We start from the raw sequence: 72,089 nt of genomic DNA on the forward strand, positions 1-72,089 counted from the left end.
GGATGTATCAGTGTATGCATGACTGTGTCTTTGGCTGTGTGCTGTGTGAGAGTATGCATCAGTGGGTGCCTGGGTGTGTCAGCGTATACATCAGTGTGTGCCTGGGTGTGCCAATGTATGCCTATGTATCTGCCTGTGTGTGTCAGTGTATGCATTAGTGCATGTACACCTAGCTGTATCTCTATATGCATTACAGTGTATTTGGGTATGTTAGTAGATGCATGAGTGTCAAAGTGGGTGTATCAGTATATACATCAGTGTGTGCCTGGGTGTCTTACTATATGTATCAGTGTGTGACAGGTTGTGTTATTTTATACATCAGTGTCTGCCTGACTCTGTCAGTGTATGTGTCAGTGTGTACCTGGGTGTGTCAGTGTATACATATGTGTGTCCCTGGGTGCGTTTCTGTATGCATGAGTATGTCCCTAGGTGTGTCAGTGAATCCAACAGTGTCTGCTTGGGTCTCTAAATGTGCATGTAAGTGCCTGTATGGATTGCTTACTGGCTTTATTTGTGAGTCTAGGGCTACGTAACTGTGTGTGCAACTGGTTTCCTTACTGCTGAATTCATAAGTGCTGTATGGGTATGTATCTAAAGGTGTAAGTGCCTATGGGTGTTTGAGTGGGTCTATGCTTTTGTAAATACGTATATAACCCAAAGTTAGGTTGACACACTGGATGTATAACTGGGTACATGGGTCTTTAACAGCACATGTAACTCACTGAAACTTAAAATGAAATGTCTTACCTTTTAACCACATAACACCCTACCCTATGGCCTACATTCAGCATACCTTCGGGTGACTTATATTTAATGGAAGTGGTGTTTATGGCTTGGCAGAGACTTTTAAAGGCTAAACCAGCCTGGCTATAAAACTGCACACACCGGCTCTGCTGCAGCATGCCCCACATATGTTTAAAGGCTACTTGTCTGGATGGGTAACTAAGAGTGTCAGCACTTTACAACATATGTAAGTAAGTTTTTTAGTCCCTTTTCCTGTACTAATATTAAGTGATACTATTTGTAACACGTCATATGTTTGGTTGTGTGACTGTCTGCATCTGTTTGTGAGGGTTGTATGAGTGAGTGAGTAGGTATGTGAGTAGCTGTGTATGAGTGAGTAGGTGTGTCAGTGGCTGTATGGGTGAGTGAGTTTGTGGGTGATTGTATGGATGAGTGAGTAGGTGCATTGGGGCTGTACAGGCAAGTGAATGGCTGTGTTAGTGGCTGTATCAGTAAGTGAGAATGTGCATGAGTAGAATATGGGTGAGTGACTGGGTGTGTCAGTGGCTGTATGTGTGAGTTTGAGAGTGCATGAGTGGCTGTGTGGGTAAATAAGTGGCTGTGTGAGTGCATGTACCAGTGTGTGAGTAGGTGTGCGAATGGCTGTTTTGGTGTGTGTCTGGATGTCTCAATGACTGTATCATTCACTGCTTTGGTGTCTACTTTGACGATGTAAGTTTCCTGTAAAACACAGAAAGTACTATTTAGAAGATTATATTACTCCAGTAGATGTAGGAATTCATTTCTATAAAAAGAAAAGAAACATATATAAGAGTTAATATTGCATTGTGCAGAATTACACAATACACTTTTAATTTCTACAATTAAAATGTTGATATTATAAACAAAACAGTAGATATTTTTTATGCTGTAATAGTATCTCACATTACAATAAAACATTTTAATTTCTTTTTTACTGATTTTAGCTTTCTTCAGCATAAACTGTGGTCTACATGAAGCAGTATCCTCAAACAGTGGGGGGAAAATGAATCGATTGAAAGGAAATCAAAGCTACACAGTATGTCACTATAAATAAGTGACACTGTGCATTGCTCTCACTACAATTCATTAATCAGTAGTTTTATCTGGAGTTAGTACACTAATCTAGACACACCTATGTAAGAAATATTGTTTAAATTATTGAACCTGGTACAGCGCTACAAATAATTTTAAACCCTTTTTTAATTTTTGCCGATAGTCTTCAATACATCACCCCTAGTAGGCCAAATGATGTGTAAACTGCTGATAATGTATACAGACAAAATCCCACACAGTAGGTTTTTCCCCAAAAAGTATGTAGGACATTGTTAATTGGATCAACACCCCAGTACAACTGCCCATAAAAAGAACCCCCCGCTAATTTTCCTGCGATCGTTGTATGAGAAAGCCCTTTGTTGATTAATGCTAGGACAAAATCTAAAATAAAAGGAATGGACATCTCATCACTTTTTACATTGCTGAAAGTCTTGCCATAACTTATAAACTCGTGCCATGCCAGCATGTAACTCCTTTGAGTGGCCGGCGCTATAGACTGTTCCACAAGCTGCACGATCCTCAATCCCCTAGGGCCCAGACGCTGTGAGGAATAGGTGTTTTCATGACTGCTGCTCCAGGGGCCAGCAACCGAAATCTTTCCCACTGGGAATGAGAAAGCGCATCAGCGATTGTGTTATTTACTCCCGGGATGTGCTTTGCCTTGAAAACTATATTCAATCTGAGACTCAATAACATAAAAGCCTTCAATAAACTCAGGACTCTCAGGTCTTTTGCTTTCTGTCTATTTACTAGGTTGACCACCGCCATATTATCTACATGGAACAGTATCGTCCTATTGCTAAGTTCAGGTCCCCATACCTGCACTGCTACTAATAGTGGGAACAGCTCGAGGAACGCGATACTACGTCCTTGTGTCTTCCATAATTCTGGCCACTCTTCCGCGCACCAACGTCCGTCCCATAAAATCCCAAATCCATTTGCACCTGATGCGTCTGAATAAAGCTGTACCTGCCAATTCATACCCTCCTCAATGAAATATAAGGAAACTCCGTTAAAATCTTCGCGGAACAACTGCCATATTCTCAAGTCCTCTTTTATGCTTTTTGTTAGTCTAATCCTGTGATGAGGCATTGTTGCACCTGACATGGCCATACCTAGTTGTCTGCAGAAAGTCCTGCCTGCCCTGACTACTCTGCACGCAAAGTTTAAATAACCCAATAATCGCTGCACCTGTCGTAACTGCAACTTGTCCACATGTAACGCATCTTTGACACATGCTCTAATTTCAGCCAACTTGTTCTGTGGGAGCCTTGCCATCATCACTACTGTATCAATTTCTTTGCCCAAAAATGTAATCTGTGTATCTGGGCCTTCTGTTTTGTCTGGGGCCAAAGGCACCCCAAATTCCGTGGCCATGCTCTGGAAAGTTTTCAATGCTAATTCACAATGCCTGGACTGTGCTTTCCCCATGAATAAAAAATCATTCAAGTAATGACAAATTTGACCTGTACTACATAACCGTTGGAAAACCCACTGCAAAAATGAGCTAAACAATTCAAACAGAGCACAGGAGACTGCACATCCCATTGGGAGCACTTTGTCAAAAAAGAAATATCCATCAAATTGCATTCCCATTAACTCAAAGTCTACAGGATGTATCGGAATCAACCTAAATGCTGATTGGATGTCACATTTTGCAAGCTCCGCATTCTCTCAATGCCTCGTCAACTGTGGTATAGGAAACTGAAGTATCTTCTTCCGCAATAAAATCATTGATGGACATGCCTTCTGGCCATGAGAGATGCTGTATCATTCTGTATTCCCCCGGTCTTTTCTTGGGAATGACCCCTAACGGTGAAACAATCAAGTTAGCAAAGGGCATCTGACGGAAGGGGCCTGCCACCCTGCCTAACCCTACCTCTTCCTCCAATTTTTTCCTTACCACTTCTGGGAATTCTTTAGCAGACCGCAGGTTGTCTGCCCATCGTATGGCTCTAGGGCCTTGGTAGCTTATTGTGAAACCTTCTTTAAACCCCCAGTATAATTTAGCCGCCACCGACCTGCCTGGGTAATTATTAAGCCAAGGGATAAACAATTCCCACTTAATTGGGGTAAAAGCCTTTTGATAAAGGATGGAGTGATACCCCTCTCCCCCTTGCTGATTGTCCTTGCTCCTGAAACTTTTGTCCCATTGCGCCGGGCGCTGCTGTAAAACATTGAGAGAGTGTGTGCCTACCCCCACATTGTGAACATTCATGTTTAAAGCGGCAGTATGGCCTGTTGCGATAACCCCTGTTGTAATTCCAGCATGATCCCATTCCACTTGTTTGCCCTCTAGCCATCGTTCCCACCCCTCCCTGGCGGCGCGCCCCGGAAAGGGCCGGTTCGTCACTGACAGCCCACTAGCTGTGTGTGTAGTTGCCGGAGGGTGAGAAGATGACATCCACTGAAGCCAGAGCTCAGCATCTATGTCTCCCCATGGTCTATCCCCAGACATACCCATCCTTGCCCTGAACTCCTCATCGTAATTAAACCATGAAAAGCCTCTGAAATGCATGTGGGCTTTCCTCACTACATCCATATATTTAAATATTGATACCGCCCTCTCTGGATATTTCTCACAGTAGATGCTGGCAAATATTAAAAAGTCCGATGTCCAATTATCTATACTGCGAGGCACTCTAAGGCGCCTTGCTAGCTCCATTTCTTCCTCTTTCGAACCTTCTTTCGCTTGCACATCACGGTGCAGGCGCTGATCTGTAGGTATAAATGCCCGCCTCCTCCTTGCTGCTCTATACTCGCTCCGCCCCCTCCAGGTAAAATCCAATAGCGAATGCCTCCCGATGGACGCCCGGTTCTTGGCGCCTTCAGGTCCCAGAATGCAGTGCAGAAGTGGGTAGGCATTGCGGGGGTGGAAAGAGTAAGGGCTGTGATGTTATTAAAACCCCCACCAAAGTGTCCCAAAGTCAAGCAAGCTCCTCAGGCCCCCCAAACCGCAGCAACCACCAAGTCATTGGAGTCCTCACAACGGGGGCAAGGCTGAAAATCCGCCTCGGATATATATATATATATGTATATATATTCCCCACTGAGTAGGTAGGTAGGACCACCTTTCCATAGGAAAAGCATTTTTTCATGTGCTTATAATTTTGGCATTGCTTGGCAAATCATTATTACATTTTCAAAAAAGTTTCTCTTTTTTGATCAGCTGCTATCTTGAAAGTTTGGGGGTGATTGGTCAAGGGGGGTAGTGTCAAAACGGGGGTCTAAAAACGTGTTTTCTCAATGCAATTTCCATAGGAAACTTTAGACAAGGCTAAAGGTCAAACTGCTGAATGGAATTACAGCAAGTTTGGCAGGGAGAAAGGTCTTGGTCCAGAAAGCACGCTTTGTTTAAGTGGTGTAAATCCGTTCAGTAGTTTTCGAGAAATATCAAATTTTACAGATATCGATATTTGAGAATTCTGACTTCTGATTGGCTGAGGGGTTACGAGCATGAGCTTGTGGCTGATTGGCTGTGAACGGTTAAAACTAGGAAGTGTTGACAGTCATTTTGTGACTCAGTTGAAAGGAATAGGGTAAAAAAAGAGAACATGTGTATATGAGGTTATAGTAGGGACACTGTGGAGTTACTTTAAGCAGGTCTGTACAGTGCAGAGGCAGGGAGTTTGAATGCTGCGTTGGCTGTGGAAATCACGTCTGCAGAACAATGGGCAAGGTTGTGTAGGCTCTAGAAAGCCCATTGAGAAAACAATGCGCCGTATTGTGACAAGCAGTGTGTAGGGTGCACACACAGGGGGTGTGAAGGTTGCGTAGGCAGTGGAAATCACTTCCGCAAAACAACGATGTGCGGGATCGTGGCAATGTTCAGTAGGCTGTGGAAATCATATCAGGAAAACAACAATGCGCCGTATTTATTATAATGCTGAGTAATGTTTACTTTAATGTAGTGTTCATTTTTATCACGGATATTGTCACTGTGTTACAGGAAATTTTACATTATGTAGGAGGGCATGTTCTGTCCCTGTGCGTGGAGCAAAATTAACATTTAATTGGCTGAGGTGTTCCAACAATGAGCTTAATGTTTATTGGCTGCGTACCATTGAAAGAAGAAGTGTTGCCAGCCATTCCCTTCCCCTCTACGGAGTAGCAAGGATATCTGATTGGCTCACATGTTCCAGGGAGGACCTTCCAGAGCTTAATGTTCATTGGCTGCAAAACATTGAAACTAGAAGTGTTGCCAGCCAATTCTTCCCCCCACCCCTTGGAGTAGGAGGGACATCTGATTGGCTGACGTGCCCATGGTCCAATTGGGACTTTCCCAAGCTTAATGTTGATTGGCTGTAAAGCATTGAAAGTAGAAGTGTTGTCAGCGATTCCTTCCCCCTCTGCGTAGTATCAGGGACATCTCATTGGGTAATGTGTTCCAAGCAGGACCTTCCTAAGTTTAATGTTCATTGGATGTGAAGCATTAAAAGTAGAAGTGATAGCAGCCATTCCCTCCCCTTCTGCGGAAGACCATGGACATTTTATTGACTAAAGTTTTCCGAGTACAAGTTTGTTCCTTATTGGGTGGGAATGGTTAACTGTTGTCAGCCACTTTGTGACGCACTTCAAAGGAGTACGGGAAAACAAAGTAGTAGAGGGGAGGGTAGGAACACTATTAACTCTATACAGTGGTCACAAGGTGGTGGACAGGGATTGTGGAGGTAAAAATATTTTTTATATATTTTAAGGGCCATATATATAATTGGAAAAAATAACAGAGGGGCATATTATCAAGGGGCTTTATCTCCACTTTTTTGGCTTTAAAAGCCAAGAAAGCAGAGATAAAATTATCTCCCTATTACCAAGCTGTCGCTAACACCAGTTAGCGACAGCTAATAGGAGATAGTGACCATCTTGGGCCCCGCTTTGCATGTCAGTGATATTTATCACTAATGACATGCAAAGTGGGCGTGCCAAGATGTTAGCGACTGAAAACAGTCGCTAACATCGCTATCTCCTATTACCAACTTTTGGAGATATTCGCGCTAAGCGCGAATATCTCCAAAAGCTAACACTTGCCCAGGAGCAGTTCTTAGCCATGTTATGCAATGGGAGGTGGATAACATGACTAAGAGCATTTGCTCGATAATGCATGAATATCGCTGACTTTTCAGCGATATTCATGCATTGCGGCCGTTTTTTATCGCATTTGCGATAAACCTTGCTAATAGCAAGGTTTATCTGCGATAAAAATCGCCGATTTGCGGCGATAATTTTTGTCTCTAAATAAGTTAGAGACAAAAATTATCTCTATTGGTTGGTAATATGCCCCAGAGTGTCTTGCGGTCTTCTCTTTATCAAGTTTGCGGTGGGATATTTCCCAGGAGCACTATTTACTTATAATGTGGTGTTTACTTTTCAGACGTGGAGGTGTGGTTGCACAGCAAAAATGTTAGTATAGGTTTCAAACAGTTTTTATGAAGCAATTACAAATAAACATTCTTTGGAAACTGACGCTGTATATATCAAAGGGGTGACAAATAAAAATGCAATTAAATATCACTTAAGCATGGGCAAACCCTCCCTTTTTTTCTGGTATAGTTTGTAAAAGTGTTGCCCCATATTCTTGATAATATAGGAGGGCATTCATTACTTTTAGCTAAAGTAGAAAGGAAGTGCTACAAGAAACACTCCCACACAACATCATCTCATGTCAGAAGAACAATAACAAGTAAAAACAGTTAAACAGAAATGAATTCATGTTACATAGAAATGTACATTTTATAATTTTTTACAATTTCTATTCTGTAGAATTCGGGAACGTTCTGTTGCAGTGCTCAGAGGTCGCTCACTGCTCCGCTAACAAATCACGTTCTCTTCTAAGAATATATAGGATAGTACTATAATAATATACACTACTGGTCCTATATATCATATAGGGAGAAGGTGAATAGGAACCACAACTGGGAAAAATAGAAATTACAAAATATCATTCAGAAATGTAGGGTTTATCAAAGGTATTCACAAAGAAAGTATCTATGCTAACTATCTTTTTTTAGAGTGCAATTTAAAAAAATGTTCTAACTGAAAAACATCTGATCAAATAAGTTATGACGGTCAGTACGCTGTATTTCAGATGGTTTACTCCTGTTCTATGACAATGTGACACTCCATCACAATATAACGAGTAGCACTTTTGTCACACAAAAAGGAAAAGGAAAATAAAGTTATGAATACAAAACAAGATCAATAACGAAATACTTTATATCTGTGAATATGTTCAGAGTTTCTTTTCTCCGGGACTTTAAAATCTTTCATCTCGCTGCGACTGGTCATAATATCCTCTGAGATCATAATGACTGTGGATATTATAATATACGTATTCACAGTATATCATCCCAAGGGGGAAACAGACTAACAACCAGAAGCTGGTGACTTAACGTATAAATCTTTAGTGTCGCGCTGATGGGTCATGAACTCCTCTGAGATCACAATGACTGTTAATATTATAATATACAAATTCACAGTATATGATCCCCAGGGGGGAACAGACTAACAATCAGAAGCTGGTGGCGTTATGTAAAAATGTTTAGTCTTTGCGCCAATGGGTCACCAACACCTCTGAGGTCAAGTACAGTGTCATTAATACAATATACAAAGTCTCAGTATATGAGCTGAAAGAAGCCATAAAAGGAGCCATGTTTGCTGTATTCTGTCTGTTTCTGAACACAAGCTGCTGATGTTACAGAAGAAAGGCAAACACAAGCAATAACACTTTTTTCTAAATACAAATATTTAAATATTGACAAATAGCTATGTATTATAAATATCTACTATGCCATTATCAAACAACATACAACTCTGGAATATGTTTTGTTGCCGCAAAACAAGAATCTAACATTAGAAAAGGGAACCTGCATCACAGAATGGACATCGGTAAATAACGTTTTGGTTATTAAGTAGTCTATGGAAGTAAGATGCGGCTCCGCCCATTTATATGTCACGTCTTACAGTTCACATGGGCTCACGATTAACTGTTTAACTTGTGCACGTGTTGGGAAAAGTTACAAAATGTGAAGCGGTAACGGTTTCGATTTCAACAGATATAAGGTCCTTAATATGTACATACGTTGATCAGCTTAAAAACTGTTACCTGGCAAACCATGTAATTTCCATTCTCATGACTAAAACCATCTATTAATTGCTGTAATTCTAAATAGAAGACATAAAAAAATCGTTCACAATAGAAGAAAAAATAATTTGTGCTAATATTTGTCATCACTATGGTTTTCAATTAAAAAAATGCCAGCATTTTTAAAGCGTACAGCTATCCTCGGAAAGGTGTGTCAGCGCCAGGGCATCAAGAAGATTAAGCAAGGTGTTGTCTACAGTGAAAAAGTGCTGGGGCCGGGAATTGAACTGTGAACGCTCTTGCTCGAAGTCACATATCATAGCTGCTGCATCACACTTTTTCAACACTTATATGTTAATTACTGCTAATTAAGTTTTAAACATTGTTAAATTATAACTTATAACAGACTACTGTTACAGTTAATTTTTCAATACAAAAAGTATGCATGTCTTTTTAAAAATTACTTAAAACAATATAGGTTTCAGAGCCATTGTAGTTAGAAATAAGGATTTATAAAACCTTTGAAATTCACTTAAAAAACTATAGGTTTTACAGACATTATAGCTAGAATTTAGCATTTAAAAAACCTTAGAAAATCACTTGAAAACCATAGGTTTCAGGGACGTTATAGTTAGCTGGACATTTCACTCGTACAAAAACATAGAATTTCCACTGTTATAGTTAGTTCAGCTAAATATAACTCACGTCCCCGCAATGCACTGCTTATGACGTCACATATTGCATCATTCATGGCATGGTCAGTAACATCACTGATGACGTCTCAAATAACATCACTGATGACATCATCCACGTGAAAATCTAATGCACCTCCTCATATTCTCATATAACCATTGAAACATCCACTGTAAAATACAGACTACCATTTTCGAAACCATCAAGACACCAATACAGTTACTACATATGCACTCACTAATTCCTAGGTCTTCACATACACATTCACTCCATCACGCATACAATCACTTATACATACAGTCACTCCTCAATACAACACTATCATATGCACTCCTACACATATACAGACACTCACACACCGACACTCATCCGTGGAGTTACTCACACACCTAGTCAGTCGTGTAAAGAATCAATCACACTCCCATTTACTCACCTATACAGTTATACACACACCACCTCACTAATTCATACAAATAGTAGCGCACACTTACTCTCTTATATAATCACTGATACAAGTACATACTCATCCATATCGCCATTCTCACAATCACTCACTCTCACATATAGTTATTTATATACACCATCACTCACATATATTGCCTTTTACATATGTATTAACTCTCATGTACCACTGAGACCTCCAATCACTCACCAACACACCCATACACATACTCACCCACTCATAGAACTGTTTCCACATGTACTCTTGAACCCATACACCTAGTGAATCAAATACTCACACATCTATGCACAGAGTCAAACACCTCCAACCCACCCACACACAGACTCGGGCACCCATACAAATACTCAGGCAAACAATCAATAACCCATATGGACAGTCATGCAGCTACTGACCAACCCATATACCAGTTTACACAACAACAAACAGACTGATACAGACATTCATACAGTTTAGTCACAAACCCATGCATTCAATAAGACACGTGTAATCAGTCACTTATACAATCAGTGACATATCTCGTTAATCCTCCATCCAGACACTTATATACCCACTCATTCTTCAATACATCTTGGCATATATATAAAACATACTTAAACTTTACAGAAACACACAGTCACTGGATGATGTCATCAGTGATGTCATTTAAGATGTCATCAGTGATGCCATCAGTGAGGTCACTGACAATGCAATGAATGATGTAATATGTGACGTCATGAGAAGTGCATTGTGGGGGCGTGAGTTATAGTTAGCTGAACTAACTATAATGGTGGAATTTCTATGGCTTTGTACAAGTAAAATGTCCAGCTAACTATAACGTTCCTGAAACCTGTTTTTTTTTCAGTGAATTTTTAAGGTTTTTAAATGCTAATTTCTAACTATAACGTCTTTAAAACCTATTTTTTCAGTGAATATATATATATATATATATAAATATATATATATATATATATATATTATATATATAGTGATGTCATTGACTATGTCCTGAATAATGTAATATGTGACGTCATCAGCAGTGCATTGCGGGGGCACGAGTTATAGTCAGCTCAAGTTACTATAACAGCTGAATTTCTCTGGTTTTGTATGAGTGAAATGTCCAACTAACTATAACGTCCCTGATACATATGGTTTTTTCAGTGAATTTCAATGTTTTTTTAAATGCTCATTTTTAACTATAACGTCCCTGAAACCTATAGTTTTTTCAGTGAATTCCAAAGGTTTTTTTTAAATGATAATCTCTAACTATAATGTCACTGAAACCTATGGTTTTTCAGTGAATTTCAAAGGTTTTTTAAATGATAATTTCTAACTATACCTATAGAGGTAGGACATGTGCAGAAAGTGGAAGAAACGCACAGAAAGTAGCAAGAAAAATGCAGAAAGAGGCAACAGAAGTCCAGAAAGACGAAGAAAGGTGCAGAAAGAAGCAAGAGATATGCACAAAGAACCAACAGAGGTGCAGAAAGAGGCCTAGTTGCAAAGTAATTCTGTGCCCCTAACTTTATGCTCACTGGTACTGGTGGTAACTGACTCTGACTAACCAGGTCCGGAGCCAGCGCTATCCTGAAAGACACTTAGAATACAGTAAAAACACCTACGTACACTAGGGTACACTATGGGTTGGGGTACCTCTGTGATTGTCATGACCTCTCATGTGAGGCCCTAGTACATAATAGAAGAGGGAGATTAATATTCCCTCTAACACAGAGGTACAGAAATAGGCAAGAGAAGCACATAAAGAAGCAACAGAGATGCCAAAAGAGGCAAGAAAGGTGCAGAAAGAGGGCACAGGGGTGCTGAAAGAGGCAAGAGGGATACAGAAATTTGCTACAGAGGTACAGAAGGAAGCAAGAGCAGTGCAGAAAGAAGCAAGAGAAATACAGAAAGAAGCAAAAGAGGTCGATAAATAGGGCAGAGGGTGCAGAAAGAGGCAAGAGAATTGCTGAAAGAAGCAACAGAGGTACAGAAAGAAGCACGAGAAGTGCAGAAAGAGGTAAGAGAATTGCTGAAAGAAGCAAGAGAGGTGTAGAAAGAAGCAAGAGAAGTAAAGAAAGAGGCAAGTAAGGTACAAAAGAAGCAAGAGCAGTGCAGAAAAAACAGACGTGCTGAAAGATGTCACAGACGCGCAGAAGGAAGCACAAGGGGTACAGAAAGAAGGGAGAGTAGTTTAGAAAGAACCAACAGAGGTACAAACAGAGGAAAGGGGTTGGAGAAAAGGTAGGAGGGGTGCACAAAGAGGCAAGAGAGGTACAGAAAGAGGCAAAGGAATTGCTGACAGAAGCAACAGAGGTGTTGAAATAAGGAAGAGAAGTACAGGTTGAGGCAAGTGAGGTGCAGATAAAGCAAGAGCAGTGCAGAAAGAACCAACAGATGTGCTGAAAGAGGTGTGAAGGGTACAGGAAGAGTAAAAAAGGGTAGAAAGAGGCAACAGAGTTACAGAAACAGGCAAGAGAGGTAAAGAAACAAGCATGAAAGGTGCAGAAAGAGGCAACACGGGTGCAGAAAGTGGCAAGACAGGTGAAGAAAAAGCAACAGAGGTGCTAAAAGAGGCAAGGGGGTTCGGAAAGAAGCAGGAGGGGTGCAGAAAGAAGCAAGTGAAGTACAGAAAGAGGCAACAAAGGTGGAGAAAGAAGCAACAGAGGTTTAGAAAGAAGCAAGCGACGTACAAAAAGAGGCAAATGAGGTGTAGAAAGAAGCAAGAGCAGTGCAGAAAGAACCAACAGATTAGAGGCCACAGAGGTGCTAAGGAAGCACAAGGGGTCCAGGAAGAAGGAAGAGTGCAGAAAAAAACAACAGAGGTGCTGAAAGAGGCACGAAGGGAGCAGAAAGAGGCAAGAGAAGTGCAGAAAGAAGCAACAGACGTTCAAAAAGAGGCAAGAGTGGTGCAGAAAGAGGAAAGAGAGGTGTAGAAAGAGGCAAGAGAGTTGCAAAGGAGGGAATGCAGGTGTAGAAAGATGCAGGATGTGCAGCAAGAGGTAGGAGAAGTACACAAAGAGACAAGAGAGGTACAGAAAGAGGCAGGAAGGGTACAGAAAGAAGGAAGAGAAGTACATAAAAAGAGGCAAGAGAGTTGCTGAAAGAAGCAACAGAGGTGTAGAATGAAGCAACAGAAGTGCAGAAAGAGGCAAGTAAGGTGCAGAAAAAAGCAAGAGCAGTGCAAAAAGAACCAACAGAGGTGCAATAAGAGGCAAGAGGTATGTAGAAAAAGGTATGAGGGGTGCACAAAGAAGCAGGAGAGGGTGCAGAAAGAAGGAAGGGATGTGCAGAAAGAAGTAACAGAAGTGCTGAAAGAGGCATGAAATATGCTGAAAGATGCAAGAGAGTTGCATGAAGAGGGAAGAGGGGTGCAGAAAGAGGCAAGAGAGGTGCAGAAACAAGCAAGAGAAGTGCAGAAAGAGTCAAGAGAATTGCTGAAAGAAGCAAAAGAGGTGTAGAAAGAAGCAAGATAAGTGCAGAAAGAGGCAAGTGAGATGCAGAAACAGGCAAGAAAGGTACAGAAAGAAGCAAGAGCAGTGCAAAAGAACCAACACCGTCCCACCGGCAGTGGCACGTGTGCAAAGTGGTGTAAAAAGGGGCATGGCCTAGGACCACCTCTCAGCAATCCAGCTGTTTTGCACCTACTGAAGGTACCTGGTGGGCCAGTTGGCCCCTAAGGACCCTCAGTATTCAAGGGGAATTAATTTCCCAAGTAACAACATGCTAGGGGGCTCAGTGGTGCAGGGAGATTGCTGGGCCTCCGGCAAGATGGCCGCATTTTTTCTATTTTTTCTATTTTTTTTAGAAAGGAGCTGTGTCGCCCCCCTTATTTTAGCATTTTTGTGGCCTGGGGACCCCATGCCCCGGGCCTGACCCCTATTTTATTAAAATAAAAGAAGAAGGGGGCCTCCCGAGACCAATTTTGACTCTGGGGACCACATCTCCCGGGGCATGGCCTTCTTTTAAAAAAAAAATGTATTTATAGGAAAGGGGGCGCATGGACTCCCTTCCCTAGGCCAATTTGGGCCTTGGGACCCCATCCCGCAAGGTATGGCCTCCTTTTTTAAATGTATTTCTAGGGAAGGGGACCACGTGGCCCACCTTCCCTGGGCCACTTTTGGCCCCTGGGACCCCATCCCCCTGGGCTGGCCCTTTGTGTTGGGGACTGTGGGAGGAGCCCCAATGCCCCCACGGTTCCTCTGGCGTTCTGCCTCCTGCAGATATGCTAACATGCAGCTCCCCTTACTCAAAAGCAATACTGCTTTGGTTTCCTGCTCTTGCTTCAATGAAGCCGAGCAGAGTTTGCAATGACAGGGCAGATGTCCCAGCAGACAGCAATCTACCTGGGGTGTAGGACCACAGGGCCACTAGGAGCTCCTGGAGGGGGCCTCCCTCCCATCATTTGCAAAGCCCCAAAAGACCACCGCATTCAAATAATTAGTGCCCCAGAGAGGTGGTGGTCCCTGGGGCAGTGTGGGGGTCTGTGAGGCCCCTGCATATAATTAAACACTGCCCCAGGAGGTGGTGGTCCCTGGGGCAGTGTGAAGGGGGCAGGAGCCCCCCACACTTATATAAAACAAAGCCCCAAGAAGGTGGCGGTCCCCAGGGCTTGAGGGGGTCTGTGAGGCCCCCTCATATAATTAAACAGTGCCCCAGGGAGGTGGAGGAGGCAGGATCCCCCCGCACATTTATAAAACAAAGCCCCGGGGAGGTGGTGGTCCGTGGGGCTATGGGGGGATGCATGCCCCACATATTACTTAAAGAAAGCCTGTGGAGGTGGCAGCGCCAGGAAGCCGTTCGGCCATTGTGCGCTCTATAAATAAGTTCATTCATTCATTCATTCATTCATTCATTCATTCATTCATTCATTCATTCAATCCTTGGGGCTGCGGGGGTCCCTGTGGGCCCCGCGAATAATTTGGCATTGCCCAGAGGCTTTAAGAAACGAAGAAGCGCTTTGTTTTTTAATTTTTTTTTCGGCTGGATTCGTGCACCCAGTGCAAATTTGTCTCTTTAAAAAAAAAATGCATTTTTTGGCCCTGAGGGTCCTTGTAGGACGCCTTGAGCAGGCCTAGGGGGTCAGGGTGTTTCTACCCTTCCCCCTTTTCTTGTTGTTTAATGTTTTATCACCCTTTATCTTGGTTACCGAGTCACAAGATGGCTGCCAACACTTCCTGGTTTGGAGTATTGGCAGCCAACAGAGTGAAGCTCGTGCCCAGGAGGGTTCACGACTCCTCCTTGGTGCTCAGAAATTGATATATTTTCTTTTTTTAAATTTCTCAGGAACTACTGGACGGATTTACACCATTTGAAAAAAGGTAGCTTTCTGAACCAATAGCTAAATTTTTATCAAATTTGGTGTAATTCTGTTCAGCAATTCGGGTTGCAGCCTGTTCCAATTTTCCTATAGAAATTAACATTGAGAAAACACCTTCTGAGACCCCCCTTTTTTCTCGTCTGCAGCTTGAAGAATCACCCCGAAACTTTAAAGACAGGAGCTGACCGGAGTGCTCCATTAGTTTTAAAAATGTCACGAAGCTTCGTCAAATGGCGCCAAGGATATTCTCAAAAGAAAAAAAACGCTTTTCTGATGGAAACTAGGTCTTAACTATTACAACCAACAGGTGACTGCCAGTAGGTAATGTGTCTGTGTGTGTCTATATATATATTCACTGAAAAAACAGGTTTCAGGGTGTTATAGTTAGTTGGACATTTCACTCGTACAAAACCATTGAAATTCCCCGTTATAGTTAGTTGTACTAACTATAACTCACGCGCCCGCAATCCACTGCTGATGATGTCACATATTACATCATTCATTACACGGTCTGTGACATCACTGATGACATCACAAATGACATCACAAATGATATCACTGATGACATCACTGATGACATCATCCAGTGAATACGGTTTGCCTCGATATTTAAATAGGTATTATATATATAGACAATCTGCCTTGAAGTCTGAATTGATGTATAAGTGTCTGAATGCAGAATTTAGTAGCAGAGTGAATGACTATCTAAGTAATTAATTTAAAGTGTCTCACTAAATATATGAGATACTGATTAAAATTTGTGAATAACCGTATCACTCTATCTCTTGATTTGTAAAGTACTACATAAGTTGGTTACTAGCTATGTGAAAGTGTATATTCTTTACTAATTAGTTAAGTGATTATTTGTATATAATAGTGAATGAATGCGTGTGTGGTTGGGTGGGAGGTGTGTGACTGTCCAAAGATGTGTAAATAATTGATTTAGTAGGTATATGAGATTAAAACTGTATGTTGAAACAGTTGTTTGGGTGAGTGAATCTCTCTATGGGTGTGGTGAGGAGTAAATATATTTCTGATGACGTCACATATTACATCACTCATGACATGGTCAGTGACATCACTCATGGCATCACTGATGACATCTCAAATTACATCACTGATGACATCACTGATGACATCATCCAGTGAATGTATATCTAAAGGTTGATGGAAAAATAAATGGGTAAATAACTGTCTAAATGGATGTTTTTTTTTGTAAAATTGATTGTAAAACTGACTTATAAAGTGCATCTTAGTGAATACATGTATTAGCAAGTAATGTTTAAATATGTAAATACCTGTATCAGGGTCTCACTTTGTGTATAAGTGGCTGCATGGGTTGGAGAGTAGCTACGTGAGTGTGTATATGGGTTATTAGTTGGTTTTTTGAGTATCAGTATGAGTGTCTGTGTGGTTTGGTGGGGATATTACTTAGCGCATAGATGCATGAATGAGTGACTCACTGTTTGTATGTGTTTTAAAGACAGTATGTTTGCAGGACTGTATGGGTGGATGAGTGTGTGTATGGGTGTGTTAGTGAATGAATGACTATCTCAATAGTATCTTTATGAGTAACTACATATGTTTTAAACTAGTATATGTGCATATTGATGTATATAAGTGAGTATATGTGAGAGTGAGAGTTTGGAAGACTTCCTGTATAAATAAGTATGTATTTCTATAAGTGATTGTTTAAGAGAGTAAGTATGCGTACGTTTCTGTAGAAGTAGGTATAGTTGTGTGTGTATGGCTGTATATGCAAGTAAATGGATGTTTCATAGTTTATTTGCATATGTGAGTATGTGTGTAAGTAACTCTATGATGAGTTTGGTGTGTAACAGGATGTATAGGTGTTTGAGTACATATGATGAGTGAGTACAGGTATGAGTGACTATATATAACTGTTGATGAATGAGTAGATGTGTATGTAGATGTTGGAATTACTGAATAGGTTGTTGTAACTGGTATTAGTGTCTCCATTTTTTTGAAAATGTTAGTTTCTACTTTTGAATGTGTGTATCAAAGGTTATATTACGCTGAGAGGAGGTCTGCCACTCTGTCAGAAGGATGATGTCATCAGTGATGTCATTTGAGATGTCATCAGTGATGTCATGAGTGATGTCACTGACCATGTCATGAGTGATGTAATATGTGACGTCATTAGCAGTGCATTGCGGGCGCGCGAGTTATAGTTAGCTGAACTAACTATAACGGGGGAATTTCAAAGGTTTTGTATGAGTGAAATGTCCAGCTAACTATAACATGTGTGAAACCTATGCTTTTTTTAATGAATTTGCAAGGTTTTTTAAATGCTAATTCCTAACTATAACGTGTGTGAAACCTATGGTTTTTTCAGTGAATTTCAAAGGTTTTGTAAATGATAATTGTTAAATGTATTAATTATTATATTTCTTTCTTTTTATACTCATTTTCTACATTTTTATTATAAATATTTATATATATATATCTTTGTTTTTTCTTCATATTTTCATGTAAAATAATATTACTAAATTCAAAAATATATTTTTATTATTTTTTACAATATAATAAACTTAAATTTTATATAATTCCTTTTGGTAATCGCACCGTACGCGTACCGTCTTCGCACCATACTTTGTACGGTAAATTGTCCTCTCCGCGTATGTTAAGGATCCGCTTTGATGTTGCGCTTCGCATCAAGGCATCCGCGTGACTTCATGTACGGCGCCCCGTACACGCACGCCGCAAAAGTTTCTAATTGTTCAAAAACATATATTTATGTTTTTAATGTACATATTAAGGGAAGACATTATCTGGGATAATCATGAAAAGAGTTTTTTTAACTTTTAATAAGCGTATATTACTTTTAAAAGCAATTACGCAAATCGCGGCGGTACGTCATACATACTCTCATCGTAAACCAAGATTACAGTATGATTACAATGTGGCATACATTTTGAAGAAAGTGGAGGGAGAATCGGGGTTCTATACACGGCAATATGGGACCCGTAGTACAAAATAAAAGAATTAAAATGTGAAATGATTGATGAACATTTGATATACGCCGTTCCGGCAAATGCGGCGCGCTCGAACTTGAAGTTACCCGCTTCAATTTCACTTGCATCTATTCACCATGTGGTTCCAGGACAGACCGCTATCGAGCGCACGCCAAACATTGCAAACATGGACTAAATCGATAAAGAGTTAAAAAGCAAATAGGAGTGCACTTGACCTCGCACGTTGTTTTTCATATCCTTGTCCTAAATCAAGTTGCACCCAAGATTACCAAGAATAAAACCTACAGAAAGAACCATTACCCATCTACTAAACCCAACTCGTGGATACTTTCGAACCGTTACAATGTTGCTATACCTCATTACAGACTTATTTCTGTGCGTGTTTCCATCTATAACGTTCTGATTGACATGTATTACACAATCCAGGGAGGGCGGGGTACACAAATGTACTGTCTTTAAACCAAGATTACAGTATGATTACAATGTGGCATACGTTTTGAAGAAAGTGGAGGGAGAATTGGGGTTGTTTACACGGCATTATGGGACCCGTAGTATAGGGGTGTTTCCATCTACCGTTTCATTGGTCAAAAATAATAGGGCGGAGTCCCGAGGAACACCTATTAATGACGAGCATGTTAGAAAGTAGCGTAAGAACTCATTTTTAGAAACTAAAGGCTGCTCGGACCTCGTTTGAAGGTATGAAATAACTGAATTTCTCAAACTTGCAGTATTATCATAACAGGATAACATCTATGTGATTTTGGTTTAAGGTTTTTGCGCTTTTTTAAGCGCATAGAGGGAAAATGTCTATTGGAAAATGTTTATCGCTATGGGTAATAAGGCTATGTGTACAACACAGTTGGGACATGTTCATACGTAACAGTGATGTTTGTTTAAATTTGTAGTGATCCCCCTGAAGAAGGGCTACATTATAAGCCCGAAATGCATTGGGAACCAGCAGAATCACTAAAGATTTGATTGAAAGTACAAGCATGCGACAGCAAGAGGTATTTAACACAGCTGCCGTGTAGAAGCAGTGTCACTTTCTACGGTCTACCCTGTAACAAGCACAACTGAGGATACAATTTGAATACAAAATAAAAGAATTAAAATGTGAAATGATTGATGAACTTTTGATATACGCCGTTCCGGCAAATGAGGCGCGCTCGAACTTGAAGTTACCCGCTTCAATTTCACTTGCATCTATTCACCATGTGGTTCCAGGACAGACCGCTATCGAGCGCACGCCAAACATTGCAAACATGGACTAAATCGATAAAGAGTTAAAAAGCAAATAGGAGTGCACTTGACCTCGCACGTTGTTTTTCATATTAAGGGAAGACATTATCTGGGATAATCATGAAAATAGTTTTTTTAACTTTTAATAAGCGTATATTACTTTTAAAAGCAATTACGCAAATCGCGGCGGTACGTCATACATACTCTCATCGTAAGAGCACCGTAAGCGCAGCGTGAGAGCTCCGTAAGCGCAACATGAGCGTACGCAAAGCCATGTGACTTTTAAAGAAGAGGTTTCATTGGTTCATAACACTTCCTATTCCAAATGTTGAAAGACCCCTCCCATTTAGCTCATTCTATTTGGACTTTCTCAGGAACAGCATCTATTCTGGGGATCTGTAGTCCTTTAGAACCAAACTCTGCAATGGCTGGTCTTCCTCAGACTCCATCAGAACATTCCTCTGAGGAAGAATTTGTTGCTGAGCCCCCTCAGAAAAAGAGGAAAGAAGCTTTAATTTGGAAGTTTTTTACTTATCCTGAGGGACAGAAGAAGGTGAACGCACCGAAAGTAGTGTGCAAGATCTATGACGTTACTCTTTCCAGGGGTGACACCTCTAAAAAGTACTCTTTCGGTATTGCCAGCATGGATCGCCATGTGAAAAACTTGCATCCAAACAACTATGCAAGGATGGCAACACAAAGCTTGCAGGAGAATCCTAAACCTGCAGTTGCTAGCACCTCAACAGCACCACCATCTCCTCCAAGCAGTCCGCATCCTATAATTGTTCCACAGTTTGCGGAACTCACATTTCATTGTAAATATTGCAAAGAATTACTTTGTTACGGTGAGCAGTCTTTGACCTCATTGTGAAGAGGCATGAAGAGCACCGTTGTGCAAGACATTAATTTTTTTTTAAACTTTTTTGTTCCTGTTCTATTTTTTTGTTTCCAGTTCTATTTTTTGGTTTTAGAAAAAAAACAAAAAAACAAACAACTTGTTGAAAAAATACAAAAAAATAGAAAACTAAAAAGACAAAAAAAAAGTTATTTTCAGAACTACCTTCACTGGTCAAAGAAAGAACTATATTTCTATGTTAGTGTGTAAAAGTTTGTCAGAATGAATGTGTAGTTCATAAATGAATGAATGAATACATTAGTAGTGTATGGTGAATGTAAAAGTCCAGAACTATAAGGAAGTGCTACAGCATAAATCTATAAGGTGTTTACCTATAGTATACTGTAGTACCTCCGAAGCACTTGAATGTAACATATGTAAATAAATATGTTACAAGTCTATGCTTCAATTTGCACTGCTGGTGAAACTGCCTGGATGAATTTGTATGTGTTAGGGGCAGATTTACAACCCCCTTGTGCCTCTTTTACACAGCCGTTGCATCACTTTTGTGACACAGCAGTGGTACAAAAGACGTGCCATGGTGTGTGGTATTTACAATGTGACGCATTTGGAAGGTGTATCGCATTTTAAAGCCCTGCGCCAGAAGGAGGCTTTCCTGCGCAGGGGGGAGAGGGGTATTTTGGCACAGGAACGCCTCCTAAAAGTGACTAAGTGAAAACTAAAACATTTCATGCAGTCACTTTTGCGCTTATGCTGCCTCAAAACCCTGCACCTGCTTGAAGCAGGAGTGAGGATTGACACAGCATTATGAGCATAGGGCCCCAAGAGCATTGCTGTCGCTGCATTGCGCTTCCAACGCAAGTCAAGCATTGCGCTACCTTCATAGCACAGATACATCACATATCTGTGCCGTTTTTGTCCCATAGTGCACCACATTGTAAATACGGTGCATCCATGGTGGTGATGTCACAGTGCACAATAACTGGCGTATCTCTGGGGATGTACCACTTATTGTACATCTACTGATTACTGTTTTAATGTAGTGAATGCGTTACAACTCACTGATCAATGAGTCACTACAAAACTATACCAAGAGTGACAGAGTGTTCGGTGGAAGAGTAAGGATAGAGACTGGGGAATTCAACATATGAAAGGCAAATTTGCAGGTGCATAGAACAGTGTATGCATAGTCTATAGGGGATTGAAGCACTCCATGCCCTAAGGCCCACTTTGCACCATGAGTACTTGGCTACTGACTGAATGATTACAATTCTGCAAGGAGAGTGTCTGGCTGAATGTATAGCAGCTTTACTTTTAGAACAGTGTATAGATTTGCACATACTGCTGTATGGTTCACTACAATACTGAAACAGTAGTGTGAGACTGTTTGGTGAAAGTGTAACGATACAGACTGGGGAATTGAAGATATAAAAGGCAAGTTTGCTGGTGTATAGAACAGTGGATGCATAGTCTATAGGGATTTGAAACAATCCATGCCCTAAGGCCTACTTTGGTGCATGACTACTTGGGAACCGACTGAATGCTTACACTTCTACAAGGAGATTGTCTAGCTGAATATATAGCACCTTCACTTTTAGAACAGTGCATACATAAGAACTTACTACTGTATGACTCACTACAATACTAAAATAGCAGTAGCAGACATCATCAACAGTGCATTACGGGCACACAAGTTATAGTTAGCTGAACTAACTATAACGGGGGAATTTCAATGGTTTTGTATGAGTGAAATTTCCAGCTAACTATAACGTGTGTGAAACCTATGGTTTTTTCAGTGAATTTCTAAGGTTTTTTAAATGCTAATTCCTAACTATAACGTGGCTGAAACCTATGGTTTTTTTCAGTGAATTTCAAAGGTTTTGTAAATGATGATTTTTAAATGTATTAATTATTATATTTCTTTCTTTTTATACTCATTTCTTAAATTTTTATAATAATTATTTTTAGTTATTTTACTTTTTAGTTACATTATATAATTTTGTGTAAAATAATTCAAATTTTTTTTTATTACTTTTATTTTTTTTCAATATAGTAAAATGATATTCTATATAATTCCTTTTTCATTGTATTTTTTTATAATCGTACTGTATGCGTACGGTGATCGCACCATACATTGTATGGTAAATCGTTCTCTGCGCGTACTCGCGCATACGTTGCGAATACGCTTTGAGGTTACGTGTCGCATCAACGCTTCCGCGTGACGTCATGTGCGGCTCCCCATACGCGTATGGCGCGAAAGTTTCTAGTTGTTCAAAAATATATATTTATGTTTTTAATTTACATATTAAGGGAAGACATTATCTGGGATAATCATGAAACGAGTTTTTTAAAACTTTTAATAAGCGTATATTACTTTTAAAAGCAATTACGCAAATTGCAACGGTACATCGTACGTACTCGCACCTTAAGAGCACCGTAAACGCATCGTAAGAGCTCCGTAAGTGCACCGTAAGCGTAGGCATAGCCATGTGACTTAATAGGAAGAGATTTGATTGGTTCATAATACTTCCTATTCCAACTGTTGAAAGACCCCTCCCATTGTAATCATTCTACTTTGACTTCCACAGGAGAAGGATCTGTTCTGTCGATCTCTAGCCATTTGGAAGAAGTAACCACCATGGCTGTACAGGATGAGTCTTCCTCAGAATATTCCTCTGAGGAACATTTTGTACCCGAGCAGCCTCAGAAAAAGCGAAAGGAAGCAATAATCTGGGACTTTTTTACATTTCCCCAAGACCAAAAAAAGGTCAATGCTCCGAAGGTGACATGCAAAATTCGTGACTTTACTCTTTCAAGAGGTGACCCGACAAAGAAATAGTCTTTTGGCACTGCAAGCATGGTGCGCTATGTAAAAAATGTACATCCAAATAATTACGCTAGAGCTGAAACTAGAAGATTGCAGGAGGACCAGGGATCTGCTCTTCCCAGCACATCCAGTGCAGCACCACCAAATATTCAACCTGAATTTGGAGTCTTGACTATTCGTTGTAAGTTTTGCAACGAACTACTGAGCTATGGAGAACAATGCATTGAACGTACTCTCTGCAAGAAAAGGAACCAATCAATCAATCAATCACTGTAGTTCTAAAGCGTGCTACATACCTGTGAGGGTCTCAAGGTGCTGGGGGGGGCTGCTACTGATCGAAGAGCCAGGTCTTGAGAAGTCTTCTGAAGGCCAGCAGGTCCTGGGTCTGTCGTAGGCTGGTAGGGAGAGTGTTCCAGGTCTTGGCGGCGAGGTAGGAGAAGGATCTGCCGCCGCCGGTGGCTCTCCGGATACGAGGAACTGAGGCGAGGGCGAGGCTGGCAGAGTGGAGGCTGCGGGTGGGGGGGTGGAAGCTGAGTCGGTCATTGAGGTATATAGGTCCGGTGTTGTGTAGCGCTTTGTGTGCGTGGATGAGGAGTTTGAAGGTGATCCTCTTGTTGACGGGGAGCCAATGTAGGCCTCTCAGATGGGGTGTGATGTGGCTGCGTCGGGGGACGTTGAGGATCAGTCGTGCCGTTCTGGATACGCTGTAGTCGTCTCAGGAGCTTGGTTGTTATTCCTGAGTAGAGGGCATTTCCGTAGTCGAGTCTGCTGGTGACCAGGGCCTGGGTGACGGTTTTTCTCATGTCGGGGGGGATCCATTTGAAGATCCTGCAGAGCATTCGGAGGGTGTTGAAGCAGGACGAGGAGACAGCGTTGACTTGCTTGGTCATGGAGAGGGCGGAGTTGAGGATGACCCCCAGGTTGCGTGCGTGGTCGGTGGGTTCCGAGGCAGTGCCTAGCGATGTGGGCCACCAGGAGTAGTCCCAGGCTGATGGGGTGGGTCCGAGGATGAGGACCTCCGTCTTGTCTGAAATCAGCTTCAGCCTGCTGTCCTTCATCCAGTCGGCGACAGCCTTCATTCCTCTGTGGAGATTGGCTTTGGCGGTGTGGGGGTCTTCAGTGAGTGAAATGATCAGCTGGGTGTCGTCGGCATAGGAGATGATGTTGAGGCTATGTTGTAGTGTGACGTGGGTGAGCAGTGTCATATAGATATTGAACAGCGTCAGGCTGAGGGAGGATCCCTGAGGGACGCCGCAGATGATCTCGGTGGTTGTTGAGCGGAAGAGTGGGAGGCAGACGCTCTGGGTTCTGCCGGAGAGGAAAGATGTGGTCCAGGCCAGGGCCTTCTCTTGGATTCCGGCGTCATGGAGGCGTGCTGATAGGGTGCGGTGGCAGACCGTGTCAAAGGCTGCTGATAGGTCCAGGAGGATGAGGGCGGCTGTTTCTCCCTTGTCCATCAGGATCCTGATGTCGTCGGTGGTGGTGATGAGGGCGGTTTCGGTGCTGTGGTTGCTGCGAAAACCGGATTGGGAGGGGTACAGGATGTAGTTGTCTTCGAGGTAGCAGGTTAGCTGTTTGTTGACAATATTCTCTGTCACTTTTGCCAGGAACGGGAGCTGGGAGATGGGCCGGAAGTTCTTGAGGTCCTTGGGGTCCGCCTTGGGTTTCTTCAGTAGGGCATTGATCTCGGCGTGCTTCCAGCTTTCCGGGAAGGTTGCTGTCTCGGAGGAGATGTTGATTGCTTTCTGGAGGTGGGGCGCGATGGTTGTGCTGGCTTTGTTGAAAACGTGGTGAGGGCAGGGGTCGGATGGGGATCCGGAGTGGATGTAGTTCATGGTTTTGATGGTGTCTTCGTCGCTGATGGTGGACCAGGCGGTCAGATGGCTGGAGGTCGTGGGGTGGTGGTCTCGGTGGTGGGTGCAGTGGTGTCGGAGTTGAGGCTGTCGTGGATGTCGGTGATCTTGCGGTGAAAGATGGTGGCCAGGGAGTCGCACAGGTCCTGTGATGGTGGAATGTCGTTGGTGTTGGAGCTGGGGTTGGAGAGTACTTTCACGATGCTGAAGAGCTCTATGGTGTTGTGTGCGTTGTTGTCTAGGCGGTCCTTGAAGGCGGTCTTCTTGGTGGTCCTGATGAGTTGGTGGTGTCTGCGGGTGGCGTTTTTGTGGGCTGTGTGGCTGTCTGGTGTTCGGTCTTGGAGCCATTTCTTCTCCAGTTTCTGGCAGGTGCATTTGGATGTCCGGAGGTCTTGAAGAAATGAAAATCTTCATTCTCGTGGGTCGCTCCCAGTCCTTTGTTCTTTGGTTCCTTAGTCTGGTTCTTAGTTTGATTTGTCCTTAGTTTTTATTTGAAGATTGCAATTTTCGAAAACCGAGGGTCTTGTATATTTACGAGTGTATCAATAGAGATAGCCCCTTGAAGTTTGAAGCTAGATTAGTGAGCTATAAGATGCCTGATCTTAGCAAATTTGGAGCTTTGTGTTGGCCAACTTTGTATACGTTTGGATTAGCCGGTTTCCCCTAAAGGGAATATCTAAATAGGTTTAGATTTAAAAACATATTTCTTCCTTGGTGATTTTGTATCCCCAGGGAATTAAAATATGACATAATACAAAACAAGGATCCTTTGTTCTGCGCAGTTTTGTGAATGAAGATATGCAGAACGATTTTTTGGTGTTCTGCTAGCCAAAGCTAGTGAATTTAGTGTATTTTCGCTTCTTGGACATACATCAGTCTGTTGGGCTGTTTTTGCAGTCTTTTGAAACACAATTTAGAAGCGTTCCTTGTAAATATGACTTACAACTAGTATTTGCAAATGGTTTGGTTTAAGTACAGTCTGTGGGCTGTCCTTTGTTTCTGTCCTAAGTATTGATATGTGGGTTAAATGTGTGTTTAAATGTCTATGTGGTTTTCTCATTAGTGCAACTTTTGTAAGTGAATAGCGATGGCGCTATTCACGAAATGCATGGCGCGCAAAATGTCTAAATGTTTAAAATAATAAAATTAAATATTCACATACACTAGGAATAAAGAAGCCTCAACAACGAAAATGGTGTGTTTTGGTGGAAAACAAGCTTATAGTATTTTTTGCTTACAAATATTGCATCAGATATTAACAGGCAAACACTCTTCAGCTGAAGTAAAGTCTGGCTGAACTCAGAAGTATATTATAGCACATGCATTTATGTGTTTTCATTTGAAAAAGACTGCCATTTGTGCTCATGTTACAATGCTGAGAGACAAGCTAAATAAACAGGAGTATTTACTTAGACACGGGTGAATACTTGCATTTCAGAATCAAAAGGTTCCAAAACTACGGTTAAGGCATTCCAATTAAGGGTTTTTTCTCTTTAAGCATTTTTGTAAGCATATTCTGGGGTCTGTTGCTAAATAAAATTGTCCTTTTTAAAAAAAAAAAGATAAAAAGTGGCGCAAACATTTTGTCATGTTTCAAGTTAGGCGTCTGTGCTTAAGCTTATAAATGAATGCATCTAAAATGATAGGCAAGGGATGCAGCTCGTTTTTATATGTGGAATTATCAAAAAAATTGGGTTTATTAAAAATAATTATTAAATTATGAAAAATAACTATTAAAAATAAGTGGTACAAAATTAGTTTTTTACTATTCATGGAGCTTAATGTTCATACTATGACATCCTAGCATTAAAATTTAATTTAAGTTGTACTATACCGCATAATGAGAACATTAGCATATTGAATTTCACTTAGCGCACGCGTAAAAAAACTAATTTTTCTAAGGATTTATATGAGATATGACTAATGTCTAATCTCTGTAATGTGTAAAGAACATTCTGAGGATGATTAATATGTAAAACAATTATAGGATATTTATTTTTAAGTGCCCCTAATATTAAAGTCGAATTTGGGTAAAAAAGACCATTTAAAACAGCATTCTTGCCATTTACAATAGCTTTAAAGTGCTTCAGGCTTCAGTAAATGCATACATTTAGGTATAATACAAATTTGCAGGTTGTCCCCATTTGGGTTTACTTTTAAATGGCCCAGTGAAACCCAATTAAAGTTGCTGAAATGAGTACCATTGCAACAAGCATTTGTTCTAAAAACTGGTATGTGTGTTATTAGGTTCTGTGAATCATTCACAATAAATGCAGTAGGCCTTCTGTCTTTGTCAGCCTCAGAATGAGCAGAAACTGTGGGCTAGGAGAACAGGCTGCTCAAGTTTCGCTAAGATGCTATCTTTAGTTTTCCTGTAAACAATGGAGGAGGCTGTCATGTTGACATTTGTGACCTTTTAAATTCAAGCCTTGCCCTGTGAAATTCAGAATGACCTTGCTAAACAGCCTCTGAAAGGTGGGATTTCTGGTTTCTCCATAAGAACATCAATAAAATTAAAGAACTTAATTCCAAAGGGAAATATAAAAAAGGTTTCTTTAAAAGTCCCAACATCATGACATTTGTATTTCTGCCCAAAAAAATAATGTCTGCTAGTCGCTTTTATTTGACAGAAAACGAAGTGTTGCATTAAGTCTTAGACAAAAAAACAAGATGCAACCTTTTACTAAAATCTTGAAGCCTACATGAATAAGTAAGAACGATTTGAAAATTGTGGCACAAAGCTAATGTACTTTTGGAAAGTTAAAAGGGCTTCATGTTGCAAGGTGACTGACAAGATGGTAACAGTTAAGTAATGGAAATTTATTTTTGTGTTTGTTAATGTGTATCATGTTTTGTCTTCTGCTTAAAAGTTATAATTGATGTCTGTTTATTCTGAGAAATGTCTCTCTTTTGTGTGCTGTGTATTTTTTTCTTTTTGCTTCTGCTCACAGATCATTCATGGATTGCTCTAGGGGATTTTAAGCCTAACAAGACACGAGAGTTTGGTTGGTTGAAATGAGATGTTTTTTTTTGCGTAACTCCTTTGGAAAGAAATGTCCATGCGTTTTTCATATTTGTGTATTTGGTTCTATCATGAATTGTTCTTGCTGGTTCTGTGTGTCTGAAAGTTGTATTTGACAGCAGATATCCACTAATTGGTGATCTACCGTCAAAAAGGAGGGTAAGTATTTTAAACCTGACACGGTATTATGCGTCACCGCTCATTTATATATGCTATTGTTTTACAGCGAGTATATCTGATGGCTTGACATGTCCGTTTTGTGCGTTTTTTGCATGTTTTATGTTTTATGTTGCTGCTTATGATACTTGTGTTGTCAAGGGATATACATGACCGATGTGTATCCTGCAAACAGTTGGGTAGATTTGCTTTCACACTAAATTTCACAGAAAGACAGACAACACTTCATCAGTGTATGTCAAATTTGGCTTTAATGGTATTTGAAGGAAAATAAAAAGATATACAGGAAACAAGGTTTCACCTACAGTCACATTACTGCCCCCTTTACTGTAAGGAACAGGCAGCCCTAAAATTATATATCCTGATTGGACGTAAGGATAAATTATAGATTTGTGGCTCTTGTACATGGTGACCTAATTTCTATATTACATTAGTTAGTTTTATTCTGCTTCCTAAGTAGTATATGGCTTTGGACCGTAAAGGAAACCAGGTTTCATTTTTCCCTGAAGAAGGAACTGGAACATTAGATGAGATTACCGTATATGGTGTAGCGGCCAGCGGTAGAGTTAAATTTGTATACTATTGTGATTTTTTTGTGTATCACCCATACTCTTGGTATTGTGTCACATGCCTGACTATCACCCAAGCGCATCCTGCCTAGTCATTGGGGATTTTAGCTGTGTCCTAGTCCCATTTCTCTTTTCCGTATTCCTTTCACCAGTCAGCTTTTATTATTATTAGTGTATTGTTCAGGTTCACACTTTCAGATTGCAGTAATGTACCATGGACCCCCATCTTATGTATAATTCCCTTTTGCATAACCAGACTGTTTTCCCCGATAATCTGCATTATGCGATTTTTCTTTTGAGATGTTCTAGATGAGGAATTTAGGAACACCTATATGTAATCATTGAGATAAAATGTGTTTGCTCCATTAGACGATGCCACTATGTGTGAGGACATCCATTCAGATAGAATTCCCATGTCGCTATCTACCCTTAGATGATGGAGGATATGCTCTCACACGGAAACCCAATTGAAAAGCCTAGAGGCACTGTTTTGCCTACTGCCTTTATCTTTGTATTGCTTTTTGAGAATGACAGTGTATTCTAGACCAAAATTGTCCCATGGCCACTCCTTTGAAGATCGGCGGCCACCTGTTTTCCGTCCTTTTGTTATACAATGAACTGTTTAAAGTATCGCACTTGCTTCATCAGAAGGCGTTCAACATCAGAAAAGAAGGAGGAGCTGGTTTTGCCACAGAACCAGAATTTCAGTGCAAAAGAGCGCCTGTCATGTGCTGGTTAACCTCTGACAGTGTGCAGTCCCTTGAGCCCCTTGGCCCCTTGGCCTGAGTTTTGGCCACTCACCGAGCGCCTGTCATGTGCTGGTTAACCTCTGATAGTGTGCAGTCCCTTGAGCCCCTTGGCCTGAGTTTTGGCCACGCACCCCTTTTTTTTCTTTGCTCCAACGGAAGTGCAGTGCACCGGAGGATCCAAGATTGGCAAAAGGCACTACATTCTGGTGCCCATGAAAGAGCAGCCTGAGCGTCCTCTGACACTGAGTGATGAGTGTTGGAGCCCGAGAATGGTCCCGGGTCTGCACGAGATGATCTGTGCCCATGACCAATGAAGAGCACAATATCTGTAGTGTCTGCCGCAGAGGAGAGATACTGGTGCACTGCATTGAGACATTGAGACTTTTGAATGAGCTATGAGTGTTTGCCAGGAGGGCACTACAACGGATCATGAAAGGCCTGGATGAAGAGGCCCATGCAACAACAAAAGAAGATTTGATGGACAATAGAAGCCTGCCAGAGAGGCTTTTTGAACGGACTCTGGGCATAGTTGGTTTCACAAGTGGTTTCCGTGCGATTGCATACAATAGGTGTTAGGAGACGAGTTTTTGATTGTTTTGCTGGCATTGTTTTAAAGTACTATTCTGTTTAGTAGAAGCAGGATAACGTCCATTCTCTGTGGAAGAGTATCCCCTTTTCACCTCAGAGCATTAATGAGGGTCACCACTGTTTCACTTGAACATACAATACATTTCTGAAATGCATAGGAATGTTGCTAGATAATTTTAGGATTTGCTTTTTTGTTGTGAAAAATTGTAATTTTGTTTGTAATAGTGGTCACTACTTTCTCCTTTTGTCTATATGTTCTTAATAACGTGTTTTTAAGTGTTTTTTTAAACATGACGTTGTCTTTTATGGGTGGGATTTTTTTTTTCTACTCTATTGACATCTGTACCCACCTCCCAACCTATGTCTCTTCCTACTACTACTTCCTTGCATTCTTTCCATATTTTACCTGAACATGGACAAGTTAGGAGGTCAGAGTTTACTGATAATTCCTTTTGTATAGTTTCTACATCAACACCAGTTAGTAGTGAACATCACTAATTGTTGGGTGTGGTCTTATGCCACATACTACAGATAGAGGTATTCCCTATTTGGTCCTGCCATATATGGCCTTTGTGCTACTACGTGTGTAAGGAGACCTGTCCCGAGAGAGTTACTAAGTAATAGGATTATGCTCCAGCAACATCTTGATGATCTGATGAATATAGACCTGGGTTCAGATTGACGTGAGTTTAGGTTATTGCCTATGTAAGGGCAAAAGGACGGTCTGAGGTTCCGTGAATTCTGAACCTGGGCCATAAAGGTCGTGGTTCTGTTACGATTTTGGTAACAGCGAACCGTAAACAGTGAGCTCAGCAAGTATGAGTGTTTTTGTCATGTTACACCGATGGATTCACTGTGTATTTGAAGATTTCGTTCTGAACCCTTGGGTTCCATTTTGTGCATGGCAGCCATTTTGTGGTTGCCCTCACATAGGCCGATGACTTTAGCTGACTCCTGTTTGACCTGAAATGAACTGACCCTGCTGCCTGAAGCTGACCTTGCCAAACCAGTTCTTGCCCTTTAGCTGATCGAGATAGAGATCAAAGAGCAGGACATTGCTGAGTTTATGGTACATGCACACACCTTCTATCTCGCCTCTCATCTGTCTCTGTTCCTTCTTTATGGCCTATTTACAATGGGGATGTGCCCGTTTTTATTATGGATCCGATCGACCTGTCTGATGAAAAATGTTAAGTTTAACCAATGATAGATTTTGGGCTGGACAAACTGAAAAATGGGCTTGTCATCATGATCCTGCTTTTGTCGTGGAAACATGTGAGTGGTCAAACTGTAAAGAAGGAATGTTGGATTTTTGCATGCTTGCAAAAGCTAGGACTGCCCCTTTCTTTTGTGCTGAGTCATGTAACCCTAAAACATATGAAAGGCCTCTGTCCTCTGTATTCCTCATTCAGTTGCGTAGGCAGCTGGGTGACGTAGCCTCACTTAATTAAGTTTATAAAGATGTCTTTTCATATTACAGCTTATGTGCCAAGTTCTTTGTTATATTAGTAAGTATTCCCTGAGAATGAAGATTTTCATTTCTTCAGTCTTCGGTGAACCAGGCGGCTTTCTTGTTGGTGTGGTTGGTTGTGGAGGTCTTGAGGTTGGTCGCGGCGGTGTCGGGGTCGATGGGGTTGGCGGGGGTCTCAGGGCGAGGGTGGTTGTCAGTTGGTCCTTGGTGACCTTGCCCCAGCTGCGGTGTAGCAACTGTTTGGTGGGGTGGTGTGTGGTGGGTTTCTTGAAGGTGAAGTGGATGCATCTGTGGTCGGTCCATTGGGGTTCGGTGGTGTGGTTGAAGGAGACGTGGGGGCTTGCGGAGAAGATGGGGTCCAGCGTGTGTCCAGCAGCATGGGCGGAGGTCGTCACGAGCTGTTTGAGTCCAAGGTTGGCTAGATTGTCGATCGGGGCGGTGGAGTTGGCGTTGTTGTTGTTCTCAAGGTGGAAGTTAAGGTCCCCGAGGAGGATGTAGTCCAAGGAGGCGAGGGCGTGGGTGCTGATTAGATCGGCGATGGTGTCGTTGATCTGAGGGTCATGTTGGGGTCGGTGTGGATCTGGAAGTGCATGTATTCAGCAGTGGTGAGGGTGTCGTCGGTGTTAGTCGAGACTCTGAGGGTGTCTTTGTGGATGATGGCGATTCCCCCTCCAACTCCGTTGGCGTGGTCTCTGCGGGAGATCTTGTAGCCTTGTGGGATGGCTACGGCGATGTCTGGTACTGAGGTGGCGTTCAGCCAGGTCTCCGTCAGGAAGGCGACATCGGGGGCGGTACAATCTAGGAGGGTCCAAAGTTTGATGGCGTGCTTGCGAGCGGAGCGGGTGTTGAGGAGGATGCATCTGAGGTGGTTGGGTTTTCTGGTTAGTGGTTTGGCGGGCTGGATGCTGGTGAAGCTGCAGTTCCGGCAGGTGAAGGGTCCTTGGGTGTGCTTCGGGATGGCCTGGTAGCAGGGGTGGTCTCCTCCGGTGTTGAGTGCGTGGAGGGTGCTTGAGTCATAGTGCAGTCTGGCGATGCGGAGGGCGCGGGGTCCAGGGGTTCTGGCACTGGGCACAGTCCAGGCACAGACGGGCGCAGACGGGCTTGCCTTGTGCGCGCCTGCTGCTCGCGTCCGCTGAGCTTCTGTGCGGCGACCTCCATAAGAGGCGGGGTGGGAGGGAGGAGCAGCTGGGAGGCAGGAGCGGGGGGGCCAATGGGCGAGGGGACGGGAGCCAGAAGGAAAAAAAGGGGGCCGGCCGCAGGGGAGCAGCGGCAGGAAGCAGGGAGCGGGGGGGCACAGAGAGCAAAGGGCGCAGATAACGCCTAGGATCAGAATACTACTTACAAAAAACAATAGCCAAGGTGGAAATAACAGATTGTAGTGCAGTGGAGAATCAAAGCGCAAACAGTCACCAGGGGCACACCAGCGGCGAGCTCCCGGCAGCATCAGCAGTCACGGGCACCTAGGAGGAGCCGTGCGGCGTGGGGAGCGACCTGAGGTCATGTCACCACCGTTGTTCTTGACAATAATTTTTTTAATTAACTGTTTTGTTGATGCTGCACACTTTTTTGGGTTCTAGTTTCATTTTCATTCAAAAAAATTAGAAAACTACAAAGACAAAAAAAACAGTTCTTCTCAGAACTACCTCCACTGGTCAAAGAAAAAGCTATATTTTTATGATAGTGTGTAAAACTTTGTCTGACTGAATGTGTAGTGCATAAATGAATGAATGAATACATTACAAGTGTATGGTGAATGTGAAAGTGCAGAACTATAAGAAAGTGCTACAGTATAAATCTATCTGTAACATATGCATATCAATATGTTACAAATCTATGCTTCAAAATGCACTGCTGGTGGAACTGCCTGGGTGAATTGGTATGTGTCAGGACCGGATTTACAATCCCCTTGTGTCTCTTTTACACATCTGTTGCGTTACTTTTGTGATGCAGCGGTGGTGCAAAAGATGTGCCATGGTGTATGGTATTTACAATGAGATGCATATGGAAGGTGCATAACATTGTAAAGCCCTGCGCCAGAAGGAGGCTTTCCAACGTACAGGAGAGGGTGGAGGTGTTCTGGCGCAGGAACGCCTACTAAAAGTTTTAGGCTTATGCTGCATTAATAACCCTTCATCTGCTTGAAACAGGTGTTAGGATTGACTAAACTATGAAGGGTTTTTAGAGTAAGGGGAAATACTAGGCGCTCTGCTACTATTTAACGCTTGTGTAGTATGAAGGTTGAGTTAGGAGTAGTGGTGCAATCAGGCGAGGGGATAAGCCCTGTAACCCCACAAACAATGTGTGTTGCCGAGACAACACACAGAACATGAACAGCTAAATGCCTGTTGCACACAACTATAAGAAAAGTCACTGGGTGTGTCACGGTGGACACCTTGGAGTTCAATAACCGCTGTCAAGGAAAACACAAATGTCTTTAGGAAATGTCTTCATTTAATGTTTTTTTTTAGCCAGCCGACATGTGTTTCGTCGCATAAAAAAGTGATTCCGCGACTCCTCAGGGCTGTCGCTTGAGTGGAGCGTACAAAAGGTCGCTGAGCCGGTGATAATTCCAACCCGGCTCTGCTCGAGACCAGGCACTGTATGTCAAAGTTTCGTTGTCTGTAGAAGAAGTGATCCTAAAAGTAGAAACCTCTATGTTGGTTCCTATCCTAATGCTGTGAAGTTCGAGCGGTGTTAACGTATCTTGAAGGGTTCGTGCATGAGTTACTCTAGGGTTGTCTTCAAACTATTCAGGGTCCGGCAGATTAGTCAATTGTTAACTCACAAATTTGCGGGCTCCCAAATCCGGATGCCCCAAAGCGGGAAGATCCTATTGCATACGACTCCTGCCGGTAGCCCTCAATGACTTCGTGTTCCGGGTGCGGACCACAGTGAAGGTGTCCACCGTGACACACCCAGTGACTTTTCTTATTGTTGTGTGCAACAGGCATCTAGCTGTAGGTGTTAGGATTGACACAGCATTCTAAGGATAGGGCCCCAAAAGCATTGCTGGAGCTGCTTTGTGCTTGCAACGCAAGTCAAACAATGCGCCACCTACACACCACAAATACATCACATATTTGTGCCATTTTTGCCCCATAATACACCACATTGTAAATACAGTGCATCCATTTTGGTGATGTCACAGTGCACAATAATAGGCATATCTCTGCGGATATACCATTTATTGTACATCTGCTGATTACTGTATGAATGTAGTGAATGGATTACTACACATTGATCAATGAGTCACTACAAAACTATAACATGTATGATAGAGTGTTTAGTGGAAGTATAAGAATAAAGACTGAGGAATTGAACATATAAAAGGTAAATTTGCAGGTGCATACAACAGTGCATGCATAGTCTATAGGAATTTGAAGCAGTCCATGCTCTAAGGCCCACTTTCACCATGGGTACTTAGGTACTAGCTGAATGATTACAATTCTGCAAGGAGAGTGTGTGGCTGAATGTATAGCAGCTTTACTTTTCCAACAGTGTATAGAAAAGCACATACTGCTGTATGGTTCACTAGAATACTAAAACAGTAGTGTGAGAGTGTTTAGTGAAAGTGTAATGATACAGACTAGGCAATTGAAGGTATAAAAGGCAGGTTTGCTGGTGTATAAAACAGTAAATGCATAGTCTAGAGCAAGTTGAACCAGTCTATGCCCTAAGGCCTACTTTGGTGCATGACTACTTGGAAACCGACTAAATGTTTACACTTCTATAAAGAGATTGTCTACCTGAATATATAGCACCTTCACTTTTAGAACAGTACATACATAACAACATACTAATGTATAACTCACTACAATACTAAAATAGTAGTAGTAAAATGTGTGGAGAAGGTGTCAGGATAGAGACTGTTAAATTCAAAGTTTAAAAGCCAAGTTTCCAGATGTTTAGAAAAGTGCATTTATTATCTATAGCTCTTTGAAGCAGTCCATGCCCTTAGGCCTACTTTGCTGCATGACTACTTGGATAGTGGCAGAATTATTACACTTATCCAAGGAGAGTGCAGAGTTGAATGTATAGCAGCGACACTTTTTGTACAGTGTATAGACAAGCATATATTGCTATATGGCTCACTACAATACTGAAACAGTAGTGGCAAAGTGTTTGGACAGAGTATAAGGATAGAGACTGGGTAATTAAAAGTTTATAAGACAAGTTTTCAGGTGCATTAAAGAGTACGTGCATAGTAAACCAGAGTTTGAAGCAGTCTATATACTAAAGCCTACTTTACTACATGAATATTTGAGTACTGTCTGGATGATAAGACTTCTGCAAGCAGTGTCAAGCTGAATGTGTAACTGCTTCACTTTTAGAACAGTGTATAGATAAGTACAGCAATGTCAGAGTGTTTGCTGTAAGTATAATGATAAAGAGTGGGGAATTGAACGTGTAAAAGACAAGTGTGCAGGTGCATAGAAAACTGCATGCATAGTCTATAGGGTTTTAAAGCACTCCATGGCCTAAGGCCTACTTTGCTCTTTAATTACATGGGTACTGACTGTATAATTACAGTTCTCCAAAGAGACTGCATGACTGAATTTATAAGACCTTCATTTTTAGCACAGTGCATAGATAAGGACATGCTGATGAATACCTCAGTACAATACTGAATCAGCAATGACAGAGTGTTTGCTGGAAGTGTAAAGATAGAGATTGGGGAATTGAAGGTATAAAACACAAGTTTGTCGGTACATAGAACAGTGCATGCATAGTCAAAAGGGGTTTGAAACAGTCCATGCCCTAAGGCCCACTTTATCTCATGAGTACTTGGGTAGTGGCTGAATGATTGGAATTCTGCAAGGAAACTGTCTGGTTGAATGTATAGCAGCTTTACTTTTAGAATAGTTTATAGATAAGCACATAGTGCTGTATGGCTCAATATAATACTGAAACAGTAGTGTGATAGTGTTTGCTGGAAGTGCAAGGATACAGACAGGGAAATTGAAGGTATAAAAGACAAGATTACCAGTGCATAAAAGACTGCATGTAAAGTCTATAGGAGTTTGAAGCAGTCTATGACCTAAGCCCTATTTTAATGTATGAGTACTTGGATACAGAGTGGATAATTATAATTCTGCAAATAAAATCCCTCACTCAATTTATAACAGCTTCACATTTACCACAGTACATACATAATGAAATACTGCTGAATGGCTCACTACAATATTGGAACAGTAGAGTGAGAGTGATTGCTGAAAGTCTAATGATACAGACTGGGGAATTCAATGTATAAAGGACTAGTTTGCTGGTACATAGAAGACTGCATGCATAGTCTATACAGGTTTAAAGCAGTCCATGGCCTAAGGCCTACTTTCCTCCATGGGTACTGACTGGATAATTACAATTCTGCAAGGAGAGTGCCTGAATTTAAAATAGGTTCATTTGTAGCACAGTGCATAGATAAGGACATTCTGCTGAATAGCTCAGTACAATACAGAATCAGCAATCACAGAGACTTTGCTGGAAGTGAAAGGATATAGACCTGGAAATAAAAGCTATAAAAGACATGTTTGCTGGTGCGTAGAAGAGTGCATACATAATCTACAGGGGTTTGAAGCAGCCCATGCCCTAAGGCCCACTTTGCACAATGAGTACTTGGATACTAGATGAATGATTACAATTCTGCAAGAAGAGCCTCTCAAATCATTATTATTTTTCAATCATACATTTATTCTTGTATCATTTCATAATTTAATAGAGCTTTTAACATAATTTCATCTGATATTTCATTTTCCTGATTATCAATTTCAAAAGTCATATGATGAAACTCGATGTCCTCTAAGGCTTGCACAAAATCAGCATCCAATGTTTCATCTAAAAAATCACAGCTGATATTTGCAGCACTAATATTTTCATCTTCATTCTCGCTGCCCATGAAAGGTATATTTAGCTCCTCTATGAGAGCGTTACTAATTTCGAAACTGTCTTCTATAATGTTCTGTTCTTCTTCCATAGTGAATTTTTTATGTTATTGTTCCTTGTAGAAAAACACTTCATTTTATCGTTTTTCCTAATACATAATACAAAACTAGCTTTATCAACTATTTTCCCCTTTAAAAAATATTATATAAATATCATTCTCAAATACTTTATAAAATTATATCAATAAAATTACTTATATGAATTTTTTGTTATAAAATGTTCTTACATTTTCAAACCAGTCACTCCTTATCACTATAGGAAAAAACTAAGGCTATTATAATAAAATGCAGTACTAAAAAAATATAATATATCTATTCACTCTACCTGTTCCAAAGTAGTAGATGTGTTGTAGTAAAATGCAAAGAATACAGGTACACTCAGTATATATATTTTTTTATTTCTTCAAATGTGTTTAAAAGATACAAACCATCTTTACATACTTATGTACTCCATCCTTGTTATGTTACTTCACCTCTGTAGAAGTACATCCTATCGATCATTTTTAACAGTTACTTATACTTACCTTCAAAATAATAAATTAAAAAAATATATATTATAAAATTATCATCTGCAGAAGACAAAAAAAATACAGTTACAATTTATCTTTTACAACACAAAATAATTTGTAAAGCATTTTATTTGCCTTTTTTGCTGTTCTGCGAATATATTGAATTTCACTAGAAACAGTGAGTGCAATAGCACTCATCACATAACAGCGGGCAAAAAAAGACATTCAAGAAGTTTATCTTAAAAAAACCATTCAACATTCTCAATAACAATCTAAAAAATAGAAATAAAACATATGTTAAATGTTTTTTTCTAAGACCAATTTCTTACGTAACTATGAGGTATGTCAAACAATCTTAAAATAACAAAACACTATCATTAAGTTTCTTCCATTGTAAATAATGTTATTTACAAATATATGCTGACAAAATTTACAACAAAAAGTCCTTAACGGTTTCACATACTTTTCCCCATGGCCAAATAGTATGTGTGAAATTCTTAGTTTAAAAGTTATTCAATAGTAACTCTGAGCATCTGTCTCCCAGCTTTCTGATCCAAAACCACTGACATCATTTGCACCGTCCCCCAGTGCTCATCCCTCAGCCCTACGCTATTCAACATCTCCATGGCCACCCTCACACAAGTGGCCCGCCATCACAACCTCAACATCATCTCCTACGCCGACGACACCCAGCTCACCCTCTTCCTCACCAAGGAGCCACATACCACAAAAAACAACCTCCACGACACAATTAAGGACATCACCAACTGGATAAGGAGCAGCTCTCTAAACCTGAACTCGCACAACATGAAGGTACTCATCCCCAGACCCAACCCCTCAGCTTCAGATGACTCCTGCTGGCCAACTACACTGTGAACAGTACCAACACCTACTGACCATGTACACAACCTATGTTTCATCTTCAACTCCTCCCTCTACATGTGTAAGCAAGTCTACAGCATTTCCTCATACTGCTATAACACCCTCCACATGCTCCGTAACATTTACAAGTGGATCCTAACCAAAAGAAGAAGAACAGTAACACAGGCCCTCATTAGCATCAGACTACACTGTGGCAACACACTCTACACAGGAATTCCAGCCAAACACCTACAACGACTACAACAAATCCAAAACACCTCCACCTGACTGATCTTCAATGTTCAATGCTCCAGCCAGATCACCCACGACCTGATACACCTATATTGCCTCAACATCAACAAGAGGATCACCTTTAAGCTCCTCACCCTCACTTACAAAATACTCTACAACACCAGACTCATCTACCTTAACAGCAGTAATACTGAAAGGCCACATTTTGTTCCTAAAATGTTGGCTTTAAAAATATTAGGTAAGAATTAGGTAACTCTTTAGGCAAACGTTGCTTTCAAATGAATTGACTATCATTACAATGTATCCAACCTTTCAGACATTTTAAATAAACAGTGTAATGTCCAGATGTTGTAGAAGGTCCATCATGAAAAATAATTGCAACAGCTACAAAAGTTCTTCCTGATATTGATAGCTGAGTAGCTACAAAAATTTTAATTAAAGTTTCCAATTTTCTTCCATCAGATCTACAACGTTGCAGCATTAAAATTACATACTGTCCATATCTTTGTATAAATAATGTTGATGACATTTCTGATTTGCATTGGCTACACTCGATGTTTTGACTTGCTCCTCTAACTAGATTGTTAAAAGACACTGATTCACAGTCTGGTAAAGTCAAATATATGAATCTTTCAGTGTCTATGTTAGTGGTACATGTAAACAAACAATTTTCACAGTCATGTTGCCAATTATAAGAAAGGCTAAAAAGGTTTTCAATATCTATACCTTCATCTTCCAATACACCAAGCATAAACATTAAAAATTCCTGACAATCTTGCTGAATATTCTGCGTAAATTGAGTAGAACCAGAACATATGTCCTAAACATTTCGAATATCAGAAGCACTTTGTATTTTACTTTTATCACTACTACTCTCATAAACAGAATACAACAATGAACAGAATCTTTTGTCCCAATTTTCAACAATTTGCTGTTGCAAACTTTCAAGAAAAAAACAACATTAATAACTACATTAGCATAGCAGTTGACACCACAACTATTTTCAAACCGATAACCAACATTCTCTTCAACACTGTCCTTTTTCTTTTTCCTTGCAGGCACAACTTCATCTTGTTTTTTTCCTTTCTCTGCAGTTTCACTACAGATATTCTCAAATCTTCTTTTTCTACCTACCATACGCTTTTCAAATACTGGATATAGACCCAAATAGGGTGCATATTTTTTTCTTAACCTATTATACTCTTTCACACAATTTGCATCTGCACTAACCTTTGTCTCATCAAAGTCAATCAAGTACAATCCAGATAAAGTTCTCACTCGAGACAAAGCAACATATGCCGTACCCTCTTTAAACTCGGTACTTCCAATATTCACTAAAGCATTATCTACACTTAAACCTTGAGATTTATGAATGGGCACCGCATATGCCAAACAAATAGGAAACTGTTTTCTGCATACATACAAATCTTTTACAAGCAAAAACTGAGTTGAACAATGACTGAATTATTGTACTTCAGAAATTTCATCAAATTTGATTTTCAAAAATTCAATACCATCTCTTTTTACATAATTAAACAAATTCAACAATTTTACCCATTGCTCCATTTACTAAACCTTTTTCCACATTCAAATTATGACGTAAAATGACCCTACAGTTTACACATACATACAAATTCTTTTCTAAACCAGCAGTTTTACTTATCGATTTCTCTAAAGAATCCAATTTCATCTTCAACTTTTCAGTCAAAAGAATAGTGATTCCTTCATGTTCTATTTTATCAATAGCTTCCAATTTTACAATTTCTTCATTTTCCAACTTTAACATTTCTTCATTGAATATAGAACATTCCCACAGTGTTGGCATTAAGCAGATTACAGATTTGTTTTCTGCAATTCTCATATATATTTCCTCAGGAACAATATTATCATTTGGAAACAAATTGGGAAGTAATCGTCTCTGTAAAGCTTGTTTGCCATGTTCTGTCACTTTTCCAATTCTTATATCTTGAAGAATATTTCCATAATCTGCATCATTTACCTGACGCATATTTGTAATAAGTTCCTTATATTGAAACAATGAAAAAATGACCAAATGTTAACATTTCCAATACTCCCCAAAGACTTTCTCGTATCTTCATGTGCCAGTGTTTTAAACACTGGTTGTCCTTTTACAGGAGTAAGTTTTAGTATATCTCTAAAAACGATGACGTGTTTTCCTCCAAATAATACGTCATACTCTGTTTTAAGAATTTGCTGCATTCTTAAATGCACAAAGGCAAGCATTAAGTTTGAGACCATGCTTACCTCATCAATAATGTGAAGTTTCATTTTCCTCAAGACTCTTGAAACTTCACAACAAGCTTTTCCAGATAGCTTGTGGTACTCCAATTTGTTTTCATGCTCTAATGGTAGCATTAATAAACAATGTAAAGTAATTCCTTTAATATTGTGGGCTGCTAATCCAGTTGGAGCAGTGACAACACAAGACAAATGCGACTCAGTTGTTTTCTGTACAAAAGTTGTGATTACTTTAGTTAAAAAACTTTTCCCTGTTCCAGCTTGTCCACTCACGTACATTCGGATAGGTTCAAATGATGAGCAAGAGCACTTTTTCTTCTCATGAAGTAATCCATGGTGAATCTGTTCTCTCACTTGCTCATATATTTGTTTCTGCTCAACATTTAGTTGTTCTTCCAAGTTTCCTAAGTTTGTTATATCTCTTTGAGCTTGATACATTGCTATTTCCACCTCTTCCATAGCAGTTGTTGCTTCATTTTGAACAATTGGTTCTCCTAGTGGGTCCTGACTCAACGGAGCAGAAGTTTGACTGTCTTGAGAACTGTCTCTAGCAATCTCAGCTGCAATTGTAGCTTCTTGCCTAATTTCGTCGTTCAACATTTTCAAATAATTAGCAAAAACAGGATATTCTATAGTATCTTTACTTGCATTGAAGGAATCTTCATAGCTCTTGAAATCTCCAAGTAATTTCAATTCTGAACGCCATGGCTTGAAAAGCTGCAAAAGAGCTAAATAGTAAAATTCCCTTTTGTCAGGTGTTTCTCAACTCAGTTTACGGTGATTAATCAAATGTCCTTTTCTTTGTTTCACCAAACATCCTTCAGAACCAATCACGGCATATATACCATTATTGATGTTTTCTGTAATATTCCATTTAAAAATATAGTTTTGCAGAACTTCATAGAGACAAACGTTCTCAAGATGATGACTTCTATTTGGATAATACGTATCCAACATAGTTGTTATGTACGATGTTACATATCGAGCAACAGCAATGGAATTGTCTGCAACATGTTGAATATCCATATTAGCACTCCACATGGACAAAATGACTGGGTTATAGTCATTTATATATTTTGACTCTTCGTTTCTTCTTAAGTTGTAGGTATTTTTTGGAGACTTTCTTGTGATAGTATGTCGCAAAGATGACATAAAACTGTTTGATCTTCCTCTCGATATTACAGGTCGTGGAAATGCAAAACAGCATTTGGTGTAGAATTTGTCCTTAGATTTGTACTTTCGACGACAGTATTTCCCACAACGATGGCTTTAGAATCGTAAGACTTGTTGTCTTAAGTCCTTATCTTGTGTACTTTTGGGTACATCACATGTAGCATATTCTTTAATAAAAGACAACAGAGTATCATCTGAGTCTGTTCCAAATTTGGGAGCATCTTTGATACATTTTAGCATATGTATGTGAGGAGAACCTCTTGCTTGATACTCCTTTCTCCAAAAGAAGTCCAGAACCTCTCCAAGAGGAGGATTGTTTTTATTTGTGATAAAAGACATCATAGCTTCACATCTATAATTGAAATATCTGCATACAATTAACTGGATCCAAAGAGCACAATTCTCCAGGTGTCTTGTATTCAATATTTAGTATATTTGGATTTGACTCTCGAAGAAATTGAATTAAATCATCCCAAGCATATTCAGCACAGCTTAGAGTAAGGAACCATGTAGGAGTTCCTAAGTTCCTTAGCATACATTTAAGTTCTCCATGACGACGTTAACATGACTCATTAGTACATGCCATGAGAATAATTAGCTGAGATTCCAAAACATTATCTTTCTGGTGTACTTTAGCCATATATTCCTTTGCCGAAACATTTTGCAGATGTACACCTGTTTTCATATATGATTTACTGCATAAGAAAGTCCAGACAAATCACTCTCAACCAAAAGATGAAACAAATACGGAATACATTGTCGAAATCTTGGATCTTCTGCATACAATCTTGATGTCCGGTATTCAGATGCAGGAATCTGCACAGGTCGGTCATCATATCGTCCTCCTTTTCCTGTGGGAAACAACTGAGGGAAACAACGAGCTTCCAAGCTTTTTTCCCATACACTAATCGGACTTCCCTTTGTTTCTTTCATTTGGAATAACTCTATGGTATTCCCCATCACTTCTTTAGAATGAAGAGAATGAACACTGTAATGTTCGTAGATTTCTTCAGTTCTGGACACATCCACTTTTTCAATTTGTCCAGATGGCAAATCACTATCTTCTTCTACAGTTATTTCTTCTTCTCTCACAAACACATTTTTATAATATTGATTTTTTTTACCAGATACAATTTTGCCTTTTTCACTTTCATAACATCCACTAGTTCCTGCCAGATTTTTTTACTCTTAGTAGGAACGCCATTAACAAGAATAACTAAAGGTTCATCTTCTACATTTTCTACACCAATTGTTTCAATATTTTACTTTAAATCTAGAGGCAAATATACAATTCTTTCCTTTAATCCTCTCTGTAAATCTGAAGGAGGCAATTTTCCTGTCTTAGGCTCTATACGAACAATAGCCTGAAAAGGATGCACACATTGAATAAGAATAGACTCATAAGTATTTGAATCTATCAGTTCAGAAGGAATATTTACCAACTCAAGATTAATATGTACAGCTCTAGCAGGCATTTTGTTCTCGTCTAATTTGTTATGACAATATTTACAAATACACTGATCAGAACCCATATCAAAACAATTATCTACCAACAAATAAGTTGAAAATTCCATCCACTCATTATTATTTTCCTTTTCACATTTTAAATACAGATCAACAGTCCTGGTCTGATTTTTATAATGAGTTCGTCGAAAACAAATACAAGAATAATTTGGTGTTTCACCTGAAATTACCTTGACCTTTGGTATTTCTTGCTCAAATTGTTCTGTACTACAATGTTGTACATTCTCTTCTACATTTCCTTCTATTAACGTATCAATTTCTGCACTGTCTTCTTCAGGAGCAAAGTAACTAACCTGAATTTCATCACAAACGTTCATTCCATCTGATACAGATCCACACAAAAGAGCCATGTTCAACTTTTTTAACATTAGTGCTGGACTTTTTGCATAATACAACCTTCTGACTAATTTCCTCATTTCAGTATGATGCACTGCTAACATCCTGAAATGGTGAAAAATACTTCGACATACTTTTTTAGAAAGACAAGCCAGAGAATAACCTTGCAAACCAGTATTTTCTCTCACTCTGCAAGGGTCTAGTCCTTGCAACATCTTAATCTTTTGTTTAACACTTTTCTTAGCCTAGTTACGTAAGAAATTGCATAAAAATCAATAGATTCCTGCCGTACACTACAAATACTGCTGCAATTCCAAGTGTACACTGGACCTTTAGGATGTCCCCCTAAAACTTCATCAGCTAACACCTCATCTAAATTTCTCGGAACAATTTTCTCTTTCTCATTAGGACAACCATTTTTAACTCCATAAGCATGACCAGTAGTGTCAACTGCATGCAACAAATCATTACTCTTCATTAAAAAAGGCCCAGAACTTGAACTATGTTTCCATTCACCCAAAAAAAACTCAGAAAAATTACTTCCATTAATGACTCTTCTCCACTTACTTTTGGCTTTCATTAAATGGATTGGCTTTTCTAGTGATCGAATTCTATTGATTACTAAAAGAAACAATTTTTTTTTTCAATTCAAAAGCTTTCTCAACTACTTTTTCAATACATATTCTCTTCTTATAAAATGCAGTTTTTTTTTACAATTCTTTACTAACTTAGTCAAATTTGACAGAACTCTATTATAGAACATTTCTACCTAATTTCCTTATATTGGTTTTTCCTCCTTTTACTATACACGTTTTTTTCAGAAGATGATTTTCCATGGTTCTCATCTTTTCTCTTAGTTGCAGAAACACGAATACTATTTTTTACTTTGTGCACACTACTCTTAGTGCTTAACAATCTTCGCAGAAAAGTCTTAGTTTTCTTACCAGGACTTTTTTTCTTTTTGTTAACACATTGTTCTTCAGGTAAATCTTGTAGATGACTTCTCTTTAAATAAACTGCTTTCTTTCGTTCTTTCCTCTTATCAGTTTTTGAAGGCATGATGATTTTTTTTCAGTGTTGATCGAAAGAATCTATTATAAAAAATATATATCACTTTAGAAAAATAAATATATGAAATATATTATCATATTACTTATAAGAAGAGAGGGGAGATTATGACGACAAACATGGGAGTATGAAAATAGAAGGAGTTACACCCAGATAAAGAGGACTATGAGACAACAGAAAATATAAATAGAAAAGAGAATATAAGCAGACACTTCAGTATAAGGGGATAAAGAGAGTATGAATAGACAAGAAAGTATGAAGAGATAAGGAGGAGTATGAGGAAAAAGTTGGCAGTGTGAGGAGAGAAGGGAGAGTATAAGAAGAAAGAGACGGAGTATGAGTAAACGGGGGCAGTATAAGAAGAGTACCAGAAGAGAGCAGGGATAATGTGAAGAAAAGTGGTGCTTAAGAAGAAAAGGGATGTACAAGAACAGAGGATACACTACGAGGAGAAAGGAAGGAGTATGAACAGATGGTAGATTATGAAGAGTGAAAAGAGTATGACGAAAGAGGGAAGAGTATGACAAGAGAAACAAATATAAAGAGAGAGGTCAGTATGAAAAGACGGGGAGTATGAGGAAAGTGCTGCAGAGTATACACAGGGAGTCAAGGAGGAGTAAGGGAAGAGAACAGGCAATATGAACAGAAACGGAAAGTATAAAGAAAGACAAGACAAAATGAAAACAGAAAAAGAATATGAAGAGAGACAGGAGAAGACGATTACAAAGAGAAGAAGTATAGGACAAAAGGGAATATAAAAGAAAGGGAATAGTATGAGAAGTCAGGCAGAAGTAAGAGAAAAGAGAGGACAATATGAAAACAGGGGGGACTATAAGTACAGGGGGGAGAATGATGAGAGGAATATGACAATAATAAAAGCGAGAAATATTAGGACAGAGTCGGAAGTAGAAGAAAAGAGAGGAGAAGTGTGAGCAGAGAGAGGAGAATATGAGAAGAGAAAGAAAAATAAGAGAAAAGAATAGGAAGTATGTGCAAAGAAGAGCGATAATAATAAGAAAGGGAGAATATAAGGAGAGAAGAGTATGTATGAGAAAAGAAGAAGAAATATAAAGAGAGAGAGAGACAAAAATGTGGAGAAAAGAGAAATATAAGAGAAAACTTAGTGTATACGGAGATAGAGTACCATGAGGAGACAGTAAAAACTATAATAACAGGGGTGAATATAAAAACAGGAGAGATTATGAAGAGTAGGGGTACTATGCAAAAAGAAAGGCAAATATGAAGAGAAAAAAGAAGTATAAAGAGAGAGGAAAATATAAGAAAAAGGAGGTAGTATAATCAGAAAGGAAGGAGTAAGAGGATAGAAGAGGGAGTATGACAAAAGAGTGTAGAAAATATGAAAAAAGAGACAAATATAATTCCTTAATCTACACCGAGATACAGTTTGATATTAGACAAAAAAATATGACACCATGCATTTTACCAAAACACATTTACAACTATAAAAAGTTTAAGTGACTATACAAATTCCATGTATATAACTACTACATTTCAGTGGACAACCCTGACTCATTTTGCAAATACATTTCCAATTTGCTGCATTATTTTTTGCCAACATTACATCCAAAAATGTGACACAATAGAACAAGAAAGAGGCCCAAGGGGCTTGTAAATCTGCCCAAGAGTGTATGCAGCAGTCTATGTATACTGACTGGGGAATTGTTAAGAGGGAGGTATGAGGAGAGAGGTAGGATTAAGAGGACAGAGGAGGGAGTATAAAAAGAAGGGGGAGTATTAGGAGACAGAGGAGACAATGGAACAGGGGTGGACTAAGAGGACAGGAGGGACTATGAGAACAAGCAGCACTATGAGGAAAGACAAGTGAGAATAAGGAAAGAGGGGAAATATCAGAAGAGAGGCGACAGTATAAGCAGGGAGAGGTAGACTGTCAGGAGAGACAGGAGAGATTATTGAAAAAGGGGCAAGTATAATTCCTTAATGTACTCAGAAGCTCAGCGTGATTCTAGACAAAAAATCTAAAACCATACATTTTACCAAAACACATTTACTACACTAAAACGTTTAAGTGACTGAACACATACCTTGTATATAACTACTACATTTCAGTGGACAACCCTGACTCATTTTGCAAATACATTTCCAATTTGCTACATTATTTTTTACCAACATTACATCCAAAAATGTGACGGAATAGAACAAGAAAGAGGCCCACGAGGCTCGTAAATCTGCCCTAGAGTATATGCAGCTGTCTATGTATACTGACTGGGGAATTGTTAAGAGGTGAAGTGTGGTTCCTATATTCCCAATAGGCTCTGCGGATTGGAATAACATATACTATAGTTTGGACGTAGGACTGAGGTCGACTAGGTCTCTATCGTATATATTAGACTTAATTGTGAGTGCCAGCTAGCTCAGAGGTCACTAGAAACTTTCTCGAATTCCCAAGAAGGGATTAGTTTCTGACAACCGCATAAACATGACAACTTTGATTACCAAGAATAAGAAATCAATCTCTGGAGTCGCGGAAACAATGGATAGTTATTTTACTCAGTCAATTATGCATGCTTTGTTTCACCAGAGGTGCTGAGAAAATAGAGAGACGGACGTTTTCAATAAAAAGTATTTATTAAACTGTCTTCTTTCTCAAGCATAAGAAGTGTACTGCTACAATCGTAATACTGGTTATAAAGTACAGGGCATATAATACGAAAAGTATTATAAAGTAGTACTGTAAAAGCATGATATGGTTTCTAAGCCATAAGTCGCCTAAAACATATAAAATATATACAGTGATAAAATAATGACTAATAGTACTCAACTGGTGCTTCTAAAATGCGCCTACCCCGGTGTATCTAACCTAGGTCTAGTACAAGGGAAGAAGTAAGTGTGGAGTAGCTTAGGTTTAGTATTTCTCTGCCAAGAATCTATCCAAGAATTCTCGAAGGGTCTAATCAGCTCCGTACCTTGGTTTAGAATGAAGGAGGTCTTGTATCTCTCTCAGGACTCGATTTCCCAGCAACCCGCAAGGGTAGCCTGGAAACACTGGACCTGGATTTCTTGGCAGGAGAAAAGACAGCGTCTCTCAGTGCATCAGCTGGAGGGTCGGCTTCTTTCACCACTTGCATCTGCAGGGCGTCAGGCAAGTAGTTAGTCGATCTGCTCCAAACCACTGTGTGTTTGTCTGGGCAAATCTAGGCATATTTATACTTTGAGGGTGCCGAGTTTGACGTGTGATTGGACTTAATACCGTCATCAAAGACTCAGTTCTTCGAAAAGTCCATGATTTCCTAGATAAATTAGTATTAAGGCAAGGGGAAGTCCATAGCTGCTGATGGCAGGTTTCTCTAAGAAATCTTTGCTGATTCTTGGAATTTAGTGGAAGTAGCCATGCCGTATTTGGGCTGCATAGGTTCAGTCTAAATATGGTAATGATTTCTATGCCTATATAAGGATAGAACAATTTATACCTATATAAGGGCATGAATCAGGAAAAATTACACTAGAGTCCTAGATTAATTTACAACAGAGGGAGGTATGAGGAGAGAGGGAGGATTAAAAAGGACAGAGGAGTGAGTATGAAAAGAAGGGGGAGTATTAGGTGACAAAGGAGACAATGATGACAGAGGGGGAGTAAGAGGACAGGAGGGACTATGAGAACAAGCAGCACTATGGGAAAAGACAAGTGTAAATAAGGAGAGAGGGGAAATATCAGAAGAGAGGTGGCAGTATAAGCAGAGAGAGATAGACTGTGAGGAGAGACAGCAGAAATTATTGAAAAAGGGGCAATTATAATTCCTTAATATACACAGACGCTCGCTCAGTGTGATTCTATACAAAAAAATGAAAACCATACATTTTAACAAAACACATTTGCTACACTAAACCGTTTAAGTGACTGAATACATACATACCATGTAACTAACTACTACATTTCAGTGGGAAACCCTGACTCAATTTCCAAATACATTTCCAATGTGCTGCATTCTTTTTTTGCCAACATTACATCCACAAATGTGACACAATAGAACAAGAAAGAGGCCCAAGGAGCTTGTAAATCTGCCCGAGAGTGTATGCAGGAGTCTTTATATACTGACTGGGGAATTGTTAAGAGGGAGGTATGAGGAGAGAGGGAGGATTAAAAAGGACAGATGAAGGAGTATAAAAATAAAGGGGAGTATTAGGAGACAGAGGAGACAATGAGGACAGAGGGGGACTAATAGAACGGGAGGGACTATGAGAACAAGCAGCAATATGAGGAAAGACAAGTGACAATAAGGAAAGAGGGGAAGTATCAGAAGAGAGGAGACAGTATAAGCCGAGAGAGGTAGCCTGTAAGGAGAGACAGGAGAGATTATTGAAAAAGGGGCAAGTATAATTCCTTAATATACACAGACGCTCAGTGTGATTCTAGACAAAACATTAAAAACCATACATTTTACCAAAACACATTTACTACACTAAAACGTTAAAATGACTGAACACCTTCCATGTATATTACTATTACATTTCAGTGGACAACCCTGACTCATTTTCCAAATACATTTCCAATTTGCTGCATTATTTTTTGCCAACATTACATCCAAATATGTCACAATAGAACAACATGGGGCTTGTAAATCTGCTCAAGAGTCTATGCAGCAGTGTATGTATACTGACTACAAAATTGTAGATTTAAAACACAAGCCTAATTCTAAGCAAGCAACACTATTAACTAATCTACTACTAAAAAAGTGACTGCACACATTCTAAATTTTTTAGTACTGCACTTTATTGCACAAAGGTGACTCACTAAACACATTAACTTACCAAATTATTTTATCATACTAGTTATCCAAATGCAGACAAACAGCAGCTAACATGCTGCTCTCTCTGACGAAAACCAATCTGCTGGCCTACTTCAAAGACAGAGCAGGTTTCCTGCGATCTCTTTCAAATAGGAAAGCAGCTTGCTATGGTAGGGCGGGAGCAGGTGTTTTTTTTTTTTTTTTTTAAAAAGAAGCCCCGGGGGGTGGCGGTACCCGGGGCTGAAGGTGCGCCATCAGCCCCCCCGCAAAGATATAGATAAAGCCCCAGGGGATGGGGTCCCCGAGGATTATAAAAAATTAGTAACAGAGGCTATTTTGTTTGTACGATAGATTTATCGTGCGCGTACCATGCACGTATGTACGACGTATGGTGCAAAGTCTGTAAGTCATCCCGTAAGCGTACCTAAGCAAGAAAAAAAAAGATTTTGACATTGGGGATCATTGTAAAACCCCCTAAGCAACACTAGAGTGACAGGAAATCCTATAGCAAACAGTAAACATTTCCTGTCAATCCACACACTCAATCTACACACATATACAAATAAATAACAATTCACATTTATTCCCACATTAAATCAGAATGAAACACACTTTTCTATTGCTTGAACTTTTGAACCCTTTCCAACTGACAAAACTTTCAACCCTTCCCCATTCCACATTCTGCCAGTTTCCATAGAAACACTTCAAGGAACACCTAACTGACAACAGAGGTGAAACGTTCATCATACATTGTTGCAAATCAAAACAGCAAGTGTGCTTGACTTGTCAATATACCAGCTTATCTTAAGTAATGTTCTTTTCTATCAGTTTTTCTTAACAGGGTTTTAAAAAAAAGAAAATTGCACCCTAGTTTTATAGCTAATAACATTTCAAACAACCAATCAATTCTTTGCTTTTTTTCAAAACTCCACTTATCACCATTTTAGAAAAAGAAAATCTTCAAACTGCACTTTCATTTACAGAGACCATCTGAGTGCATCAAGACCTCTCTTCAAGATGCTTAAAGTGTGGATTGTGGGACACAGCTATATTTTCAGGAGCCAAAGGTACACAGAACAGAAAGAAATGTAGACATTAAATGGATTGGACAGAGAGGGTTAAAGTGGCACCGATTGACGCCATTGGTGAAATCCCTTATGCATCTCCAACACCCTCACCTCATAATTGTGCACTGTGGTGGCAACGACTTAGGCACTTTGACTGGGGTAGGTCTGGAAATGTTTATGAAGGACAACTTTACAGAACTGATGTCACTTTTCCTCCAAACTACCTTTGTCTATTCTAATATATGTCAAAGAAATAAATGGAAGTGGTCCAATCAATTTTGTCAACTGATTGAGAAAGCTAGGAAACATGTGAATAAATCTATTTCTGCGTTTCTCCGAGACTATAGAATGGGGTCCATTTACCATAACAATCTGTGCTTCAATATGCATGGCATCTATAGGAGAGATGGTGTACACTTTACAGATAAGGGGAAGAGAGTCTTCCTCTTGAACTTTAGACTCTGCATCGGTACTTACTTGTAGGTACTAAAATCTCCCAATAAACACAAGGGCTCTTTTTAGAGCCACCCAACATGTAAACACATACACTTCATAAATATCTAAAAATATTTGAATTTTTCTTGCTTAGGTACGCTTACTGGACGACTTACAGACTTTGCACCATACCTCAAACGTAAAAAAAAATAGCCTCTGTTACTAATTTTTTATAATCCCTGGGACCCCATCCCCCGGGGCTGAAATATAATGTTGGGGACTGTGAGGGGAGCCCCAACGCCCCACATTCTCAGCCGGCATTGCTTTTCGTCAGAGAGAGCAGCTTACATGCTGCTCTCTCTCACGAAAAGCAATCTGCTTTCCTACTTGAAAGAGAGAGCAGGTTTCCTGCTCTCTCTTTCAAATAGGAAAGCAGTTTGCTATGGTAGGGCGGGAGCCGCGCGGCTCCCGCCCTACCATAGCAAACCAAACAGCAGTGTCCCGGAGGTAGGCACCCCAGGACACTGCAGGAGCCAACCCTGGTGGGTGGTGGTCCCCAAGGCCATCAAAGACTGCAGGAGGGGGGCCTCGCGGCCCCTCTCCCAACATTCAAAAGCCTCCGGGGTGGTGGTCCCCGGGGCTGAGAGTCCATCACAAACCCCCCTATTTTAACTATTAGAGTCTCGGGGATGGCGGTCCCCGGGGCTGCGGGTTGGCCGTGAGCCCCCCGCATACTTTACAAAAAAGCCCCATGGAGTGGTGGTCCCAGGGGCAGGGGGGCCCCTCTGGGCCCCCCATTATGTAAAAAAAATTGCCCCTGGAAATTGGCCCCCCCCGGGGGCTAATTAAAAATAAAGCGGACTTTGTTTTTTATTTTTCCTTTTTCACCTCGTACACATACCATACGCGTACCCACGATTTAAAATAAATAAATAAATAAATTGGGGGGCCTTTGGGGTTCTTGTGGGACCCCCTGAGCAGGTCTAGAGGGTCAGGATGTTTCTACCCTGCCCCATTTGCGTGTTTTTCACGTTTCTTTTACTGTTTTCTTGTGACTCGGTTCTACCGAGGCACAAGATGTCTGCCAACACTTCCTGGTTTGGCGTGTTGACAGACAGTTGACAGCCAATGAGCATGCAGCTCGTGCTCGTAATGGTACGCTTCACCGTACGCTTACCGTACGCGTACGGTATGTCGTCTATAGATATATCTATGATTTTACTTTTGATTTTCTCAGAAAATACTGAACAAATTTACACCATTTACCAAAAAGTGTGATCTGCGAACCGAACTCTACCTTTTTGCCAAATTTGGTGTAATTCCGTTCAGCCGTTCGGGCTGTAGCCCTGGCTAAAGGTCCTATGGAAAATTGCATGGGGAAAACACGTTTTGGGACCCCCCTTTTTTCTCAGCCTCCGCTTCACGAATCACTCCCAACTTTCAGGGAAGGAGCGGAGTGGAGCATGCCATTTTCTTGGAGAATTTTGCGAAGATTCGTCGACCGGCGCCAAAGTTATTCCAAATAGAATGTTGCGAATTTCCTAAGGAAAGTAGGTCCTAACTACAACTACCTACTGGCGACCGCCAGTAGGTAATATAGATATATATCACACCCCAGCGGATGCGGAAGTTGGGCCAAACCAACCGCCAAAAGGTCAATTTATTAACAGATCCCAGTCTGTCACACCAACATATTTCAGCCGTGAGAAAGGCCGCCCTGGCTGAAAAGAGTGGGGTGACAGACTGGGCTCTGTTAATAAATTTGAATACCTAGTAATTATTCCAGAGTGCGGTGTCTTTTGCTTAAAAAATATACATATATATGTGTGTGTGTGTGTGTATATATAGATAGAAAGAAAGATAGATAGATAGATAGATAGAGATAGACAGATAGATAGATAGATATAGATAGATAGATAGATAGATAGATAGATAGATAGATAGATAGATAGATAGATAGATAGATAGATAGATAGATAGATAGATAGATAGATAGATAGATAGATAGATAGATGATAGATATTTAGATAGATATACATGTATACATAATTACTTATAAATATGACCCAGTCATCCCTTCCCTTCCTCTTTCCAATAGTTGGATTATTTCCTACATCTCCTTCATCCCAGAAGGCTTCTCTGTCCATACGAAGTATTATGAGAAGGAAGAGCTCTATGTCTGTGTCCCATCAAGGAGTTAGACACTGGGAGCCACATTTATCAAGTGGTTGTATTGTAACTGCATCACACAAGGTGACAAAAGCTATTAGAATTCATGAATTCAGATTTACAAGGCTGCACAAGTGGTGAATAATGAAGCCTTGCTTGCCTTTGTAAAGATATGTAACATAACACAGCTTCTTGTGCTGCATTATGTTATATTTGGAGCTTGTAGGAGCTCCATGGGTGGAGAATGGGCATTCCAATGCTTTCCTCCATGGATTTGACACAATTCCAGATTTACAAAGGTTTGTAAAAATAGTTTTGTGCCAAATTGGAACGCCTCCCAAAGGATGGCGTAACAATGAGAACAATCTTTTTCTTTTTTTCCTCATTATTTACTCTTTCCATGTGTGCTGCAGTCTGAAGCATATATATAAAGAGGAATAAGCCTCTAAGGATTTTTTTTGTGCATTAAGTGTTTCCTTCCTTTGAAAAGTGGGGGAGAGGTTGTGGCCTTACGACCAGAGTTGCCGACTTTGGAGCCGGGGAAGCAGGTATGAGCCTCGGCTGAGCTTCCTGTGATTCTGGGCATCTCCCAGTGCCTACCAAAAATTAAAGTGCTCTTGTGTAACTTAAGCGGTGCTCATGTAAAGCACTCTAATCCATTTGGGTCAAGTTTGCGCTAGATGAATCTGCAACAAAAAAACTATCCTGCCCATAACACAGACACCCTTGCGCTATGGTGCAAGGGTACCTGCATTGGTGCTAGGCAGTACCCTGTGCACTAGTCCAAGGAGAGAGAAGAAGTGCTCAGTATCTTTTAAATATGGAACATTTCTGGTTTCTCCCTTTCATGCAATGCATAGCAGCGCAGCAAGTTCTCTTGATGTGCTCTGTTGCATGAAATATTACTAAATATGCCCCCGGATTTCTTCTTAAACTATGAAAATTCCAAAAAGTGTATGGTTCCATTCTGATTCACAAACAGTCATGTGCCTCAACAAAAGGCCAGAAGCTTCTTGATTTATTTGTTACCATAAAAAATATCTAAAAAGTGTCTGGGTCTTTCAGGAGCAGATACACACACATCCTTCCTCTCACTATGCTTCCCTCTCCATGTCTAGTGAGATATGTATACTTTCAGGTAAGGTCTGACTCCCGCCACCTGTAGATACTCTTACTAGTCAACGCCGAGATGCCCCATGGTGATTTGAGCGCTTAATAACATTTTAACCTAACCTAACCTAACCTTGAGGTAAGGTCTGTACCTGCAGAACGCTCCTCACTGTGGAACATCCTACCCTAAGAAATTAAGTAAAGATCTGACTACCTATTTTTTCAGTTGTATTTAGCACTAACAGTCCCTCCAACATTCATAAATTGACTTAACTGATAGTCAGAGGTTCCATTTTCACCTACTAACAAGGGATGTCAATGATGCACTGGTTTTCAATAACCGTGGGCAAAGCACTACGCTATGCTCGCTTAGTTTGCAAAGTTTGCGCAACTTCGCACTACGCAAACTGCACGTCGCACAGTGCAAACATGTGTAGCATAGTATAGCAGTCATTTTTAGCTTGCTCGCGGTCCTCATCGTCAAGTTGGAGACCGTGAGCAAGCAAAATGACATCCTCACAAGACTTTTTCCTTGTTTGCGATCAGCAACATCAAGTTGCCGATCGCGAGCATGGAAAATCAACCTCCCGACGAGATTATCAACGGGGGAAGGTCAGGTTTCTCATTGCGAGTGATCTCGCATGCTCGCGACCGCTCGCGATGAGAAACTACCAGTCCGCGTTGAGAAAGCTACAGCTCGAGTAAAAATCTACTCGAGCGGCAGAAAAGTACAGCTCGCACTGTGCAAGATGCCGTTTTCAATGAGTGTACAGTGCTGGATGCTTGCCCGCACTGTGTTATCATTGAAAACGACATCTTGCACAGTGCAAACATGCTACTACGCAGTTCGCGTAGAGCTTCGCGTAGCTCGCATTGTGCGAAGTGCACTTCGCATAGCTACACGTAGCGCTACTTCGCGAATTACGCCCACCCCTAGTTTTCATATGGAAACGCACTTTGTGATGCAACCTATCATTCTCCATTCTCAGATGAGTGGGGTGGTCACAAACGAACTGCCTATCGAATATTAATTTGGCAGGTCACAATTTAGGAGACACCTGAGATAGACTAAGAATCAGGCATATTTCAAAGAGCAGGTGACTCTGTCTCTATATTTGCTTTCTCAATCAGAAAACATTTTTTTGTAAAAGTAGACCATATCCATTAAAAGGACAGGTCCTAATTCTAACAAGATATCACTTTTGGGAAGACATCAAGTGTATGTAGTGGTCCTTTAGATCACTTCCTTCTCCACCTAAGGCCGCGGATACGATTCTCAAAGGAGAATCTGTCACATAGGTACAACAAACACTTTGTTTAATTTAATTTAATTTAAAAACATTTGTAAAGCGCGGCGTTCACCCTACGGTTTCTTGGCGCTATAGAAGTAGGTCCAGCAACTGGGGGCGGAGAGAGCCTGGTGCAGGGAAAGGAAGGACAAGTTACAAGGAAAATTTTGAATTTGTGAATTAGTTGACACCCCAGCTTAGGATCACTAACCCATCCATGGTTTGCAATCACAGTTGAGATCGCAAACCATTCCTACATTTCTTCCAAATTGCAATTAGAGGGCTTTTCCTTTCACAGCCTCTTCAATTTATGATTCGGAAATAGTGACAAAAGTCTATTTATGAACCAGAAAAGATTTCTGACAACAAAAAAAAACTATTGTAATCGTTTTGAAAAGCCCGTTTGCAGTCCAAGATTTTGTGAATTGCAGGATTTCAGACCGTAAAAAAGACTTTGAAAATCTGGTAAATTTTCATCCTCTTTAAACCTCCCTCCCGCACTGAAATAGCTCTGTAGCCACTGCTCACTTGCACAGACTAAAACACACATATTCCGCAGACAACGTTTCAAACATGCTAATTGTGCTAGCCAAGTCTGATTGTTTTACCCATTGCAACTGAAAACAGAGGGACTGGAAACACAGAAAGCCTTCAGTCCTGCGTGGAGGTGATTAGGGGATTCAGAAACCTAACAAATGTGGGACTTCACTTGAGGGTTGATCAGCTTTCTAATGCAGTATTTCACTGACTAACCGTAATGTTTCGTCTGTTTTGATGTACCAGTCCTTCGGATAATATGCATCTGGTAAGAGAAAAGTTTAAGGGGCATATTACCAACCAATAGAGATAATTTTTGTCTCTAACTTATTTAGAGACAAAAATTATCGCCGCAAATCGGCGATTTTTATCGCAGATAAACCTTGCTATTAGCAAGGTTTATCGTAAATGCGATAAAAAACGGCCGCAATGCATGAATATCGCTGAAAAGTCAGCGATATTCATGCATTATCGAGCAAATGCTCTTAGCCATGTTATCCACCTCCCATTGGATAACATGGCTAAGAACTACTCCTGGGCAAGTGTTAGCTTTTGGAGATATTCGCGCTTAGCGCGAATATCTCCAAAAGTTGGTAATAGGAGATAGCGATGTTAGCGACTGTTTTCAGTCGCTAACATCTTGGCACGCCCACTTTGCATGTCATTAGTGATAAATATCACTGACATGCAAAGCGGGGCCCAAGATGGTCACTATCTCCTATTAGCTGTCGCTAACTGGTGTTAGCGACAGCTTGGTAATAGGGAGATAATTTTATCTCCGCTTTCTTGGCTTTTAAAGCCAAAAAAGCGGAGATAAAGCCCCTTGATAATATGCCCCTAAATTTCCAACTCAATTTCATAATAATGGCTATAAATGTTATTCATGAAGGTTAGCAAAGTCATCAATACTTTTGAAAAACTTGTCATTGCAGTTATCTTACAAATTTGAAACACTGAATATTAATTTGGTTTTGCTCGATGAAAATGGTTGCTCTGCCAAGTCTATTGCAGTGAATGGGAAGCAGCAGAACAGCTATGTTTTTAGCATTTGTAATGTGCCATACAGCAACGTGCTGTGCCTCGTTAATATTCATATGTTTTACACATTTATTTTCTCTGAGGGCAAATTAGAGAATAAACTGATCGAAGGTGCCAGTGCTAGAGTAATGAGGCTAGTTCTTTACCTGGCTCTGTAAACCCCCTGTTGATACATCGTGTCCATAAGCCTATGGAGATACTGCATTTTGCTGATGAACCAGTTTAACATGGCAACGTAATGTCCTATTACTTGTTGGTAATCTTCATTACTCCTGGTCCTGTTTTCCTCATCCCATTCATTAAAAATGCAATATATCTATCTAGCAGACAGACAAAGAACAAAAGGAATGCTGGAACCCTTCCCCACCCCCTCCCGCTGGGAGTACTTAAGACGTACTTACACAGCATAATTCTGAACTACCAAGCTCCACATATGAATGTCGGCCATCTGAGTTAGGAGTGCAGGGATAATGAATGGGACCAAGAAAAAACAGTACCAGACTTAATGAAGAATGCCGGTAAGTTATAGGACATTACACCCAGTTCCCCTTTCTCCTTGTCCCATTCATTACAGATGAGAATACCCAAGCCGAGAACCTGGCATTCACATGGAAAGACATACAAAAATGGATACAACACCATAACAGAAGCACCCAAAATTATGTATTCAGACAGGTTGGAAAGCAATTCAGGAGCACACAGAATGCAACACCCCCAACCAAAATTGTTATCATCACACAACACATTCGGTTATTAGAGGAAGCCCAGGAAGCAGCCAGGCAAATCTCAGAGATGGACACTTTCAACTCAGCCCAAGAAGCTGCTACCCGGGGGGCGGAGCTTGCCAGCAACGGTGATGGCCGCCTAGTCCGACGGCTCCTCCCGTCTCGAAACCCATCCGAACAAGGATCCTTGGGGTAGCAGTGCCCTTTTTATCCCCAGAGGTCGGCTACCACGATCGGAGCACTCGAGGTGCATGCGGACAGAATCTTGGAGCTCACGGGCTCCCGGAAGACGACTGCTCGCGCACCGTTGCGGACCGCAAGGGTGACGCTGGTTCAGCCTGCGAGACACCGGGCTCGAGTGCAGTGCGGACCCGTGAGCTGAAGACAGCATTCGCCCGCTGGTGCGGCAATCAGGCCACTTCTGAGACTTGCCGGCTGCCCTGTACCCGCGGAGGCGACTGCGGAAGCCGCGGTGAGGAGCGGAGTCTCTACACGGCCCCGGAAATCAGCGAGGAATGTGTTACTAGTGGCGGCCTGGCAGAACTAATCGAGCCCCCGGCTTCGAGGTGAGACCAGGCCCTTGGTCGTGTCCCTCGCCGCGGAGCAGGCGGTCATCTGAGATCGGGACTCGGCTCCAACGCTGCACTCACTGGTAGTGCCTAGCAGGGATCAAGTGGGCTGGTTGTCATGGCACTCCATGGAGGTGCCCGGCCCGTGCCTTGGGGGCACCATTACAGGCCTACAGCCGAGCGGGAACCTTTATCGCGGCCTATAGCGAGCTCCATCACTGCGGTGGGTGTGGTTGGAAGACCCCCCTGGCGGCGCTGCAGAAGCCTCCTGACCACGAGCCCTGAAGGTGAGCGGGACCGGTGGGCACCCGTGAGGCCTGGAGCAGACTTCCCTCACTAGTGGAGATCGGGTCGTCCTTGGATGCTGAAGAGTGCGCCGATAGTGGGATACAGTGTGCTGGGTTGAGACGGTTGCGAGGACAAGGCAAGGGCCTACGTAGTGCTAACCTTGGGACATTATGGGGCACCCTGACAGGTCGCAACCGAAGCTTACTTTTGATGTTGCCAAAAAAACTAAAGTGACTAATCCTCCTCCTGAAGAGTTTCTCGATGAAGCTGGCAGTTCTGGTGCGGTCGACAGTGTTGAGTCTGGCATCAAAGGTCTTTTGCTAAATATGGAGAAGAATTTACAGGGCAGTATTGCGTCCTTGGGCACCAAGTTAGATGCCCTCACGTACCGTATGGATAGGATGGCGGAGAGGATTGATAAACATGCCGAACGCATTGACATGTCTGAACGCAGAATTGGCGAGGTGGAGGAGGTGCACACGGCTCTGGACTCGGAGCATAAGCAGCTGGGGAGGGTGCTTCATGTGCTACAGGACAAGGCGGAAGACTTGGAGGCCCGTTCCCGAAGATGTAATATACGAATTACAGGCCTTCCGGAATCCGTAGCTAAAGGCAACATGGAGCTTTTTGTAGAGTCTCTCCTGAAAAAACTGCTGGGAGACGATGCATTCTCTTTGATGTTTGTTGTGGAAAGGGCCCATCGCTCTCTTGGCCCTATACCGAAGCCGGGGGCCCCTCCACGTCCCATAGTGGCTAAGCTCCTTAACTACAGGGACAGGGACACAGCTCTGAAACTGGCCCGAGAGAAGCAACCGCTCCATTATGAAGGATCTGTTTTGTCCCTGTTTCCGGATTTCACTGCGCGGGTGCAGGAGGTGAGGAGGCAGTTTGTGCCCATGATACGGCAACTACGAGACTGGGGGATCGACTACGCGATGCTGTACCCCGCGAAGCTCGAGTCAACAGGCAAGGACGTTCTACCATTTTCACCGATCCGAAAGCGCTGCAGAAAGCCATGAAGGACTGGAGGCGCAACAAGAAAGCGGAGCGCCGTGAACGAGTCGTGGAAGAGGAGGACGGCGATGCCATGGAGCAACAAGACTGAGACTGCCTGCGGAAATAAAGGAAGGTATTGGTGGTGGTGAGGATTGAGATTGTGGGATGGACAGTGCACAAGTGACCAGTGGAGCTGTTGCACCTTGCAGGCGCAGCATGGTCCGAGACTTTGTACATGGGTAGTGTGGGATTGCGCTGCATTGAGTTTCAGGGCCCAAGACTATGGATTGATGGCACCACATGGTGTACTATGGCGGTGGAGAGTCAGACCATGGGCCTCTCCCTGTGAGCATATGTGATGGAGGGCCACATTGCAGCTGGGTGGTTTATACGGCGACTACAGATGAGCTGACACTTGCACTGGAACTTCATTATGCTCTTCTTGAGGGATTATAGAGGTTACATGGGGAACATAGACGTATTTTTGCTGGGGACGCTGCTTGCCTACAGGGGGTTCATTTACCCATGCCGAGACGGAGGGGCGGGACGCAGGGGTGGCAACATGTATTGTATTGTTTTGTTATTGACACAACATGTGCGAGCAACCTACGCCCCAGTGTGTACTCCACGTTTCTGTACGTACTTTTCTTGCTAGGGTAATTTGTTTGCAATTTGCATTGTGTTTTACACGGCGATAACTATGGGCGGAATTGGCGGGAGGGAGGGAGGGGGGAACGATTCTAGGACTGTAACGGGGAGGGTGGGGTGAATTGGATGGAAGGCGTGGCCAGGTTGGGGTTGGGCAAGCGTGGGAGGGGGAGGGAATGTCCTATGTTTTTCCTTGTTCATGGTTGTTGGTGCTGATAGCAGGTTTTGTAGGGTTGTTACTTGCATTGGAGACCATTGTTAGCGCGGCATTAAGGTGCACTGAGAATTGCTTCATCACACATAGAGACACACTAGCAGACCGATACGGACATCAACAATACTATGGCCCAAAACCTCTCGGTCGCTGATGGCGACTGTGTGCACGACACTTCTCCCACCCAGAGGCGTACTACACGAGACTATGATACCACAACTATAATGACGTGGAATGTACGGGGACTGAATGACCACAAAAAATTAGGAAGGTCTTGCAGTATCTCACTCGGCATGGAGTGGACATTGCATTGCTGCAAGAGACGCACCTCGGCCGTGACAGTCCCACACTTCGCTATAGGGGTCTTCACGGCAGAGTACATGCGGCGGGTCTCACGTCCAATGCTAGGGGAGTGCTCATGTGGGTAAACCCAAAGTCAGGCTTGACGTTTACTCCCTTGGCAACAGATATGGAAGGCAGGTACGTTATCACCAGCTGTACTGGGAAGGGTACTACTTTTACTGTCGTGAACATGTATGGTCCCAATTTTGACTGTCCCTCCTTTTACACTGCACTCACTAATAAAATCAGAGACCTTGGAGAGGAGCAGGTCCTTGGGGAGGCGATTTCCACCTTACACTACAGCCAGACTTGGACAGATCGGACGGACCTTGCAGACGCCCCTTGGCTTCTTCCCGACTGCTCGCTGTAGAAATGACTAGACTTGGTCTGCAGGACGTCTGGAGGGATAGGCACCCGGAGGGTGGAGGATACACACATTATTCCTCGCAACACGACATACATACTAGGATCGACTATTGGCTTATTTCCACACACCTCCTCTCCAGAGTGCGTGCCTGCGTTACACTCCCGTGCACCTACTCGGATCACTCCCCGGTGCTGGTCACACTGACTGCATTGCAGACACGCCCCCCTCCCTTCTCCTGGCGTATGCCACCATATGCCTTGCTTGATGATGCCTTTCGGGCGGACCTCGCAACGTATATAGAAGATTTTTTTTGCAGAAACGAGGGCACAGTAGACTCATTCCTTACAGTGTGGGAGTCCTTCAGAGCATACATTCGAGGGGTTATAATTTCTAAGCATAGTCCTCAGATCCATCAGGGATCGCCTGAAGTTGCTGGTAGCTCGACTTAAAGACATAGAGGAGCGGATGGTACGGACTACGAGTGCCGACCTGACACTAGAACTTGCACAGACGATTAGAGAATATAATGAGGAAGCAGACTCGGAAGTAAAGTATCTGGGGAAGTACGCTATAGCCCGCTCCCTTGATGAAGGGGAACGCCCCGGTACAGTACTAGCCAATCTGGCCAAGCGGTGTAAACAACACCAGTCCCCTCCTATGATGCATTCGTCTGAGCAGGGAGACGAGCTGACGGATGAGCAGAAAGCTGCTCGATTTCGAGATTATTATGCCGTCCTATATTCATCCAGAGGGTCCCTCCCGGATAGTAGTACTCTTGACTATCTCATGTATATTAAACTACCATGGCTCACCAACGATCATCGAGCGTTCCTCGTCCGCCCGATCGTGCGGGAAGAGATAGTCCTGGCATTGTCCTCCATGAGGGCCGGCAGTGCTCCGGGTAATGACGGTTTTCCGGCTTCGTTTTATAAAGCGTTCCCGGACTTGTTGATTCCTAAATTACTGAAGCTGGTGGAACAGGTTGCGGAATGCGGGGAGATGCCTCCCACTATGCGGGAAGCTATCATTGTAACTTTACTGAAGCCGGGTAAGCCACCGGAGGACTATGCCTCATACCAGCCATTATCTCTACTCAATGTTGACGCCAAGATCTTCGCGAAAGTTGTAGCTAAGCGCATCAGCCCCTTGATTTCGCTCCTAGTTGCGCCCGAACAGGCTGGCTTTGTTCCTGGCCGTACCCTCACTTACAACCTGCGTACAGTGTTTGCAGCATTCCAACGTACTCTGCAGGACATACCTGCGGTAGCGGTTTTCCTCGACATGGAAAAGGCATTCGACTCCATTGACTGGCCCTTCTTGCGAGCAGTGCTGCAGCGTATGGGGGTGGGAGACCTCTTCCTCCAACTCGTGAACACACTTTATAATTCACCCACGGCTAGAGTTAGGACCGGTGCGGTTACGACTGAACCATTCACTATTTGTCGTGGCACTCGACAGGGCTGCCCGCTTTCCCCCCTCCTATACGCTCTCGTAGCGGAACCGCTAGCTTGTGCATTAAGAGAATACCATGGTCACCGGGGAATTCGATTCACAGAGTACAATTTAATTGTGTACACATATGCAGATGACACCCTGCTTTATGTAAGGAACCCAGAGGAAAACCTCCCAAGAGTTCTATCGGAGGTGGTACTGTTTAGTTCACACTCAGGCATTAAAGTTAATTGGAGTAAAACGGTCATGTTTCCGCTCACACCAGCCACGAGGCGGGTGGACTCGGAGTACCCTATTCAGTGGACCACGGATGCGGTTCGGTATCTGGGAATAAAACTTCATACAGATTCAGAAGTGGTCCTACGACAGAACTATGGGGTGGCAGTATCCAAACTGGAGGATGATGTGGAAAAATGGAAGGTCCACCCCCCTCTCATTAGTGGGAAGAATTTCATTGTTAAAAATGATAGTACTCCCCCGTTTTTTGTTCCTGTTCAGTAATATACCAATGGTGCTAACCCAGGCATTTTTTAAACAACTGCATGCGCTGGTGTTGCAGCTGGTGTGGGCTGGCAAACAACCCAGGGTGGCGTGGGACATACTGATACGGCCATATGAGAGCGGGGGACTACAAGCCCCTGATCTTGAACTGTACTACTCAGGGTGCCCATGCTTATGGGTGGATGCATGGCCCTATGGACGCTCCTCACATCCGCATTGAAACAATAGTGACGGACCGACACCATTGCCGGCTTTACTCGCCAAACCACGAGATCGCCGTACTGGCCTGCTGGACTCGATCAATGTGGTCACGCATGCCTGGTATCACCTTATGGATGCACAGGCCTTCTTGTTGTTGTATGCCCCGGAAGCCAGGATTGCCTGGTGTGCATGGCTTGGCCCATGCAAAGACCGCGGAGTCTTATCGGCTCTCGGGAAACTCAATATCCATAACATGGGAGATTTGTTCCTGTGTGGAGGGGTTAAGCAATGCAGCAAGGTGTGTGATGGAAATGGTCAGGAGGCCACGGCACTCATGTAATTTCAGTACCACAGAGTGCGGCTGGCTCTTAGAGACTTGCTGGGGGACGACATGGCTGAACCCCCGACAGTTACAGTATATAACGATATAATGACGGCCAAATCGCCCACCAGACTTATTTCACGGATATATCATGGCACACTAGCTGAAAAGACGACACACTATGCTAAACCCCGATTAGCCTGGCAGGCTGACATAGAACAGGACCTCCCGGAAGACGTATGGAAATACTGTTGTGCTAACATTAAACGGGTGTCATTAAATGGACTTCATCGTCTTTTACATTTTAAATTCCTAAACAGAGTTTATTACACTCCAGAGCGGCTGTGCCGGTATGGTTTACGTGAATCACCCAGATGTGAGCGTTGCTCGGCACAGACGGCCGATTTTTTACACCTTGCCTGGCTTTGCCCGAGAGTTGCAGCCTTCTGGAGGGCAGTCTTTGATAAACTAAATGAGGTCTGTGGTCTTACGCTGTCCCCCACCCCATTATTAGCGTTGCTAGGTTATTCTAGGGGAGTGCTTCCGGAGCACCGCAGATTGGTGGACATGGCGATGTTGGTTGCCAAGCGGTGTGTTGCTCTTGCGTGGATGAGGGGTCCAGCACCTACAGTTTCTGGGCGGTCACGTGATATGTTGTATTGTTGTACGCAATCGAACTTGTACAGTGAACTTATGCCCCCTCGCAGTCGACCCAAGAACTACTGGGCGCTGTATATGGAGAAGAGATCTGTTGACGGTAATGAAAGTAAGGAAGTTATGGGGCTGGATGTTAACACGGAGGCTACTGCGACACATTAACGTACATTTGGTTTGCGTGGACTGGGTGGGGAGGCTCTCCTGCTGTTGCAATTGTTGTTGACGGGGGGAAAGGCTGATGTGTTGATATGCCACACTTACAATTACGCGACTTGTTGTGTGTATGATGCAAAACTCTTTTTTCTATATTGTACGCCGATGAAGATGTCATTTGGTCTCTTGATGTATTTGAATATGCCAATAAATAAAAAAAAATAAAAAAGAAGCTGCTACCCACAGAGTTGATCTCCTCTAAACCCCGGCCAGAGGAGGAGATCCAGACAGTGAGTAAGCCAGCTCAACCAACTGTCTGATCCAGTGACTAATGGAAACAGAGGAAGTCTTATCCCCTCCGAAAGGAAGCCGCAAATGAAACAAAGAATCAATCTTCCTGCATGATCTTGCCTAATTCACATACACCAGCAGGGCCAGATTCACGACCAAAAAGGACAACAGGACATCCTCAGCAGGTCCAAAATCAGACACCAATGTGGGCAGAATCACCTCCTAAGATTTATGAAACTGAGACGCTACAAACAGTTGATACCCTGGAAATGCAGTCGCAGAGCTGACGCCTTTTGGCTGAATCAGTCCACCAGTCCTTATCAACCAGGTTCCGTCAGGCTGCTACACAAGCCCATCCGGACAATGCAGAAGACCTGAACACATCAAAGGAGACATCCAAAAAATACTTCACCTGATGTCCAATCTATTCCCATACCCCTGAACAGTCAGATGTGTAAACCAAAGTTCTATACAAGGCCATAATGGCTGAAATCAGGGATTGGGACAACCAGGTACCATAGATTCCAGCCCGTCTGGTTATTCGTGCAGGAGTGAACCAGCAGATGTGTTTGTCATCCGATCATCAGGAACACCCATGTTAGCCTTTACATGTTTAAATATTCAAGTCTGGCAGCAAGTCCCTTGCAATATTCTTGCCCTTTTTATCATCAGGATCAGAATCCACCTCCTCAGATCAGGAGGACTGAGAGGATCAGACGATTAACTACTGTCCCCCATTTCCAACAAGGTCTTTCTTATTAACCTCTATAATCTGGAGTCCTCTTTCTTGCTGTGGCGTTTTGGCAGAGGAGGAGAACGTGAAGTGGCCGAAGAGCTAGAACAAGATGAAGACTCCCTCACATATCTCCTCCTCCTCATACGCTTTCCTATGGTCCTGCAGACACCACTTGCACAGCAAAGAAATGCCTTTGCACAAGTTTGCAGTAATCTGGAAGGTAGATAAAATAGGGACTAAGCCACAACATGGCACTCGCCCTGGGGCCGGCATCAGTAGGTGTCCTTCATCCAAACCCTTGAAAAATGCCAGCACTGCTTGCACAGACCCGCTCTTCCCAGGCAGCACACCTGTGCAGAGACTGCACCGTCTCAATCAGGAAGTCAGGCCACACAGAAAGCACTCACCATTTCTCGCCCTCTCCTGACCACAACATGCCGTCCTCTGCCTGTGCATCTACGTGCAAGCCCAGCTGTCTGGGAGACAAGCAATCCTGCCAGCCTTCACCGCTGCCCGGATGACTGAAAACAGCATCAACTACCGCCACATGACCTCACAAGAGCTCCTACCACATTCTTGTCCCAATCTATCAACACACAGAAAAATTAACAGAAGGAGTGCTGGCAAAGTATGTCTTAAGTACTCCCTAATGGAGGCGGTGGGGAAGGGTTTAGTATTCATTTTTTTCTTTTTCTCTCGGCAAGATAGATGTATCTTATCTGTAATGAATAGGACGAGAACAATGGGGGTCCTGAGGCTAATATGAACTTGTCAAAGACACATTTTCTAGTTGAATCTCAGTTCTGCTGAGGGTGAAGAGGCGATCGTGTGATGCCAAGAAACACAACTGTGCCTAATTAGTTGTAGTACCTAAGAATAGGTAGTGTTTTTGCACACTGTATGTTTTGGTAATACAGAACAGGTGCAACCCTTTTTTACAATTCCAAATGCATCAGGCACAAACTTGATTTGGCATGACTGTGTGTGGGATGATCCACATTTTATTGGCATTAGGCCTGAGTGTAAAACTCCTCCTTGCTCGTGGAGTTTGCCAAGTTTAGCAACTCTGCGTTCTGCATTGTACGTGGAGTTACCAATATACCCTGCACTCCTCAATGGAGCAAAGTTTATTTGTTATCCTGCTCAAAATGTCCTTTAGCACACACGGGAGCAACTTGCCGGGTGCTCGTCATCGCCCACTAAATTTCAGAGCCATTCGGGAGCGCCACAAGATTTGCTAGCCGGCCGCATGCTCCAGTGAGATTTTGCAGTCACCAAAACACATCATTTGGGCACACCAGCGACTTCTGACAGATGTTTTCTGACATACATGATCCTGAACATATAGGATCTAATGCAGCTGCAATCTGGGGAAGATTCTCTCCTCGAGAAGTATCAAAAGATTCCTGAAATGACAATTTGGAGTTAAAAACCTCTTCAAATGGATGGTTGCTGTTGTTTTATTTGTGCGATGAAGGAAGCAAGTGCTCCAGAGTCTCCAACTTCCTGTTGCTATCCAGCAGGCTCCTCCCAGTACTTTGTCCCTCTCCTGGTCACTTTTCAAAGGGATTTGGAGCTGGAAGGATCACTCTCCTTGCCTGCTGAACACATACCATTGAATTTAAGAATTTTGTATTTGAGATTCGACAGGTAAGTTGAAAAACTGGTGCATAAGGGTGTTGTTTCATTGGGGGCATTCACCTGTAGTTAATTGTACTTTTAATTGATTTTTAAAATGCATTGTGTTAGATGTCTTTTTGCATATCATTTTTCTTTTTTATAAAGGAAAAATGTTGGCCTGGGCGGTAAATTCCGTTCCGCTCGCGGAATCTGCGGTATTTGGGTAATTTCGCGTTCTGCAGGGAAAGGGAAATTGCCAAAAATTCCGCGATCGCAGCTTTGAGAAAAGTTTTGCTTTTTCGCGCTTTCAAAATGTGTGTTTGCGAGATGCTTCTCCCTGAGCACGCAAACAGCAATCGTGAACAGGAAAAAAGCATTGCGAACGGGTGGAGCAAGCAATTCTGCGAGTCCATGGAACTTTTGCGTGCTCACGGAGATTGTTTACCTTTTTGCTGAGCTTTGTGTAGCACGACTATGCAAATTCCGCCCACCCCAAGAAGAATGTTGCATAGTTCACTGCATTGTCTCGATGATTTCTAATAAATTTGCAATATTGATTTAATTCATTATATGGCTTAGCCTGCCAATGGGCTTTCCAGCCAGCAGACCTAGTGCCAGTCATGGGTGTATGAAACAACTACGTCTATGGTGTCATCCTTTAGGCCATGGATGACATTGTATTAAATACAAAATGTGTTTTTCGTGGTCTTTAATGCTTTTTTGTCCTGAAAACAGTGAAGAGGTGGGGTAATACCTTTAGAGGATGTGTGTTTTTTAGCCCTGTTGATTTTCGTTTTTGGCATCACTGAATTAATGCTGTATTCTCTGTGTTACCAATGCCTCCTTTGTTCGGCCAGTGTGTGTGTGTGTTTGCCATAAGCCACCATTTGACTTTGTTCCCCACGCCTTGTGACATGGGGTCATTTTATATAGCCAGTGTACATAGACCTGCATGTGTTCTTTGTTATCCAGGCCTCCTGCTTCTCGTTGTGACCATGTGGCTGACGGCCATTTTGTATAGCCAGCCAGTTTGGTTTTGCCATAGGACTGCATGTGTTCTTTTTTGTGCCTTCATCCTGGTTGTTGTTGCTGTGACCATGTGCCTTGTGGCTATTTATAGTAGCAGCCAATGTGCTTTTGCAGTATTCCTGCATGTCTTCTCTTTGCTACCAATGCCTTCTTGCCCAGTGCTGTTGTTGTTGATGACTCTGCACAAATAAAAGAGAAAAACAGCTCTGCTATAATCAGGCATCGAAGCACACCTGGGAGGCATTCAGCCTTCTGGGTGGGAACCCAATGATGAAGCATGCTGCTAACTAGGTTGGTGGGTGAGGGTTCTCCTAACAAACCAAAAGGTTCCCCCACCAAGGAGACTTTAATTAAATAAATGAATAGCAAATGTTGATAGTGTATCATTTCACTGAAACCTTGAAAAAAAGATTTTCTATAAGCATAGCTCTATGCTTGTTCTCTTTGTTTATGTATATTTCCACTGGAGACTAACAGGCCTTCTAGTTTCCTCCTCTTTCTCCTCATTTGGTTTTGAAAATGATACAAAAACAACAGCAGCAACCACCAATAGTAGTTCCTCCTGAAGTAGTTCAAGAGATTGAGCTTCATGCTGTGGAAGTAGAGGAAGCCTCTCTTTCAGAAAAAACATTGTCTTCCAGATCTCCAGCAATAAAAAGGAGGTTAACTCTTTCATCTTCTTCTCCACGCCCCCGTTAGAGGATCTAGACACCACTTGGATCCCGCCTCTGTCTGAGTGTGAGACATTACATGAGAGGCCAGGGAAAAGTAAGGTTCCTGTAAGCCTTAGACTTATGGATGCAGAGGGGGAGGATGATGACTAGCCAGTCATCATGGACGTTAGCCCAGTCCCAGTCGGGACCAATGTTACTGCATCCCAAACTGCTGTGAGAGATAGGGCACCACAGAAACCACCACCACCAGCTGCTATATTTTGCAAAGTCCCGGCAGTGACCTACATCCACAACCACCTCAATAGAAGTATGTACAGTAAAGTGCCACACATCAAAATGCCCACATACCGCAAGCTGATCCGACATTGGCAGTGGCATCGGCATCAGAAAGTGGACCTCCCCTGTTCTACAGTTAGCAAAAAGGAGGTGAACATTGCCAAATATTCCATTTGTGGAACAAGTGTTAATCGGGGTAAGCTTGGTACAAGATATGGTACTAGAGGCCAAATAACCCATTTGAGAAAGCACAAGACGATCTAGTGGGAGGCGCACCCTAGAGGCCAAAAAACTGCAAGTGTTGTTGGTGAAGGGTGTAAAATCCTGAGCAGGAAATCTATCTGATCACGATGGAAGGTGAAGAAGAGGAAGGGATTTCCATTACGCAAAGAAACCCTGTCCCCGTCAGTGCAGTAGTATTGCCATCATCAGCATGATCGCAATGGCACAAGACTCAGATTGAGACACCAAGGCAAGAGAGTACAGTGACTGGCCCGCTGAAATGCACATTGAGCCTACCACTATCTGCTCTCAAAAAGTCACCTGCATTAGTGGCACCAGAAAATAAAATAAATCCAGGAGACTATTCCGTTTGTACAAAGTAAGGCTGGCTAAAATGGTATCACTGGACCTCCTCCCTTTTTCTTTTGTGGAAGGGGTGGGTTTTCTAGTGTTTGTGGCAGCCATCCACCTAAAATGGAAGGTTCCCAGCCGGTCCAATGTTGTCAGAGTTGTTGTCCCAGTGCTACATCACGATGTGCTGGAATTGCTTAGACAAGCTTTGCTACAGGGTGCTGTTCACACATACACCCGAAAACAGAGATGTGGACCAGAAGCCAGGCCATTGATTCCATGTGCATCACTGCACACTGGATCTCTTTTGGGGGGGTTAGAGAAAAGATATCTGCAGGTGTTCATACTGCTCATATTTTTAGTGGCGCTTGGGAGCATGTGACAGTAGCCATGTTCTCCATTGAGAAATCCCACACTGCTGCAAACCTTTTTGAAGGCTTTAACAAGATCTTTGAATGGCTGTGATCAGGAGGGCTTAACATTGGATTTGTTGCTAGGACAGTGGCGGTAATATAGTTGAGGCCATGGCTGGCGGTGGCTATTTCAGGGTCCCTCAGCAACAAAATCAGCATATAATTAGTTTCTTCTAGCAGGGCTTAATTCCTGTGGAGAGGTGAAGGCAAAAAGGCAGAGCAAGCTGAAGCACCAATGAATATTGAGCGGATGGCCCATGCCTATCTGGATGATCCAATGGAGGCCTATCTTGATCAAAACCCATTGGTGTATTGGTATGGGAGGAGGCGCCAATGGCCAGTGCTCAGCAGGCTTGAAATAAAATATCTGGCTTGCCCAGTAGCCAGTATCTCCGCTGATCGTCTTATCATTGCTGCTGCCTCCATTGTCACAGTGAGAAGTCACAGTCTCTGGCCCCAATGTGTGAATAGATTCACCATGATCAAAATAAATCGTCACTTTATACTTCGTGATTTTTCCATACCTAAAGTATGACAAGAGGAAGATGAGTTAGACTCAAGTAATGGAAGTAGTGTGCTTACCTGCTTCTGAGCAAACTACCTAAGTTTGAGGACGAGCTGTACTTCCCGGCTACTAGGGCTGGGCCAGCAACCATATAACTTACTCTCTCTCTATCGCTGATCTGCTTTAATGGCAAATAAAAAATAAAAAAATTATATAGCCTGGGGAACATTATTTGATTTTATTTGTTTGTATCTGGATAAATAGTTCAGCCCCATCAACTTCGACACATTCTATTGCCAGATTTTAACTGCACCAGATTGCATTGAAGAAGCTCCCTAACCCATTTCCCTCAAGGACAGTGGATATACAAATGTGTGCCTGCATCCATCCCTGGGACTAACTATCTATCCTCTTCTAGTTTATTCCCCTACTTGGACTGCCCCACATTATTTGGTTTATCACAAGACTGACCAATGTCGGTTTCATGAACCATGAATTATCAATGTACCA

The sequence above is a fragment of the Lissotriton helveticus genome, chromosome 1_2, assembly GCF_964261635.1.
Source record: "Lissotriton helveticus chromosome 1_2, aLisHel1.1, whole genome shotgun sequence".
NCBI classification, from domain to species: Eukaryota; Metazoa; Chordata; class Amphibia; order Caudata; family Salamandridae; genus Lissotriton; species Lissotriton helveticus.